At 40.0% G+C, this 72,089-nt stretch overlaps 2 protein-coding genes across 2 annotated transcripts; one reads left to right on the plus strand and one right to left on the minus strand.

Annotated features, from left to right (window-relative positions):
• Window positions 1-8,916: 8,916 nt before the first annotated feature.
• Window positions 8,917-26,724, minus strand: CUNH18orf63 (chromosome unknown C18orf63 homolog). Its single transcript, XM_042048884.1, has 14 exons — window positions 26,561-26,724; window positions 25,839-25,917; window positions 24,379-24,435; window positions 22,921-23,032; window positions 21,882-21,923; window positions 20,861-20,937; window positions 19,362-19,471; window positions 18,619-18,715; window positions 18,438-18,523; window positions 17,705-17,888; window positions 15,216-16,292; window positions 14,123-14,239; window positions 12,483-12,570; window positions 8,917-9,279 (listed from the first exon to the last, which is right to left on the minus strand). Exons 1-13 carry the CDS (start codon window positions 26,692-26,694, stop codon window positions 12,514-12,516), a joined length of 2,229 nt encoding a protein of 742 aa, XP_041904818.1. The 5' UTR covers window positions 26,695-26,724; the 3' UTR covers window positions 8,917-9,279; window positions 12,483-12,513.
• A 3,538-nt stretch (window positions 26,725-30,262) lies between these two features.
• Window positions 30,263-46,443, plus strand: LOC121674422 (cytochrome b5). Its single transcript, XM_042048764.1, has 5 exons — window positions 30,263-30,575; window positions 40,134-40,262; window positions 41,919-41,948; window positions 44,469-44,503; window positions 45,363-46,443. The coding sequence occupies exons 1-5, from the start codon at window positions 30,300-30,302 to the stop codon at window positions 45,439-45,441; spliced, it is 549 nt and encodes a 182-aa protein (XP_041904698.1). The 5' UTR covers window positions 30,263-30,299; the 3' UTR covers window positions 45,442-46,443.
• The last annotated feature ends 25,646 nt before the right edge of the window (window positions 46,444-72,089 follow it).

The following is a 72,089-nucleotide window of genomic DNA, read 5'->3' on the forward strand; positions in this document are numbered from 1 at the left end:
GATAACACAAAACTATGTCAACATTTAAAAATGCAAGAATAGTGCAAAATTACTGCTGTAATATAAAGCAAATGTTGGCAACTGGCAGCATTTAAAAATCAACAATAGGAAGCAGATCAGATAAAGCACTAATTTATGGTAGAAATGGTAGAAAAACAACTACTCTACAGGCTTTTCCATGTTGTAAAACAGGAGAAAGATCAGTTACATACAGTCAAACCTGTGAAAGGTAACTAAACCACAGCATTTGAAAAGTAGCCTTGTATACCAATTTCCAGACAAAATGTAAGTATAATTTGAATTCTTGCTGAGCATATTGCTCTAAGTTGTTCTACTATTTGTCTTGGCTTGTATTTTTTTGTATTATGTATGAGAAAATGACATGTTGTTGAAGAGCTCACTTCCTTTTAAGCACTGGCACCTTGAAATTAGAGCTATGTTGACAGTCACCATTCAAGAAAAAGCAAAACAAAAGTTGCCATAGTAGTAGAACAAAATCCAGCTTTGAAGAATGAGGTAAATAGAAATACAGTTATTGAAATATAAATCTAAAAAAAATTTTCATGAAGTGCATGAAGTCCCATTATATCAATTCCTTTAGAAAAAAGGATTTGCAAATGTATGTCCAAAACTAGTGTTAAACTACAGTTCTGTTGTGGAAACCATGTTTTTACTAGAAAATGGACATATCGTGAACCAGCCATAAAATAGAAGAACCAGAGCACATAAGACAGAAGGACTTAAGCACGTACACAGGGGGAAAAGTCCATGGGAAGGTTGTGAGAAAGGAACAAGCAGCATTGGGGAGGATGTGAACGAGGAAAAAGCAAAGGAAGAAAAGGATAAGAAAATGCAAACTGAAGGACAGTTGTGACATACACGATGGACGATGTGACACACACACAAGAGCCAATCATAAAGCTAAAGTAGTGTGTGAAAATAGGCCTTAACCAATAATAATTATGCATGATTGTGTGTAGGGAAAGCAAGGATTGTATATTAGGGACAGTAGTTCGTCAATAAAATGGCTTCTGCCTGATTCACACTGAATCGTGTTGAGTCCATTGTTTCTCTCCACAGATGGTGACCCTGGACGTGATACTTCAAAAAGAAGTGGAGGAGACACCCTGATGGAGAAGACCAGCAGGAGATTTTTGCACAGCTGGACGGTGAGCCAGGGGAGCAAGGGAGCTCCAGGATTTATCAAAGTATGTGACGACTGGACACCCTTGAGGTGAGCAGCCAGTGCAGCTATGGGGCAGAAAGTTTCTGCAGAAGAAGGGGCCAGAGTCAGGTTACTGTTACAAATCCTTTCTATGAGAGGGGTGAAATATGAGGAGCCCACATTGAGATGATTGTTGCTATGGTGCCGGCAAAACGGCTCTGCACCTGAGCCAAATATGGCTTTTAATCCAGAACCTTGGAAGGGAGTGGGTGACCGCTTGTGGGATGCTGTTAGCAATGGGGATAAGGAAGCCCGTTCTTTGGCTACAGCATGGAAATTAGTTTTTGTGACCTTACAAGATATGAAAGCGGAGCGAGCAGCTGCCAATGGGGCCACACAGGCATTTGCGGCAGCCCCAATAGCCTGCCCTGTTATCACAGCTTTTGAACCTCCCTTACCGTATCCAAGTGCCCCTGAGGACGCACCTGCTGTGCCTACAGCCCCAATACAATCTGAGCCGCCTCCAGAGGCACCTGTGGAAGTTGACACTGAGTATCCACCTCTGCCACCTACCCCTCCAGGGGGAGACTTTGCTTTTCCACCTCCACCACCTAGTGCTGTTCCTGCACCACCCCCGCTGCCGGCAGCAGACTGGGGTCTCGAGATACTTCAGAAAATAGAGGAGCAGGAGCGTGCATGGCTGGCAATGGAACCGCAATAACGAGAACAACCGAACGCGGAGTGGGAGAGACTGCTGCGAACCTTACCGGAAAGAGACGTAAGGAAGATCAGATGGGAGGAAAGACAACCAAGTAACTCAGGGTTTAGGGGGAGAGTCAGATTGGGATTGTTTGCAGTGGATTCAATGTAAGGAAATGGAAGCAGAAGAGTTATGGAGGAGAAAGGGAAAACAAATGGGGGGGAAGTGGATCAGCAGGTGGTGGATCAGGGCCAAGTGATGGGTCAGGGCCATGCTATTTTGAGAAAAGCTGGAAAGGAGTTATACGGAATGCCATAATAGAGGGAGAATTTATTCCTGGGGCTTATCCAGTAGTGTTGGGGGGCACAAATCCTGACGGGGGCCGTAAACCTAACCACTGGACACCTTTTGTTTGGGAGGTAATTAAAGAAGCTAGAAAATCAGTTCGTGATTATGGGTTGCAAAATCCTTACACACAGTCATTTATTGATAACATCTTAGGGTCTAATATTCTTTGCCCTTATGATTGTCAACAATTAATGCAATTATTACTCACAGGGATGCAATATATATTATTGAAGTCTAAGTGGACTGACTTATGTCAGCAAGCTGCTGTAGCTAACTTAGACAGGGATGATGATGATGACCCTTTGAAATTTGCATCTGTAGAAATGCTAACAGGAACAGGTGCATTTATTGATGCTCAAGTACAGAGCCAAATGAATGTGCAGATTTTACATCAGTCAGCCCATGCAGCTCGACAGGCTCTGAGGCAAATGCCTGAGGATGGCAAAATAGTGCCACCTTTTACTAAAGTAACACAAGGACCATCCAAAATATACATGTCCTTCTTGGATTGATTGTGAGAAAGTATTCAAAGGTCTGGCGTTCCTGAAGTGGCAAGGGATTCTGTCCTTATGTCCCTAGCAGTTCAAAATGCTAATTTGGCATGCAAAAGAATTCTGATGGCACTCCCTCACACTGCTTCCATATTAGATATGATGGAGGCCTGTGAGAAAGTCGGAATGCCGGCAGAAAATGCTGTCCTAATGGCTGAAGCATTTGCTGTGGCTGTAAAGCTGCTTGTAAAACAAGGTCAGGGAGATAAGGGACCACGTTGTTTTAAATGTGGGAAACAAGGGCATGTAAAAGCACAGTGCCAAGCTTCTAAAACTGAAAAAGTTACCTTTTCTGGGGTTTGTAATCATTGTCAGAAAACTGGGTATAGGGCCTTTGAGTGCAGGTCAAATTTTAAAAAGGGTGGTACCCCACTGGGAAACTGGAAGAAGAGCACAGGGGGCCTCGGTGCAATGACCAATACAGGGACCCAACAGAGGGCTGCTTGGATCGCCTCTCCGCCGCCACCTCAGGGAGTGCCGGAGTGGACGTTTCCACAGCTGTAACAGAAGTAACATTGTTTGATTTGCAAGTGCAGTGTATCCCTACCAATGCAAAGGGACCATTAGGGAAAGGATTAAGTGCAATTTTGCTGGGACGATCGTCAACTTCTGGCCAAGGAGTGTTTGTGCTACCAGGGTTTATTGATGCAGACTATCAAGGTGTCATACATATCATGGTTTGGACTCCAAATCCTCCAGTGCAAATACAGGAGGGAGAAAAAATTGGGCAATTGATACCATTCCAATCTTCTAGCAATGAATATAAAAAATTCAAAGCCACAATGCAAAGTTTTGCTATCATGGAAAGATGGGAGCGCTTGCGAATTGACAATGTTAGTTGATACAGGAGCAGATGTCACTATAATTGGAATCAACAACTGGCCAAAAAAATGGCCCATAAAAATGCAGAAACAGTGATTGGGGGTGTGGATGGACAGCAAAATACCTGGATAAGTGCAGATATTGTATCCTGTAGGCTTTTGGATGGTAGCCAGTGTACTGTTAGGCCATATGTTATGCCTATCCCACTGAATTTATTGGGAAGGGATGTTTTAAGTCAGTTGGGTGCAACCCTGGTTACAAAATCACCTTTTTAGGGGTGGCCATTGAGGGTGGGCATCCTCCTCTATTAAAACTTAAATGGAAAGTGACTGAACCAATCTGGATAGATCAATGGCTGCTAAGTTTGGAAAAATTGGCGCACATAACAGAACTAGTGCAAGAACAAGTCCAGAAAGGACATTTGGCACCATCTGTAAGTCCATGGCAAGTGGCGTTTGTTACATGATTTAAGGGAAGTAAATGAGGTAATGGAAGATATGGGAACATTCAGCCAGGATTACCATCCCCCAATATGATTCCAAAACATTGGGAAATATTGATAATTGGTTTAAAAGATTGTTTTTTCACTATTCCTTTGCATCCAGAAGATCATGAAAAATTTTCTTTTTCTGTTCTCTCTGTTAACAAGCAAGAACCCTACAAGAGATATGAATGGACTGTATTGCCACAAGGTATGAAAAATTCCCCTACTATGTGCCAATTATTGTGGCCTGGGCATTGAAACCATTCAGGCAACAGCATCCAGAATTGATTGTTTATCATTATATGGATGATCTTTTGATTGCAGGAATGCAATTGGACAGAGAACAAATTATTATAGAATTAGAACAACAGTTTAAAGTGAAGGGATTGCTTATTGCACCAGAAAAAATACAACAGATGCCACCTTGGAAATATTTGGGTTCAATAATAGATCAAATCACAGTAAGGCCACAGAAAATTGAGTTAAACCCTACTATTAAAACGCGTAACGATGTTCAAAAAATAGTAGGTAACATTAATTGGGTTTGGACAATATGTGGTATCACCGACTCAGATTTACAACTTCTGTTAAATTTATTGTCAGGAGGAGGGGGTGTTAATGCTCCTCAAAATGTAACCAAAGCAGCACAAAAGGCTCTTGAAAATAATGGGCAAAAAACTGTACAAGTCTATACATTCCACATGAATCCAGATGTGAACATTGCAGTAGCTATAGTTAGTCAAAAAGCTCACGTGTTTGCAGTTATTTTTCAATGGGCCCAACAGATCCGTTGTGTATATTAGAATGGGTCTTTTTGCCAGCACAACCAAAGAAAACTATAATGACACCTGTGGAATTATTAGCCCATGTTATAATAAAAAGCCGAAACCGAGTAATAGAAATATCCGGATTCAAGCCTGCAGGAATTATTGTGCCAACAACTAAAGTATATTTAAATTGGATGCTAAGACATAGCAGAGACTTGCAAACTGCTACTTCGGAGTTTACAGGCAAACTCAGTGTTCGTACACCAGGACATAAAATGTACACATTTGTAAAAAATACTGAGATAATTTCAAAATCCCTTTGTTCTTCTAAGCCAGTTCAAGGAATAACAATTTTCACAGATGCCAGTGGAAAAACTGGGAAGGCTGCTTATGTTTGGAGAGAGAAAGGGCAGTGGAAACAGGAAGTTCTACATGAAACAAACGGCCACTCTACTCAGTACTTAGAATTATTGGCAGTAGCAGCAGTATTTGAAAAATGGAATAATCAGCCAATTAATGTTGTATGCGATTCACTTTATGTGGTAGGAGTAACTTGTCGCTTAGAACATGCATTTTAAAAGAATTGAATAACCATGACCTATATTTGCTTTTTTGTCACTTGGTTTTTGCTTTATCAAAAAGACGCTTTGTTTATTTTGTTATTCCTATTTGTAGTCATTCTAAGTTACAGGGTAGCCTAGCCGAAGGCAATGCACGAGCAGATTACTCAGTTTCTCCTGCCTGGGCTGCTCCTGTGGGAAATAAGTTTCAACAAGCAGCACAGTCGCATCAATTTTTTCATCAATCAGCAAAAGTCCTGCACCGACAATTTCATATTTCCTGGACTGATGCACAAGCTATTGTTGCATCTTGCAGTGATTGTCAACAACATCATCAGCCATTTGGGGACAGCAGTTAATCCTAGAGGACTTGGACCCTTGGAATTGTGGCAAATGGATGTAACGCATTTTCCAGAGTTTGGCCGACTTAAGTTTATTCATGTGTCTGTTGACTGTTTTTCTTTTGCAGTCTGGGCCACTGTACAAACAGGAGAAACCACGAAATGTGTTCTAAAACATTTACACACAGCTATTGCTGCCCTTGGGATTCCGCGTTCCTTCAAAACTGACAACAGCCCGGGTTATACCAGTCGTAATTTTGCCACCTTTTGCAATTTATGGGGTATTGTTCATATCACTGGGATTCCACATTCTCCCACAGGACAAGCTATCGTGGAATGCATCCATCACACCTTGAAGCAATTGCTTCACAAACGAAAAGGGGGAGAATTGTCCCTTTCGCCTCAAGCCCACTTGGAAAATCTGTCTATGTAATGAATTATCTACATATCCCAGGTGATAATCTTGTTCCTCCTGCGGTAAAACATAGGGCAGGACTAAAAGGGGACTTAAGTGAAACTCCACGAGATAGCGGGAAAGTATGGGTAAAAAATGGGGCTACAGGGCAATGGGAAGGACCAATGCAATTCCTAACTTGGGGAAGGGGGTATGCATGTGTTTCCACAGACATGGGATCACGCTGGGTACCTGCGAAGTGGGTGAAACCATGGCTGGGGAAAGACAGCGATCCCAACCTGTGTGCTGATACCGAAAATTGAAATCTCACCTCAGCTACAGCTCAAATGTCCTGATTCAGACTGTGGACAGTGTAAACCATGGGTATTGTGTAAGTTGTGATGCAAGGTGGTATTGCAGTAGTATTAATATTGTTACAAAGAAATGTAAAGAAATACATACTGCAGAGGAACGTAAAGTAGGAGTAAAACAAGTTTTTGTTGGAACAAGATCCCTTTGCCAAAAGAGGCTGAAGATTGGTGGGTACCTGAGGATGACTGCTCATGGCTTTTAGCACACTGGAAGGAGAGAATGCAAGAAAAATGGGATCTAGTGGGAAAATTTCAGTGATCACATTTTTACTGTTAAGCCTTATGACAACAGTCAAAGCATACAATATGCTGGAAGTAGCACCACAACACAATGTATGGGTGACTTTTGCTAATGTTACTAAGCAGGATTCCTTTTGTCTGTCTATGGCTATGCCAGCTGATCCATTCCGTACTTGCTTGATAGGCATAGCTGACTTTAACCCTGAACGATTTAAGGGATACCTAAATAGACCAATTCCTGCTACTAGTAATGTTACAATGCTTAATGCTACATTATTGGCTGGTTCAGAAGCAGCAGGAGCCATAGCTAATTGTACTGAGGACTTGCTTTTGGCACTTAATGCGACTTCAATAGAGCCCCAAGAGCTTACACTGTTAGGTTCAATGGGAAAGAACGGCAGTTGTGTCGAATTTGGTAATGTTTATGGTGTCTTGGCATGTCTTAATAGAACCAGACAGCAAGACCCAGAAATAAATTATGGCTATTTCCAAAACATCTCACCCAAAGCACCAGAATACCATGAATGTGTTCCAAATCAAACTCGGAAAATAGGGTGCCAGAAGAATGAGTATTTGTTTTGCCCACACCGATTTGTGCATGAAGTAAACAATCCATCTGCTGCTCTTTGGAATAATGATACAGCTAAATGGCTACCACCTGGAATATTTTTTATTTGTGGGGATCAGGCATGGCAAGGGTGATAGGGGGATCATGTTTCTTGGGAAAACTTACTTTGTGCACACCTTCTAAGGTAGACCTACTAAATCACACTGTATGGAACTTACAAAGAACCTACCACAACAACCACGACAAAGTGTGTCTCAGTTAGGTCCTGAATGTAATGAAAAGATTCAGTTTTGGTCAACACCATCATGGGTTATTACTTCCTTATTAACACCAAGTGTTGCTGCAGCCAGAGCCTTACGTAACTTTAAAAAGCTGGCTTACTGGCCAAATAGTTAAACATTACACCAAATACTATCACTGACATGTTAGTTGATGCAGACAGTGTAAGGCATGCATTATTACAGAATAGGGCTGCTATCGACTTTCCGCTGCTAGCGCAGGGACGTGGTTGTGAGGACTTTGAAGGAATGTGTTGTATGAATTTATCTGATCATTCTGTAGCCATCCATAGAAGGCTTAAGGAAATACAGGAAAACATGAAAAAGATCACGACAGGACATGGGCTAGACACATGGTTGGAAGGATTTGGGCTTACTGGGTGGTTGAAAGATTATTGTCAAACAAATCCTTATTATAGGGGCCGTGTTTATTTGTTTTTTAATTGTTTTGCCATGTTTAATCACTTGTATTTCTAGAAAGGTGTAGAAATCAATATATAGCATATGGCTGGTTCAAGGAAAGAAAGGGCAGAAATGTGGAAACCATGTTTTTACTAGAAAATGGACATATCGTGAACCAGCCATAAAATAGAAGAACCAGAGCATGTAAGACAGAAGGACTTAAGCACGTACACAGGGGAAAAAGTCCATGGGAAGGTTGTGAGAAAGGAACAAGCAGCATTGGGGAGGATGTGAAGGAGGGAAAAGCAAAGGAAGAAAAGGATAAGAAAATGCAAACTGAAGGACAGTTGTGACATACACGACGGACGATGTGACACACACACACGAGCCAATCATAAAGCATAAAGTAGTGTGTGAAAATAGGCCTTAACCAATAATAATTATGCACGATCGTGTGTAGGGAAAGCAAGGATTGTATATTAGGGACAGTAGTTCGTCAATAAAATGGCTTCTGCCTGATTCACACTGAATCGTGTTGAGTCCATTGTTTCTCTCCGCATTCTGTAACGTTTGAGTTTAGGAGTTAGTGTGACATTTGATTCTTGCTTTCCAGGTAACACAGTAATATTCACTTCAAAGCAGTGAAGTGAGGCAACAATCTTACATATGTGTATATATTTGTATCTGCACCTTGAACTAGGTCACTGAACACACACTAACGGCAATAAAATTACTCAAAGGGCAACCACAGGTTCTGTATGAACTCCTGAAGAATGGTGTCATCAATTAAACTTAATCTTTTACAGAGCAGTTTAATATCTGAAAAGTCATCAAAAATTACAACAAGAATTAAAAGAGTCAAATCCAGCCTTTAAATTATTCCCATAGGAATAAAATTGTTTATTTTCTAACCATTGGACTCAACAAGGAAAACTTATTTGGAAATTTTTTGCTGATGAAACAAACTGGCCCAGACACTGTAACAAAGATTTAAATATTATATCTTTAAAAACCCGACTAGAAACAAGAAAGTAATTTGGAAGAAAGATTAACTGTGCAAGCAAGTAGCAGGACAGACATAATGTGATTCAAAAACTAAACAACTTAGTTAAATTTTCAAATGCATTAGAGGCTTATTAACCTGAGCTGTCTGAAGAAGCTGGTGATACATGGATTCACTTGACTGTATTTTACCCTCAATTTTTCATCCAGAAACAGCTACCAATGACAAACAGCAAAATACACAAATCTCAGAGATCCTCAAGTATGTTATTGCCCTCTTGGGAACCTGAATGGAGGAAAACAGAGAAAGTTTGCATCATAGAAGAAACCAAAAGACAACTGAGAAGTCTATGGCTAATATGAAGCAGAAAAATATTGCTGTGTTTCCACATCTGTATTTGCATTCTGTTTACAAAGTTTGGGTTCGGGGCATTCAGATTAAATGTCTGCATTTTTATACAGAACAAGAAAGAATTCTCTCCATGAGAAATCTGTGGTATTATGCATAGATTTATCCTTTCTTTTGATCTGGCTTTTTAAATCTAAAGCCCTCAAAATATCACAACCACTTGTGGTGTTGGAAGAAGGAACTTCTGTTGCAGAAGTCTACTCACACCTTCTTAACCTTTGGCTGAGGTCAGGCAGCCAAACCACATTTCTAACTCTACAAGAAAGTAAGAGACGGAATTTTAAGAAACTATTCTTTAGCATTTATAAATGGTCAACCATGCAATAAATTAAGTCCTAACCTGAAACAATCCCATAGCAATGGAGTATGGATAGGATAACAGAAAAAATATTACAATAGCAACTCTTTTTTGGAGCATGGTACTTAGGTACCAACAACCTACTGATGTACACAGTCCAAAGGTTATTTCTGCTATGAGATTTGATTAGGAAATTTTTCCTTTTCATAAAAGAAATTGCTTTTTCATTGAAAGATTGAACATTTTCAGATTTTTTTTTTCAATGAAGCTAACTATTTTCACCCCATAGAAAAGATACTATTTTAGCCTACTATTTCACATCAAGAAAGCGTTTGAAAGATGGATTTGTTGAAATTTCTGTAGAATAGCCTTCAAATTATATGATAAATTCCTAAATGTTGGCTTGAGAGATACACCTTTTAGAAGAAACAATCCAATAAATCTCAGCCCAAAACTGCTGAGAATTTTTATGTAATTCCAATTGCATGGACTTCCTACCTTATTCTTATGTTCACACAATATCCTTACAGTAATGGCAGCAAATACTTTCAGGTGAAATACTACTGTTATTTCTAAATGTGACGAATTTGTATCTTCTCTTTTGCTAAATGAAATTTGGCAACCAAAACCAAAGGTCAGTATCTCACTACAACACAGGAGCAGAACAACAGGAAGAGTTTTGCAGATCAGCGGAAAAGGCTTGGGACCTTCAGTGCTGCCATTTTTAATATGTCTGTTCTTCCACCAACATTTGCAATGATGCAAATGCTTCTTTTAAAGCATCTTTCTGTAGTAGTATATGCTGTCCTTTGGAAGCTCTATTCTTCTGATTTGTCTTAGAAAACAAATTTCTCTTTTACAGTAGTTTTGACCTTGAAAATGATAGGATGACTTTCATTAATAAAGAACTAAGCATGGAGACTCTTAGTATTAGAATCAAATGTTCACCTTCTTAAAATGATAAATACTTCTCTCACGTTGCTTTATTAACACACTCCAACAAAACAAAGAAAAAATTTAGGATGATGCTATGATTTCCTGGCCAAGTCAAGAGGCTGTGCAACTTGGCACATAAGTCATGAAAACCAAGCCCTTTTGCAACATAATTGTAAAAAATGTTTTTATTTTCATGAATTATAGAACAAAGTCCTTCCTGCTGACTACATCACTGAATTCCAATGTAAGGACTTCTCATACATAAATCTTGCTACACAGTAAATTTGAAAACTCACAAGTAATTCCCAAGTGCTCAAACGAAAACATGCACTCTGAATGCATGTGTAGTAATATACGGTAAAGGAATTTAGAGCAAAGCTTTTCAGAATCAAAACCGTAGGCATGAATCCGACAGCGGAAGTTGTTTTAGCTCCAGTTTTCTTTTTAAATCATCAACACCAGTGAAGGACCCCTACCAGTGGGATCCTTGGGAGTCATATTTTAAACACTGTATGAAAGACTCTTCTCTCCAGGGTTTAAGCATTGTCTACCATGATCAAATTGATCCTGTGGCATTTAACTCATAAATAAGAAAAAAATCAGAGTAAAAAAAAGTAAAGTTCCAACCATTTGCAGAGACACCATTTCTGCTCATCAGTCCTCAGTGAAAGTCACAGATTTTGGACCTACGAATATCTGTACTGATCACTAAAGCAGATCACCTCTGAAGAAGGACCATGCCTGAGCTGCCTGGCTTGAAGCAGGAGAGATGAAACGCTAAACCCAGGAACAGAATATGCTGAATACCAAAGTATGAAGGCCATAGATGGAAAGCTGCCATCCAAAACACAGACTTTCTTTAGGAAAAGCATACAACTGATATATATGTTCACTGGAGAAAATATATCCAAATAAGGAAAGGAAGGACATAAAGTGCATCTCTGAGACAAAAAGCACATTTGGCTACTTGTTATCACTTCCATTGAAGCTAAAAGCCAGGTTAAATGATGTACAGTTTATATTTTGCTTCTTTATTACTCTGTTTTTCTATTTGCTTTGTAAAATAGACGTTTGTGCTGTTCCGTCTGTGTGACTATCTTGCTTACATCAATATTTTCATTTGAATAAATATACTTCTATTTATCTCTGAAAGAGTTAACCATACAGACTACTCCTTCCTGGATGTTTTACAACTGATAACTTGTGATAGGCATTCGGTCCTTAAACATGGTGAGGTTCTTATACTATATCCTAATGCTGTATTCTTAATAATCAAAGGAACATTCAAAGGACAAGCTTGTTTTATCCTGCAAGACTGTTATTGAAAACCATCCACAACGTGGGTTGAAATATCTTGTCACAAAACTAAATTTATTCCGTTTTTATGAGAAGCAATTTTGTCCTTGATTAGATCTCAGCAACACAAGAGCATTTAGCCACCCCATTTCTTGTAATGATGTCACATAATATACACAGCTCCACTTTAATGGTTTTGGGTTTAACTTCAGCTCAGATTCAAATGAAACTTTGAAGCCCAAAAACCAGGTTTATTTTAGTCTGAGAGAAAAACGAGCCAGTCAAAATACAAATTTATGTCAAACTCTAAGTTCTAGTAAGTACAACATGCCTTTTTAAAAACATTGCTTGTTTCACTATGAAAGCACAAAGCTTTATTTGCTAGTGTCCTTAGCTTCTGTTACCTTATCAGTTTTCCCTAGAAGCCATTTCTTTAATAAAGTGATTCCTTTGTAGACAGCTGATATCATCATCATGATCCAAAAGCATAGGAACTATTACAGGTGTGATATTATTTTAATAAAATATTTAAAATTCATAATAAATGTACCCAGAGTTTTCTTTCAATACTCCAGAACACGTTAGGTAGAAGGTTTACTTCTTTTGGCTCTCTTTAACTTTGAATAACCTTCTTCTTTCTGCTCACAAAAACAAGACAAACAAACAGAAAAGGGCAAAAACCAGTAAAGCAAATGAAGCAACAATACTAAGCTAACAGTTCAACTAAAAAAAAAAGTTGTTTCTGTGAAATGCTTAGTTGAATAAGAAGTAATTAATAAAAGGTTCTGTTTTCCAATAGAAATAATTTAAAGTATAAGTACAGCGGCTGAATAATTAGGACTACAGCTACTTTGAAAATACCCTTTACATTCTAGCTACCATGACTTTCAAAACCAACTGATCATTCTTGAGGTAATGACAAAGTCTTACTCTTCAGAGATGTGTTTAGCAGTGTCCCCAGTCAGCACCATTATATTTTAATCTGGGGACAGGAGGAATCAGCTCAATAAGTATCAGAGTCCATCCTACCCCAGTTAACAGACAAGTCTCTTTCCTATTCCTGACACACCACTGAAACTTCCCGAGAGCTGTGCATCCACCTCCCTTGAGTCCAGCAATGGCAGCACTGCAGTGGCAGTGTGGCAGTGAGAACTTGCTGTCTCCTGATACTTCCCAAAAGTAGCTTGCAGGGCTCAGGCCTGTGCTAGTCACAGCCTGCCTGGAGAGTGAGGAATGCATGTGGCACTTGTGACTACTGACTAGAACAGCCCCTTCCCCATTCCAGCAGTGCTGCCAGACCAGCTACAAGCTCTCCATGATCACAAGCTCTGGTGTGTCTGAGTCATTCCCAGTGGCAGGCAAAGGACTTCATTAATTTGTATTGTGGTGGAAGTCTCCCCTCAATACCCAGACCCCTGTGGGTTATTCTTATAAACAGCTATTTTTAGCTGCTGGTTTTCTTCTCCTTGTGAGACTGACTCTACTGCTGTAGTACTGCAGTGCTGAGCCTGTGTAACCAGTGATTCAGTGGTGGCCCTGTGGAAGGGCCTTTCCCAGCTGCAGTTGGATGGGGCCAGCTCAGAGCAGCTGGGCTGGCGCTTCCCACACAAACTCCTCTCTTCCCTGCTGCAGCTTGAGCTCTGGGGTATGAGTGTATTCCTGCAGCTGGCCCCTGGGGTTGCTGTACTGGCCTTTTTCTGAACTGCACAGGAAGCACAGCCTTTGTTCTTTTAATTACAGTTAAAACTTCCAGAACTGTCTTGTATTTGGCTTTAAAACCATAACAAAACAAGATGTCATTTCTACAGAACATTGCTTAATTCAAGTCCTCTAGATGAAAAACTCACAGAGCCACTGAGAATGCCCAGAGTTATACTGGGCAGGATAAAACTGTTTTCTGTAGAATTAGAAAATCTGCTTCAGAAACATTAATGTCATTAAACATTTCAATAGCATCTCTTCCCAGAGACAAACATTTTAAATGAACTCTTCAAGTGACAGTATCATACCCAATGGTTACTGCTAATTTTTTCCTGGTTAAGGTTAATTTTATACAGAGAGTTCAGTAAGATTTCTTAGCCTGCCCATTTTAATTGGAACATGCTAAAAATTTTAAAATATCTTTTTTATCTCTTAATTCAGGTCCTTCTGGACTGGATTAAGGAGTGCATGGGGCGGGGGGGTGGTTACCTGTCTTCTTCTGGCACAACCTTTCTTTACAGGTGCTTCCATGTTGCTCTCCTTGACTGGCAAAGTCGGTTTTGAGGTCAGTGTTTCACATGTCAGATACTTGTTCACTGTAATTGTCTTAAAGTATAGAAGTTTATACCTTCATTAGCAAAAACATCCCACAACATTTTGAATACGTTTTCTGACTGTTAAAATTACCTACTTTTTCAAAAGGTGCCCTTATCACACAAAGCTGAGATAACCTTCCAAACTACATTTTATAGATGAAAAAAGTGATAAGCACAAGACATTTCATCCATGTCCCTGATATATGGGGTACCACCCACATAAAAATTTCACTGAAATCAGCTCAACTATTTATTTCATTGAAATGCAGGGAGAATCACAGAAAAATTAGGTTGTAAAGTACTTCTAGCTGTCATGTAATCATAACTTTTACTCAAAACAGAGCTAACTCCAAAAATAGATCAGCTTGACTCAGTCAAGTTCTGAGAATCTGAAAAGCTAACAAACCCAAAAACTTCTCTCTGCAACTTTTTCTAGTAGTTGACCATTCTCACACTGAACATTTTTTTCCTCATGTCCAGTGGGATTTTTTCCTGTTGCAACTTGTGCTTTTTGTGAAATTGTAATTAAACTTGTATTTGTAAAACTTCCATATTTGTCTAACAGCACAATGCTTTACACATAACTGCTGTCAGCACTACACAATTGATGAGGTTTGAGATTCCTTTCAGGAGGAAGGAATTATTCCATTAATATTGTTTCATATGAAGAGAGACTGAACACCAAAAAAATGTCACCATGTTAACCTCACACAGACCTGGACAAACTGTTTTAAACAAAGGAAAACTAATTACCTCACCATAAAAGTCCCAAATAAAAGAAATGGGTATTTCACAAAACACAGTAAATCATCTTCCTTTTCAGAAAAAAAGCAGCAGTGGCTGAAAACATTAAGTTATATGGTAGAATTTTAGGAAACTATATTTAGAATGATGGTAGAACATGATGAAAGTCATGCTTTTTATTGCTTAACGTTGTTTTCGAATTTGTGAGAAGCAGTGAGGATGAGCCCTGTTCTTTACTGTACCTGTTCAAAGTTAGGTTTGGAATGATGACTGGTTGTCTCAGCAATACAGTCCTTAGAGTGGCATGCTGCTTTGTTTTCTTCACTTTCGGCCATGCACACTGTATCTTTGAAGACAGATTCATGAATATTTAACCCAGCTCCTTTATTTGATCTCTTTGTTTGTTGCAGTGACAAACTGGAATTTGTCATTTCATTGTCTAATTTACAAATCTGCAAATGCACTTCCTTTGACTGGTGTTGTTTCTCAAGAACTTGAGTAGTATTTTGACTTGCAAACTTTTTTCCCCTTCTTGCACTGGAATTAGGAGATTCATATGTATTCAGACATGGACTGGTGTTTGACTTCTGAAGCACTGGCCCAACATTCTTAAGAAAGAAGGGAGAATTTGCCTTTTTGTGATTGACTTCACTTGAATTCTCAGCTGAAGCTGAGTTTTCAGAAAAATCAGAGTTAGCAATTTGTCCACCAGACTGGGTTTTCCATCGGAATATGGGAGTACCATGTTTTGCCTGTGTCTTCGTGTTCTTTACCTGAAGCACGCTGCTGTCAGTAGGATTTTTGACTGGCATATGTTGAAGGTGTTTGAAAACCTGAGTTATGCTGGACTTGTGCACAGACAGCACAGAAGATGAAACACCCACACTTTTTATTGGTGAATGCCTTTCAGCATTTTCCCTTTTCTTCCTATCTATTTGATTTGTGATCTTTCCATTCATTTGCATCAACTTTCCCTTGAAAATTGGTATAATTTTGCTGACTTTTGGGGGTGTGGATTCAAAGGCTGAGTTTTCAGGTGTTCCTAAAGATTTTGCAGTTGGTAACTGTGGTACTCCTGGTATTTGCTTGTAGCTCATTGATTTCTCGGTTGCTTCAATGCTAAGCCCTCCTGTACTCCTACTGCTACTCGAAAAACTGTGGGCTCCTGGCTCTTTGATCAAACGCTCCATCCAGTGGCTGTTCTCCGTACTGCACGGTGAAGGAATTCGAGGCAAAGTCTGTTTCCTTGGAGGAGCCTGCGTTAGAGATACTACACAAACCATCTCACCGTCCAATTTCGTATGCTTAGGTTTTATTTCCTGCAACACAACAAGAGCTGCTAAATTTAATAAACTGGATTTAAAGATCTGATAGTGCCACCTAATGCATCACTATATGATATCAACCCAATACACATCACAATATAGAAGCATAAAATTATGTGTTTTGAATTAGAATTACTATATTTTCAAACAATATTTAGTTGTCACTATAAATTAAAGGTATTTTTTAAATCCTCCTCCAGTTCTTTGCTTACAAACTATGCTAGAATATCGTATTTCTCAGAAGGAAAGACTTAAATTAGAAGTAATTATCATGGTTTAGTGCTTTCCAACTGGATAATGCCTACCCCTTTTGAGGGGGTCTGCAGAGGGTTTGACTGACAGGGCTCCTCAACTCGGAAGACTTCTAAGAGCATCTCTATTCTGAGCAAAAGACAGTTTGGATGTCTATAAAAACTGCAGATGACACAGAGAACCCATTCTAGCTTTGATCACTGGAGCGACATAAACAGGAACTGCTTTCTGAAAGAGGATTATAGTATTTTAGAACCTCTGCAACTTCTGTCACTATTCTTTGTTTAGAATTAATTACTTCATTTCTTTTTTCACTCACTACTACCAAAGAAATTTGAGTCTCAGCCTTTGACACAACCTCAAATTAAAGGAGTTTGGATTACTTGCCTCCTTTCCATCACCAGACATGGGGTAAATCTTACAGCTTGAGTGTTTTAAAATGCTTATGTCCACATAGTTTTCATTTTATTTTAAAATTAATTGTAATAATAATAATAATAATAATAATAATAGAATCATGAATGGTTTGGGTTGGAAGGGACCTGACAGATCATCTAGTTCCAGACCCACTGCCATGGGCATGGACAACTTTCACTAGACCAGGTTGCTCAGAGCCCCATCCAGCCTAGCCTTGAACAATTCCAGGGATGGGGAATCCACAAGTTCTATGGACAACCTGTTCCAGTGCCTGACCATGTTCACAGCAAAAATTTCTTCCTAATATCGAATCTAAATCTACCTTCTGTCAGTTTAAAGCCATTCCTCCTTGTCCTGCCATTACATGCCCTTGTAATAGTGACAACAGTGATAATGCTACTGTCATTGTTGTTGTTATTACTGTTGTTGTTATTATTATGGAAGAGATTTGAGAAAGTTCTGGATATCCAATTGTAAAAAAACCATCTATTGAACTGCAAATACTGATAGCAACTAATTAACACCAAGTCCATTTTTTTATGTATTTATAATGTCAATAATACCTTTACCATGGCAAATACTGTAGCTTTTACTTACACATGAATTAAAAGTTACAGGATTGATAGTTTGCTGTGAAAAGAATAGTTATATGCTCTTTCTGTGCTCTGAATATGATAAAGACCACTTCATACCGTGAAAAAGTAAGTACCATTAATATGTTTATAAAAAAGTCTTACATGCACTGAAGCCCTGGAGAGTTCCTTTGCAGCATAAAGTGCTTTACTTGTCATCTTTACTGGAAATCCACACAGTTGTGAAAAATTGCTCTTCATGTCAGAAAGAAAGGAGTTCACTACACTTTCTGCATCTGTTCTAGGGAAATACTGCACTGGCTGACTTCGAATGCAACTTAAAGGGTACCTGAGTAAGTGTTCAGGTATATAACAAGTTTCTTTACAATTCTATAATTATTAATCATCTTCATTGAGAAGAAAGCATGAACATGTCTAAAGTTTTTTTTAAAAGGTGAACAAAAGCACTTAGTTCCTTAAGGGCCTGAAGGTTATAAAGTTACAGGACTTCACAATTATACCACACTAACCTATGATAGCAAAGATTACTCAATAAAGGTAATCCTTAGACTATTCTTTCCTGGCAGGAAAATTCTCTTTAAAAGAAATCTGTGTGGGCCACATTTTTACAGGAATTTAACTCTTTCATCTACATCAGCATTTAGAATGGCATTATCAAGTTTATGGAAGCCATGAAGCAAATTGTTCTATTTGACTTCCTATTATTCATACTGGGACAGAGACTTGACTAAACATTTTGTTTCAGTTTGTCTAGTGAAACACTTCTCTACTGGATTCTATGAAATTATGAAACAAGAAAATGCGCCACATTCAAAAATGAAAAGCAGAGCTAGAAGCGTAGGAAAGGAAACATAACAAATATATTCTGAAAGGATACGTGAAGAACCTTTCCCCTATTGGTTTGAAGTAAACACTCAAGTATATTTTTGTCTCTTCAAGATCCTCAGGAAGAATATATCCATACTTAGATAAACCAAATACAAACAGGTATTACAAGGACAAACTCAATAAATACAAAAAAGGGAGGGAAAAATGAAAGCAGTGTATGTGTTTCTTACCAGACTCTTCCAGTGCATCTGAAAATCTTTATATGAATGGAAAGGAGATTCTGGAGGAATTATGTGGCTGATGTTTATGATCTGACCCATTTTCATGCTGTGCACAGGTAAAGAAGGGATGCTTAGAAAAGGTGTCATAAAATCCAGCTGAAAATATAATGGTCTTTTGGAAAAAAAACCCCTTATTTTTGGCATTCAAAGTATTTAGAGATTATTTTTATGTTTTGAGGACTAATACCTTTAGCTTATAAGTTTATCACATAACAATAACAATATTTCCTGAAGTATGGAAAAGAATTTGGCTCCTACAAGTGCAATTTCTCTTCAACCCTCGCTAGCCGTGAATGTAGAACAAAAGCAAATATCATAATTACTTCTCTTATATTTAATGGTGAAAAATCATAGGTAAAAATAGAGGTGGTTTGTGGCAAAGGTGGAAATACTTTTTCCTTAAATTGACACTTAGCTAAAATTGTGTTTATGATGTTCTTGCATACCACAGAAGTAGCACAAAGATTAGTAAAATTGAAATAGTATTTAAATGTGTAATTTATGATTAGTTGATTTTTTTTCTTATTCTCCTTAACAACGAGATAACAGAAACAAAAAAAAAAAAAAAGATTCCTGAATATAACTCAGACTCTAAAACAGAAGTATTCTTATCACTAGTATCAAATTCACAGTTTGTAAGGCAAATATTCTGGGAAATGTTTATTTCTCCTGAAATGTAAACAGATTCCTACCTTGGCAAAACATAGCACCAGTTACTTAATATGGAATGTTGTTGAATAACTGTATTTTCATTGCTGTCAAACAGCTTTACAGTGTTTGCTGAAATATCAAAATCTCCCAGCTTAAAATAGAAAAGAAAGTTTACTTGCAAATAATTCTACAGCAGTACAAATTTAAAATTTTCAAAAATAATTGTGTATCACAAGACACTGAAACTTAATACATTATTATTCTTTCATCAGCTCTCACAGATTTATTATTCCAGAAGATATTCCCATCACCAACACATTATCTTATATTAGAGCCTATACTTCCACAAGCCATGCAAGTACAAGGCTTAAAGTTTATTGAAGTCAGAGAGATTTAAACTTTTTTGAAATGGTTTAATAAGTGTTTAGAAGGTATTTCTCAAACTGAGACAGCTCTCAGTTTGAAAACTCCATGCATATTTTTTAAAATTCAAATCAGAAACCCATGCTTGACATTCTAGTAACTCTGGGTGTCACTTTGCCTAAGCATGTGCAAATATCCAAGGAACAGAATTAATGGGACATGCAGTTTCATCCTCTGAGAAGTCAAAAAAATACCATACTTTTTCACAATGTCAGAATTTGACTGTAGGGGACAATCAAAGACTGAGATTTGAGAAACATTTTATCTTTCTGTGGTCTACCAGAGTTTTCATTTATTCACAAGACAATAAAATCTGGCCATTTCTGTTTTAGAAAAGTATTGAAAGGAGGAAACTTCTAATAAAGCCACATCATGATTTTTTTCCCATCATTGGTCTGTATTATTTGGGAGCTGGATTCCTATAGATAGCTTAAATGTTTATGCTGTCCCAAGTAGGTCTCAGAAAGAATCCTCATCTTCTATTCCAACAAAGAAGAGTTTGAATCAGAAATACTTATTTTAGAAGAAACTAGCAAACCTGACAAATACGCCCTGCTTGTACGGACATTTTCACCACAGGTGACATGGCTGTCAAAAAGGATGACAAATTTTCAACCTCAACCATGATTTCTTAAACAATGTATTAATTATACTTACAAGCAGCATAGTCCTGGCTGCTTAGAAATTAAGCAGATTCCATAATAACTATATAAAGGGACTTTGATCATGGTGCTGACAACTCACCTGTAGTTGCACTGTTGTTACTCAAAACTCTCTATGTACTACAGTGTGACTGAAAGCTTTCTAGAAAACACTGTTAGAAAGTAATCTAGAGTCACAAAGACACTTCACTGCTATATTCTGTTGGCATTTTTGAAAGCTCTCCTAGCATTGAATCTCAGTTTTACAGTGCTTGCTAGAATGCATTAATATAGATACGATATGGATGTTATGCTTTTATAACCCGTGCAGATAGTCAATGAATATGGTCAATGTCTCAGTGCAATCAGAAATAAGCACTTGTATCCCCATCATGCTAACTGGAAGTCACCTAACAGAAAAGAAGATAAAGATTAATAAAACAAACACAGTCATAGAAAATATAACTGGCTTATACCTCAGGGGGTGGCAGCCGAATTGAGCAAGGCTCCACACTGATGCAAAGCTGTCTCTCTGACACATTGAGGTCTATAACTAAATTGAAAAAAAAAGCACAACATCCTGTTTTGAATTACAGCTCATCTCTTAGACAGAAAGTTAACCCAAATATTTATTTAGGTAATTATTAGTCAAAATGCTGTGTTTGAAAATCAAAAGCTAGACTTGCTCAGCATGGAAATTAAAAACTATGAAAAATAAAAATAATAATGAATTACTGTCATACAGGAACTTAGAAATTCAAGGCTGGCTGTGGAACTGCGTGCTTGATACTCTTATCCTCGATACACAAACACCCATTTTCAAAGCAAATGTAGTTCATATAGCCATTTGCTGCACTGAGTCATTCAGCCCAGTATTTTCCACCCAGGAGCTGTCAATAGGAAAGACTAAATAAGCAAGGCAAGCATTTATGGGCACACCTCCAAAACTTTCTCTGAGCTCTGAGTTCCTCAACATATATCTCTGCTACAAATTTAGGCTCCAGCATCCCCAAATGTAATCTTTAACTTTTATAGTGGAATAAAAATACTACTTTGCAATTTTTGCAATAGCTAAACAGCATGCTTTGTGACTTCACTTTTGTGAACAGCAAACATAGTGTACACTGGACAGTCACTGAAGCTCATTTTCCTCTCTGTTGTTATGGAACTTTCACATCATTTGCAAGACTCATAATTTGAGGCAAGTGCATTTAATTGCAATAATTATAACTCTAAAATGGCAAATGTCAATCTAAGGCTGTAGATTATTAGTATAAAAATTATCTTCTTTGTGGGTAATTTTTCAAAGGTTCAGTTGAGCTGACAACTATTACGGACAGAACATCACCTGCCACCAAGTGTATTTTGACAGAAGTTATTTCAGAATGAAAACCAAAGACACTGTGCTGATAATACCAAGATTGTGGCAGTATGAAAGTACTTACTTACCTTTACCTTGCTCTCTCAACTTTACCATTAACAGAATATTGTACTTACCAACAGCATTTTGCCTTCCTGAATGAGACAAAAAGTCCTTCCCTTAATAAATAGAATAGACAGACATTATTTTCTAAATCCTATGTCTAAAGTCTTTATGCAAAAAAAAAAAAAGAAAAAGAGAAATCACACAGTTTTGTTTGTGTCTGTCACAAATGCTGACAGGTGTGTTCCTTCTAAGGAGAGAAAATTCCCTCTATCAATTAACTTTTCACTGATTCATTAACATCTTCTATAAGAAAGAGAGAAATACATAAAAATACATTAGTGGGCAGCAATCTATACATCACTTTTTCCTCCTAACCCTCTACTTCCAGCTGCTACTCCTGAATCAGCTGATTTCATTCTGAGACCCATATATTTTAAAGATACTGAGAACAGGGTGCTGTTGTTACTGTGGCTAGAAATAAGATAACTACATGCACACTTTTCTCAGGGTATATTTGAAATGATGTATACAATTGCTCTACTTCATACGAGCATGCTGCAGTATGTCAAGTACATCTGGTTTTCCATACTTTGGTAATTCACGTGTATACTACACAGGAGTTAGCAGAGAGATGTCAGGCAAAGCAACTATGATCCAAAAAAGACAGAGCTTTGTAGAAAGAGAGGGTCTGACAGAAAGCCACTTCTTTAGAAGAGCCTTCCAACCATGTGCAGAAGTGCCACTGCTGAAAGCATGAATCTGAAAAACAGGCCAAATTTTTAGAAGACATTCACTGCCCAACAATATTTGGTTTGGAAATTATTCATCTGGTACACTGCATTCAGTTGACATAATTATTTGATCTATTACAAAGACAAGGAAGAAGATGAAAAGGTGAATGCCATGTCCATTCAAAATATTAACTTGTCATTGAACTTTGATAACAAAACAATAAAAGTGCAAATAAAGAAAAAAAGTAATAGGATAAAGGAATGAAACGATTTATTATAATATATGAAATAATTACGGAATTTAAATGATGGAAAATAAATGCAACAATAAAGAACTGAAAACTAAATGCTTGATCCCTGACCCAAGTGATTCAAATACCTTGCACCAAGAGATGACCAGCCTTGTTCCATCTGGGTGCAAGTCGGGCTGTAAGGGTGTAGGAGAGACAGGTTTGGAGAAGGCCTGGAGTAACTGTTTGTGGCGCTTCCATCTAAAAACAGTGACAAAAAGAAACATACATTTTTAATAATTTAACAAAAATTTTTAAAGGCTTCAGTCAAAATTTCAGCAAATGTACTGCTACTGCATCTTGGAGCCAAATCCTAGTATATGCCACACACCTTTAGCTTTCATCTACTTAGCTACAAGAGGAAGTTAGCACAGTATTTGATGTAGGCATTTAGATTTCACATGCCATCAAAGTGAGGTGCTCTACAGTTCCAGAATGTTTTCACAGGGCTGATAATAGACTTGGGGAAAAGATTAATTGTACCCTCTGGAGTACTCTACTAGATCTGCAACTCCTTTCAGACTACAGGCACAACATCCAAAGCTGATGTTACTTCTGCTGTCAGACTCAAGACCAGAGACATTTTCTGGCAATCACAGTAGATAAATGTAGCTTTGCTCCCCCGGCAGCTCTACTTGCCTGCCTGTTCTGCAGAGCTTTCTCTTGACCATCAGCATTAGTCAAGAAATGAATTACAGTAGGTTAAAAAGAGTTAAGGAATACACCTCCAGAGGGATGTTTCTAATAAATCCTACAAGGAACTGCTTGGTACTACCAATCTGCTGATGTTGGAAAACCTAACAATGACAGGTCACCTACATGTATCAACATAAAGCAGTTCTGTAAGGTAAGCATATTTGAACAGTGTATGTCTTACTAATCTGCATATGCATTTGCACTTCTTGGAACAAATTAAAATACACTCAACTGGCTGTGCAAATGAATTATGAGAGCTACTGGCTTTGCTTACAACCAGTCTTTTGGCTCAGCAATTTTAGTGCCTCCACACATACATTCATAAACCCCACAGATGTTGCATACTAGAAGATAGTAAATTATATGCATAATGGTCTAAAAATACATCAGCTGTTAAGGTCAGGGGTTCAATTTCTTCTCTGTGCTTTTGTTTTGTTTCCCTGAGACTGTCCTATACAGGCTGGGTAAACCAACAGGTGAATGGGGAGACAGTTCAGCTGCCTGAACAATCCCACTGGAGGAAGGGGATGACACCAGCAGGAGAGCTGTAGGTCTGTGGCCCAAAGGTTGTCTCGAGGTCAACCCCCAATGCCTCTGAGCAGGAGCAGGATGCCACTGGAACAGAGAAATCTAGGGAAATTATTCACAAACTTCTTAAAACCATTGGCTCTGACAAAGTATACTTACCATACCATAATGCACAGGACATATTTTGTCTGTGGGGCAGACTTACTCACCCTGAAACTTGGCTTCTGTAGTGCAAACTGCATGGCCTATGAAAAATACTCATCTCTGCCAACAGCAATTGCAGACAAATGTAACAGTGAACTGTGTCATATTTCAGCACTTACAGTAGCTCCTTGTCTCTCTACATAGGCTTGACATATTCCTGATTCATAAAATGGTATCTAAAAGTAACAATAAAAAAATAAAACAAGTGGCTGGTATTAAGAGTTATTTTAGCAAATTGTAAATTAAATTCTGGTACAACAGTGACTTTGCCTGTGAAAAGCATGCAAGGGAATAATTAAGCAAACACTTTATCCTGCGTTTTAAATGAGAAAACTAAAATTAGCTCAGCATTTGTCATAGTGTAATCTTATTTCTAGCTAGAGATACATTAACAAGCAAGCCAAGCAAGCCAAAGACTGCCCAAAACAAAGCAGCAGAATGCTGCGTCTGCTTCTCTCATTGTGAATTGGGTGGCACTTTACTAGTTGAGTCCACTTCATTCCACAGATTGGTTCACCATCCTAAAAGGCCATTTCATCAAAGGAGTAGAGGACTTAAGTTGTCCTTCTATAATGCACAAAACCAAAAGTTTGCTTTAAACGAAATATTTTTACTTATCATTGATCCTCAAAACACTTCTTAAAGTAACATAATGAATACAATTGACCCCTAGACATACTTTGGTTCAGACTGACCGAGAAGCAACAGGCCTCACATCCTTGGGATGAACTTGCAAGCTGGAAAGTCCCTGGCTCATGTACAAGGGAGTGAAGGTGTCTTGAAAAATATTTCAAAAGCTGTTTTTGAAACCCAAAAGTGCAAGATAACCAAAGTACAGAAAGCGCTAAATCAAAACATCTGTCTTGTCTATTCTATTGACTAGGAGCCAGCTAACTCACCGTTTAAATATTAATATCAGGATGGGCCCAACGTGAGCACTCCCAGAATGCCAGACTTCATGGCAGCTGGCCTGCAGGGCAGGTCACTCTGTTTGAGCAGGGACCCCTCTCAAGTTTAGAGATTCCATACTGGAAATTAGGAGATCCTTCTTTACAAAAGGTTGAGAGACCCCCTTACATGTGATCTGCAGTAAGTGACTGAAAGCATGCTGAATTCATGCTGTGGAGAATTACTAATCCGTGCAACTATTCAGATACTATAAACATTGTAGGGATAATTCCATTAGGCATGAACTGTTGACGAAGTCTGAGACAACAATTGGATGCAGCCACACGTAGGCTCCAAAAAGGAATTCCAAAGAGGGATCCACTCTGAACCTCATGTCTCCACAGGAGGGCCCTCTTTACACTTCTGGTCTCTCTCTGAGTCATTCTAACTTAGTTTTCCTTTTCATGTTTCTTCCATGTGTAACTGTTAAGGCAAACCTTGGCATTTAACTTCCTAAACCTTGCCAGACCACAGCTGAAACTGCTAAATTCCATCAGACCCATCGAACTCTGTCAAATTATTATTTTACCTCAATAAAACATTGTGCTGCTTCTCTCTTTTGAGTGAGGTGCCCTCTACCCATCTGCAGCAGTCTGTAACTACAGATACTTATTTACACAGTGATACTGACCGCCATCACAACTGAAATTTGATTCAGTGTCCCAAGAACAGGTGCAGAAAGGATCTCTTGATACAGGAATAATAATTGTCTATAAAAAAGGTGAGAAAGAAATTACAAAATATTTTATTTTCACAGCATAAATTTATTTTCCTCACCTTCTGCAAAAACAATACATTCCACTTTTAATCAGTTTCCATTGGTTCAGTATAATAAATTGGATTAGTCCAAGTTACTTGCTCTAGAAGACCCACAGTGGTCTAAGACTACAGGCCTTTGGCACATGAATGAAACTCTCCAAAAGTGCTCCTTTTGGCAGAATTTCTCATTTCTCCCCTTCTCTTTTAAAGGGAGTAACATAATGCTTGGTGAATGCTAAGGAGCATACATCTGTTTTCTAAATAGTCTTTTCACTTAGTCTCAACCTACATGAAGCATTCCAGCTTTGCAGGTAAACACACACTAATTTCAACCATTCATTAGTTTGAAGTATGTGGATTTGTTAGTTTTAGCCTATGAAATTTAAAACATAACAGAAACTTATTTTTTGTTTCCCAATAGACAGCAAATCCCCTGCCCAAGGAAAAAAAACCCCATTTTAAACAATTTTGTACGGTTTGCCACTGATAAGAATTTTGCTGATTTTATTACAGTTAATTCTAGTACTGCTAATAAAATATTTGAATAACAACCACTAGCAGCTTCTGGAAATAACAGCTGTCAAAACTCTTTACCTGCAAGTCTTTATCTGTGTACTCCTTGCCTCAGTTTCTGGTATCTGAGAACTCAGCGTTACTGTAGCAGCACAGAGTTTTTGCAGCTCGGGCAGACTGACAAAGAACAGAGACTGGTGTCTGGTGCTATTCATGGTATATTGTTGATTGCCCCAAAGCAGCACCTGGGTCTTAAAATAAAAAAAAAAAAAAAATTTCTATAAGGCAGGTATTTGTTTAAAGACCTTTATAAGTATATGTTATTAGGTAAATGAATAAGCAATTCTTCTGATTATTCATTTACCTAATAACATATATATATATAAATATATAGAAATGCATAGAAAGTATAACATAATTTGGTCAGCTAAAACAGCTGAATATCCTTTTGCTATATGTAATTCATTATACTTGAAAAAATAATTATTTGCAAGAGCCAAAATATTCAGAGTAAAGGCAAGGATGAATGAATACAGAGCACATGTATGTTCATTGCCATATCAACTGAGCATATGTGCTGAAACTCTATAATTTTTGGAACTTCCTAAAAACCACCAAAAAGAACCCAAAGAAACAGAATTTCAGACTAAGAATATGATCCTTTGATGCTGTACTAACAAATAACATGTGAATGGGAATAACAGGAATTCATATTACCCGTCTTGTGGGGTGCCTATTTTGTGCTCCTTTGCTTTGCAGCACAGGCCAGGCTCAGTGTAACGAGTTAGAATGTTTAGGAACAAAATAAAAAATCTAACATTTCATTATTTGAAGAAAAAGTCACCTTTTAACTGTAGCACCTTTTCCAGTCAAAGTATTTCAAAGAAAGTCAAGCAGTTAGAAAGCCAGGAACAAACACTGCACACCAGAAGAAGCTGGTTTAGTATTTCTCCCCTCTTCAAACCCTAAAACAATTCTGGGAAATGGTCTCACCAGCACAGTGAGGACAGCAATAAATATTTTAATCCCAAATTTTATGAACTCACCAGGTATTCACCTGTAAAGCAATTCTGTAAATCCAGATTAAAAAATTATGAACTGGAAACATATTTTCCAGGAAAAATGTCAAAGATAACTTTGCTGTTCTGATTTTGCTGTGCTTTCTTTACACTTTAAACAGATTAACCTCAGTCATACCCTAGAAAAATCACAAGGTGAATGTTTTACAATTGTAATTTAAAAGAAATAATGTTTTCTTGTTTCTTACCTTAAAGGAAAACAATTTTTTTCAGCAATCATGAAAAATAGGAGTCTTTTTAAATGCCAGCCAAGACTATCACTTCATCAGACAATTCCAAAAGCTACAGCTCAAGGGAAAGGACCATGTGAAACAAAAGAGAAAAAAACCTTGTCCTTATGCAACCATGGAAAAAAAAAACCTGAGTCCTCAGCTTTCATAAGGTTTATTGGGGATTTTTGTGCCAGAGATGTTGTAAAACACATTCTGCAATGCTCCAGTGTCCTGCTTGCTGTTTGAGGACGACTCCCCTGTGGGAACCACTTGCTGTATTAAGCCTAAGTTAAATCTTCCCAGACATCTTAAAAGCTAATGGGACAGAGTGGTTGCAAAAGGCTTCTCCCTCCAGGAGAGAGGATAAAGAGAAAATTAGCAGTTAACACAGAACTGCCAGTTGAGAAAGAACTAATGATAATAAATCATTGGAAATAAACACAACTGCCCTCTGTACAAGAGGACTTTACGTGTGTGGGAGAAATTACAACTTAACATGCCAATAATCACAGCACATGAACTTGAAACCATCGCTGAGCTGCTGCTAAACTGAACAGAACATCAGTCAGGGAATGGCTATCACTGTCTTTTCTGTCAGAATAGACAACTAAACCCCAGAGCTTGGCAGCAATATTTGCAATTTTCAGTAACAACCAGGAAGTCGGAATAAAGAGCCTCCTTATTAAAGCTGGGAACAACACCAGTCTGAGGGAGAGTAGCTACTCTTACTGTCAGGCTGACTGAAAAGTTGAGGCAGGATGTGAAGATGGCGGTGGCATTCAGTGAAGTATGAAGCTGTCCTGCACTCAGGCTCAGGGTGCACAAGTTAAGCACCAGCTCTGAGGAAGGGTGACAGGTCACACTGGGTAAGTTTCATACTACAAAAAAATCCCAAATCCAGCCTGTAATCACGCCTGGGCATGTCCATGGGGCTAGTGCTGCTGAGGGACCCAAGTTGTGTATGGATGTGACATGAGGATGTGGGGATCCAAACTGGCCTGAAATACAGGCGAAGCCATCCAACGTATCTAAGACCAGAGCGAAGGAAACACGTTTTACCTCAGACAAAACTGAAGGGAAACAGGATGCTGGATTGGTGACAGAGCCTCACCGAGAGAAGGGGAAGGCGCTGCTCCCTGTGCCCCAGCCCACCTGGAAGCAAAGCAGGGCGGTGCCACAGGGAAGAAGCCTCGCTCCAAGCCCCGCGGTAGAACTGTCCCAAGGCAGGGCGAGGGACTCCTGCGACAGCCGGGAGGTTTTGAGGAGCTGTGAGAGCGCACCTGTGCCAGGAGCGCTCCCGCCGGGATCACCTCACGGGCTGCGCGGGAAAAGCGGCAGCCGCGCGCCTCCGGCCTTCGGGCACTGCCGCCTGCCGGGCTCAGCGAGGGTGTGCGACTTCCCGGGCAGCCCCTGCCTGCCGGGACACCGGCGGGAGAGGGCAGGGTGCTCGGGCGGTCACAGCGCTGGCCAGGGCCCCGGCACAGCCGCGTTGTGACTGGGTGTAACTCAGCCCGCGCTCGGCGCTGGGTGTGCCCGCGGAAAAGGCGCTTTAGCCGGGCACAGGCAGCTCTTCCCCGAGCCGGGGCGTCAGTCGGCTTTACCATAGCGGCACCAGGAAAATTCAGCTTAGCTGTTTGGAAAAAAATCTTTACTGCGAGGGTGGTGAGGCATTGGAACAGGCTGCCCAGGGAGCCTGAATCACAAAATCACAGATTGTTAGGGTTGGAAGGGACCTCTAGGGATCATCTCGGCCAAGGCCCCTGCCAAGGCAGGGTCGCCTGGAGCAGGCTTCACAGGAACACGTACGGGTCGGTTTTGAATGTCTTCAAAGAGGGAGACTCCACGACCTCCCTGGGCAGCCCTGACCGGCCCATCTCTGCCACTCTCAATTTAAAGGCCCTTCTCATGTTAAGGTGAAACTTTTTGTTCTTTAGTTTACGGACATTGCTTCTAGTCCTGTCTCACTGAAGAGTCTGACAGCTCCCTGAGTCTCTCCTCATAAAAAGTGCTGTAGACACCTAAACATCTTTGTGGCCCTGTGCTGTGCACTCTCCAGTAGTTCCTTGTCTTTCTTGTACTGGAAGTGTCCAAGGCCAGGCTGGATCGAATTTTGAACAACCTTGTCTAGTGGTCCCCATGGCAATGGAATTGGAACTAGATGATCTAGAAGGTCCCTTCCAACCCAAACCGTTCCAATGTGGTTCTACGTTGCAAGTAAGCGATTATTCGCTCGTCGCCCCGCACACCGGCAGCCGCGCAGCCCGCCTCTGCCAAAGGTGGCGAACGCTGGGGTGACCACCCCAGGGAGGGAGCAATAGAGAAGCTGCAGCTCGGGAGCCCGGCACCGACAGCAGCCCGACCGCGTCCCGCCGGGGCTGTCCCGGCACCGCCCCCGTCCCGCCCCGCCGGTCACATGGCAGGGCGGAGAGGCGGCGAGAGGGGGCGGGGCACGACGGCAAAGTCCCGCCCCCGGCCGCCACGGCCGCCGCCAGCCTGCCCGTCTGCTTTGAGTGGCATTTCCCTCCGCCAATGAGAGGCCGACTGGGCGGGAGGGGCGGGGCGGCGGCGGGAGGTGATAGGGCCTGCGTCGGGGCCCCGGCGGCGTGCGGGCTCGCAGTTTGTGGTGTGTACGGTGTGGGACAGGAGCGGACAGGACAGGACATGGTGGGCTCCAGCGAGACGGGGAAGGAGCCGTGGCGGGGCCGCTACTACCGCCTGGAGGAGGTGCAGAAGCACAACAACAGCCAGAGCACCTGGATCATCATCCACCATCGCATCTACGATGTCACCAAGTTCCTGGACGAGGTGGGTGCCCGCGTTGCCGGGACGCTGAGGGCACCGGAGCCCCGCGGGGCGGGGTGGGCTGGCTGGCGGCTCCTCGGCTCCCCGCGCTGTGCACCTGGCTGGCTCCCGTCTGCTTGTCCCGGCCCGCGGGTGCGGCACGGCGGGAGCCGCCCTGGGTGCCGCGATAGCGCCCTGGAGGAAGAGCTGCGAGCCGGGCCCGCGCTCCGGGCGCCTCTCGAGCAGGAGAAACCCGGGAGTGCCGAGCGTGCCGGGCACGCTGCGGTGTCATCCGCTGTCTGCCCGCGCCCGCCTAAACTTTCGGCCTTGGAATTTGAATTTCCACTAAATGACGACAAGGAGAAAGAAATTGGAGTCAGTACTGAGGCTCAGATAGGCGGACTGGCTGTGTGGATCTTGGGTACCAAGAGTGGGCCTGAATCCATCTGCTTCTTGCTTTGGTGTGTCAGCTGAAAACAGAATTAAAAGTGAAGACTCAGCTGGGAGCCAGAGCCATATTCTCTTGTGAACTAAAAGTTCAGCAACTCCTCTCTTCCCACTATTATCGTGTGTGTTATATTGGAACAGGAAAGAAACTTGATAAAGTGGAAGGAAAGTATCACAACCTGCAGAATATCACAGATCTTCGGGTTACTCTAATAGTCACAGGATGACAAAATTGGTTTGGAAGAGACGTTAAAGCTCATCTTATTCCAGCCCTGCTGCCAAGGGCAGAGACAGCTTCCACTAGACCGGGTTACTCCCAGCCCCTATTTTTGATCACCTCCAGGAATGGGGCATTCTCTGGGCAAGCTGTGCCAATGCCTCACTACTGTCACTGTAAAAAAATTCTTCCTTATATCCAGTCCTTGGTAAAGCCTTGGTCACAGCGGCTTGTGTTCCTGTCTGCCAAATAAGTGTATCCTGGGTGGTCTTTTTTTGCAGGATGTGGCATTACACACAGGCAGCCAGGTTCAGAAAATTAGGGCTGCTCTCACTGCTGCACTAATCCACTCAGTGCAGGGATGCAGTGTGGTGCTGCAAAGCTGCACCAGTTCAAACTCTAGTGTAGAGCACTAGAGTCAAGTTCAATTCCTTTGGTTGTGTTTTGTTGGACTTCTTCCTTCCCCAGTTAGCAGTTGATGTTTTTGATCTCTGACAGACAGTGAGCAGTTGATGTAATCGTTGATAGTCGTGGTTAGTAAAGAAGCATTTTAGTTATTGGACTAAAACATTCTTCTGTGGAGATGCAGAAATAAAACTACCGCGGAGGTTTTTTTTTTGGTAATTGAATGGAACTGGGATTTAGATATTTTGAGTTTTCTCCCTTGCTCCCTATTCCCAGTCTGCAAAGATAAAATCACAGGATCAATTAAGTTGGAAAAGACCTCTGAGATGTCGTCCAACCTTTGACCAAACACCACTGTATCAACTAGACCATGGCAGTAAGTGCCACATCCAGTCTTTCCTTAAAACTATCAGGGACAGTGACTCCACTACCTCCCTGGGCAGTCCATTCCAATGTCTAATCACTCTTTCTGTGAAGAAACTCTTCTTAAAGGCAACCTAGCATCCAATTAAAAAGTGTATGGTAGACTTACATTAATTCCATCAAAAAGACAGTTTAGATAGGTAGAGATGTGACAGATTTCAAGCATCACTAGTTCTGTAGCCCCATCTTGATTTTTATGTTTGTAAACACTTGCAATTCACAGGAGAAATTGAACATTTTGCAAAGGAGGGTTGACAAGCAATTTTTCAAAGGCAGTGTTGGCACAGGCAGTATTTCATTCTTAAGCGGTGTGTCAGTGCAAATTGTTTGGCTTTTCAGCAAGGCAGATTGTGAAACTGATCTACTGACTCTTCCTTCATTATTTTTCATCTAGTTCTGCCCCTGGTTGTCTCCATACATTAGTTATGGACATCTCTGTATGGTTATGCAGTCAGGGCCAATTTAATTATAGAAGCCCTGGAGGAGAAAACAGCTTTTCATGTAGTCTGCAAAAGTGAATTGTCTTTTGGAAACTTGATCAGTTTTGATTGATACATAATTGTATTGTATATTGTCCAGATTGAGGAGACGGCAACAAAAAGACCCACAACTCAGAAAAACCCTAAACCTAACCTAACATGAGAAAAAAATCCAGGATCTCATGAGCTTTTGAGTTTAAGTAGTTGCACAGCCCCTTCTTTCAGTACATCTGGTGAAATTAAAAAATATTAAGAGGCACCACCTTCTGTAAATTTCTCCAAGAAAATCTCATTTTCATCCTTCAGGACAGCATTGATAATTCGGCAGCATATCAAAAGAATTCCCTTTGTAAGCATTTAAATAGTTGGGTTTTGGACAACTGGGGGATATCTTGAGATGCTCTGGTACAGGTAAGTCAGACTTCATCCTCATGTTAAGCTTTCAATAGAACATGGCTGGTTTTGAGCTGAAATTTCAAAGACATTCTGAGATAATGAATGAGATTGTTGAGAATAGTTACCCAAAGTATCTTAAGTGAGGCTACAGCCCCAGGGAAAATTTTTGGATATTTTAATGTTCATTGTGTTGGTGATTTTTGTTATGGAACTCTTGGACTAAGATACTTCATAGGGCACTTATTTAACCTTTTATTTTTTAATGCTTTTGGTACTTAGTTAACTTATCAAGTGTTATGTTAATTCTTTTGACACTGTCAGACACCGTGAGGCATTTCCATGTGATAGCTGAGGAGACATTGGAGCTAGCCTCTTGAAGGTTCATTCCAGAGTACAGTAAACCCTTCTCAAAGTGGGGATTATGTTAACTGTTTCAATAGTGTTATGGGTTAAGCTCAGGTTTATTTCTTGCGGTTCCTTTCAGGAGTAGAAAAGCTTAGCATATTTTAAGACTTATGTGTGGGCCACTGAAATTTAAGTCCAGTAGTATTAAAAAGGATGCACTGCTAAAGCATAACCTCACTCATGCTCTTGCCAAGTAGTACGTAAGTATCAGTTTACCGGGAAGTGAAGAAATGGGAGCAGCAGCTAAGCTCACTAGTCCCATTTCTTAAACCAATAACTGCATTAACCTATGGAAATATTTTCTTATTAATAACGAAGTGGAAAACTTTGTGGTGCTTCAGTCTTGAAGACACCTTGGATGCTCTTGTATTAATACAAGTGGAAGTGTGGTGCTGCTTTTCACTCCATTACAGTAGTTAAAGGCTGTACTCCCTCTGTCTAGTTGTTGTGTCTTCATGGAGTTTGCAGATGTTTAGTGGAACTTGTTTGGTTTTGGGGAACAATCAGCCCCTGTGAACACTTGATTGAAGTTAGATAGTAAATGGGCTGGGGGTGGTGACATGTATGTGTTGGGAGTAGCAGGGCAGAGTAGGACTGGAGGCTTTGCATGGTGTGATCCATATTAGCTTGGTTTCCTAAAGGACAAGGCTTAAAAAAGATCATAGAAAATATAGAAAAAGTGCTGAAGGAGGAAACAGTTGTGTGCTCTGATATCTTATCCTTGGAGTTACTGAAGATTCCAGCAACTGCTTTTTTTACTCAGGGTTTGGGGTTCTGTTGGTTGGTTGGTTGGTTTGTTTTTTTTAGTGGAAGATATTGGGGAAAATTCATAGTTTGAATATTCATCTCAGAATTTTCTTTGATTTTCCAAGTCTAGAAGAAGAAATCAAGAGACCTCAGCTTTCAGAATACATTATTTGAAAGGTCTTATCAAGAAAGAGTATTCTTGAAACCAGAAACTTTTATGTCATATGTCGTTAAAGGCAGTCAGACCTGTGTTGCAGAAGCTTTGGGAAACCTTTTCCTTAGCTTCAGCTCTTGTGGTCTAATCCCAGGGAGTACCCATGTACCACGAAGTGGCTCACTCGCTCTCCTGCCCTGTACATGGGGAGGAGAATCAGAAAAAGGTCAGTTTTTTGGGTTGATATAAGAACAGTTTAATAGTTGAAATAAAGTAAATGTAATAACAATAGTTATAATGATAAGGAGAGAGAAGGATAAAACCCAACAGAAACAAATGGTGCATCATACACGTGTTCACCACTCGCTGACCAATGCCCAGCCTGTTCCTGAGCAGTGATTGGTGGCTCATGGCCAACTCCTTCCAGTTTATGGATGGAGCATGACATGCTATGGTATGGAATATCCCTTTGGCCAGTTCGGGTCAGCTGTCCTGGCCATGCTCCCTCACTGGCAGAGCATGAGACACTGAAAAGTCCTTGACATAGGTAAGCACTACTTGGCTGCAACCAAAACATCAGTTTATTAACAACATTATTCTCATGCTAAATCCAAAGCACTGTACTGTACCAGCTACTGAGAAGAAAATGAACTGTATCTCAGCTGAAACCAGGATAAGATCCTATGTCATTTAAAGGAAAATAGCTACTAGAAGTGCTTGTGTACTCACAGCAGGATGTCATGGCTATATCTGCATTGTAGCTAATTACATATATTAATAACATTAAATGTCAATGAATGGAGAGAGTATGTTGGCAATGCTCTACAGTATTTCCCCATAATTTTAATAAAATCCCTCTAGACAGGTTTTGACATCAATCTAATGAGATAAACAAGAGTAGCTGGACCTATTAAAATGAATGATCTGTATCTTGATTTACTTGCTGTTGTGGTGAGGTTCTTGTGGGAACTTGATTGGATTCCTTAAGCTAGGCAAAAAAGCTGACATGTATAGAAATATCTCTACTAGAGAGGAGTTTCTTGTTCTGAAAACCAACTGTGGTATGCATTTAATATTAATCTAATACAGGCTTTGTTTAGGTTACTTTAATTGTTGGTAGTCTCAGAATACAGCAAAAAAATTGGTAAATAATTTTTTTTTCCAGAAGGTATGAACTTGTGCTTCCATAGCACTTTTTCTAAACTTTTCCTGGAATGGACAGCTCCCACTAAATGTGTTTCGTAAGACTGATCGAATAAAGTGCTAAAAGCAAATATTGTTTTACTGCGTCAGGATGAAAAATGTTCTCTCCCCTATGTGGCAATAAGTTACATTCATTCAGTGTGATGGTGTTGGGGAGGAGTAGCATAATGCCTTCCATGTTTAAAGTCATGATCAGCTTGCAGTGAAAGATGCCTGTATTGGCACATTTGAAGTCTGCGAGTGAAACGTGGGAATTGTTACTGCAGAACCTTGCAGTTTGCAGGTTAAACCCAGTGTTAACGCTTCCTTAAGCCCTGATGAAGCTTGCAGGAGAATTTGAAAATGCTTTGAAAAATAGCACTTCTTAGCACTTTTATGCAAATCTCTGCAAGCTGTAACTGTTTTGTAAGTGGGGAAATGGGCACTGTTGTGGTTTAACCTCAGTGCCCTGCAGCCCCTTGCTCACTGCTCCCCACAGCCCCTTGGTGGGATGGGGAAGGGAATCAGGGAAAAAAGATAAAATGTGTGGATTGAGATAAAAAAAGTTTCATAACTAAAATAAAATATAGTAACTACAATAAAAAGGGAGACAAAAAGAGATGCTAACCATGTCCAGCCCATTGCCAAGCAGCGAGCTGCAGCTCCCAGCCAACTCCTCCCAGTTTGTTTGCTGGGCATGATGTTCTGTGGTATGGAATACCTTTGGCCAGCTGTCTTGGCTGTGCACCTTCCTGGCTTCTGTGCACCTTCATGCTGGCAGAGCATGGGACATTGAGAAGTCCTTGAATTAGGGTAAGTGCTACTTAGCAACAACATCAGTGTCTTATCAACATTATTCTTGTACTGAATCCAAAGCACAGCACTGTACCAGCTTCCAAGAAGAAAATGGAACTCTATCCTAACTGCAATCAGGGCAGGCACCAAGCTACTGGATATTTCTTTTGCACTTCATCTAAAAGCCTAATGATAGTTTTCAAAAATAAACTGTCACAGAGAGATCTTCTTACCTAGGCTCCTGATATTTTATATGAGCAGACTATTTAAGTTCCAGGACCAGAATTGATAATAGAAATAATTCGGAGGACTCTTTTCAGACTACATAAAAATGCCCGTGAAATAAGCAAGCATTTGTCTGTCCTGCATATTAAGGCTGAGGTTCTCTGGGTGTTCCTGGCTCTGCCACTGCCCCTGCCCCCTTTCTGCTTTTCATTCCTGTAGTGCAGACAGTGAAATGTGAGTTTATAAAACTGCCACTAACAGAGACCTTTGATCTCCCTGAAAGTTAGATTGGACCCTAGATTTTGTTCCCCCTGTATAGGAAGGGAGAGGGCACAGGACTTGCAAATTAAGGTAGCTATGCTTTAATAGTCTTGAACTATGACACTGAGAAATCAAAATGACTATAGCAGGGGGGGAGAAAAGGTGGCATTCAGGATGAGGTAAAATGGACTTTTGACCCAGATGAGAGCAGCAAGATTAACTGCTTATTTGCCTTATCTAAAACTTTCTAATGTGCTGCTGTTAGGAATTAGTCTGTGGTCTGTGCTAATGCTGGTTCTATATAGGCATCTGTTATTCCTGTAACTTAGATTATTTATTATATTGGGAATGTCCTAGGAATGAGCTAGGCTATCTTAATTTATCATCAAAAGCTTCTTCATTTCCCTTGAACTACAGTTTTACCTGCAAGAACTCTTCAATTACTTTTATCAACAGGATTTTGGTTTAGGAGTTACTATCTGTATAGCCTTGTGGGCTTTCCAGTTCCAGGGTCTATCCAGAGGATCTTCATTAAAGTAGCAGTTCTGGTAGCAGGCTTTGTTTACCAGACAGAATTGTGAACAAAGGCCTTGTATAAACAAGCTTTGGGAAGCTCATCCAACCATGAAAGATGCTCATCTTTTGATAGAAAAGTCAGTTCTTGCCCTTTGTGTGAGGCATTACAGTTGCTCTCTTTCATTAGGTGAGGTGAACTCTGTTCATTAATTGCATGAATTATGTGCCAGTTATTTACAGAGGGTTGTAAGTTCATATGGTTAAGCAGAGGTGGCAGCTAAAAGCAAAGTGTTTAGCTTCAAAGTCCTTCCATCAATGTCTAGTAGGTTATTATTAACATTATCTGGTAGGTGGCTTAAGTTTGGAATTCTGTGTGTGATTGTCTGTACTTAGCCTTGCTCATGTCATAAAAAATAATACCAGTTTTCCAGCTGTAGTGCCAGAGGTCAGGGTGAATTTGTCCTTTTCAGCTGATCTGTGATAGTCAGAGGCTTGGTAGAGAGGATTGGTTGCTGCCTCTGTCTTGATGCTAATATTGTGGTTTTTTAGACAGAGGGATCAGTTGCTAATTAGACCAAAAAGTAGTTCTACAGAGAAAAGCTGGAGTGCCTCTGTGGTGCTGCCCACATAGCTACGTGATTGCTTTGTAGTGTCACAAGGGAGGGATTTGGGAACGCGAGTTGGTACATGATCATTTGTAGCTGGCAACCTGCAAGTAGTTTGTTAAAGTACTCCGTGAAGTAATTTTAATGTAGATGCAGTTACATTGGTAGGTATTCACTTGTTTGGCTGGATGGTGAATTTTTTTTTTGTGAGCTAGTGTAAACCATGTGATCTTGATGACTTGCTGGAGTAACTGGTATTTTATGTGTTTGTGTGAGTGGCCTTTGGTTTCAGTGCAATGCTTGAGTTTACATACCACTTTTGGTGCTGGTGCTTTATGGGTAGTTTAACTTTGGGGCCTTTTGCTGTTTGTTGATACCTTGTTTGTTAAGCATGTTTGCCAAGGAGTTGTGCCACCTTTTCTGCTGAAGTTGGTACATATAATTTTCTATTTTGGGGGGCACAATTCTTTAGCATGGTATTAAAAAACTCAAACCCACATTGCTGAAGAAATTCCATGAAGGTTTAGTTGAGACAATGTCTGGGAGTGCTGGTTAGACCCAAGTTCAGCTTAAGTGCCATTTCAAGGCATTGAACTTGAGTGTTCTCTCAACTTTTGTCCCGTCCTTTTCCTGAGTACTTAGCAGAATGGATTCAAGGACAGGACTTTGGTGAGCATGCCATATTTGCAGGTTGCTTGCATAATCTTTACTCTGCTTGTACTCTTCTAACTTTTTTTGGCTCAGCTGCTGCATCTAATCTCTCTATCAGTTGCTTAATCTCGCTTTTGCTTAGTCATGGTAGGGAGCCTTTACCCTAATAGCTGTGGTATCTTGGCTCTTTAAAAAGTGTTTTGTTGGGGGTTTTTGTGGTTTTTTTTTTCTCCTCAACTTCCTTAATCTGTTAAATGTCTGCCTTTAATGCAAAGATTCAAGTTTTGGAGTTCTGGTACAGTGGGAAGCTCATAGTAGTAGTTTGCTTCATCTGTATAAACAAATATTGTTTTTGTTAGAAGAGAAGGTTTGATAGGAGATTAATGGATTTGAAGTAAGTGCTAACCTGAATTGCCTAGACTAGTAGAAATGTTTATGCCATTTCTTTAATCTGTGGGCTTTGGTCAGCTGTGCTCCCCACAAGATGACTCTAAATAGTAGATGTCTTGCCTAGTTTCTGTAATTTTATATCCTGTAGTCAGAAGCATTAAAAATTGAATTGAGGCTCCAAAGCCTTTTATTTCCTCTGCTGCTGGTAAAGTGCTAATATCTATTCCATGGTCACGTTAATCCAAGGCAGTACTAGCAAGTGCTTTCAAGTTGCTTACCTAATCATTCCCAATGTTTATGTAGTAGTTTCCTACTTGAAAGTTGAGTGGTGAATTTTTATGGCATGTTACCTGTTACATAAATGAGTAAGCTGAGGAAATGCACTGGACTAGAAGATGTGATAGATCTTGCAGTATATACAGGCAGTTATTTGATAGATAGACAGAAATGTAGAACTTCATAAAATCCCCAAAGTGCATCCTGAGGAAAATAAAAGTTAATGGAGAACAGGGGTTTATGTTAAGGGAATGGTGATAGATTGAGGTATTAGAAGATACTGGGAGATGACTTCTCTGCATCCTCAGGGGTTTTATCAGCAATGTGGTTTTGGGATTCCATAGTCTATGAAAACCAAATTGCTATTCTGGAGTCTTGAATGGGCTTTCAGTTGTGCTTAAACACTTCCAAAGTATCTGGCAAACTTGATATTTGTACCATAATTTGTTTTGGAAAGGCCCCTTAAAGTTATCTGGCGTAGCCCCCAGCTGAAACCAGGATTAACTAGAAGGTTAGGTTCCTTAAAACCTTGCCAGCCTGTTTTGCCAATGCTTGATTGTGCTTCTTGTGAACAGATTTTTTGTTTTATCTTCCTGGAATGTTCTTGCTGCAGCTTCTACCTTTTGGCTTTTATCCTTCTGCTTTATAAAGCATTGCTTGGATGAAAAATACACATTTCCTAAAGAAGTGAAAACACAGAATGTGACTTCAGATAATAGCTGGGCTTTAAAATACAGACTGATTCCCACACAACATTCTAAATGCTTTAGTTGCAAGGGGTAATGCCTCTTATTGCTTCTTTGCCAATGAAATAGGGACTTAGCTTTCTTGGTTTTGGCTTCAGAGAGTACATAAAGCTCTCTAGTTATTCAGAAAGGCTTACGTTTGCTCTAGAAAGTCTAGAAGCTGATTTTTTTTTTAATTTTAGAAATGTAAAAATGCAGAATTTCCATTTCTAGAATATGAAATGTATTTCACTAACAAATTCAAACTCATTAAAAATTGCAGCACCCAGGAGGTGAAGAGGTCCTTAGGGAGCAAGCTGGAGGAGATGCTACTGAGAACTTTGAAGATGTTGGCCATTCCACAGATGCAAGGGCAATGTCAGAATCCTTCATTGTTGGGGAACTTCATCCTGTGAGTATATGATAGTGTCCTTACTTTTGTGTTTCCTATACTGTTTTTGCATCTAGTTACTTGTCTGGTAATTACTTTAAAGTCGAGAAAAACTGCTCGTTTGGTTGGATGCCGGTCCTGCAGCTGTTTGTGGATGGACCTAGGTTTGAGATAGTTCCTTCAGCGTGAAGGGATATGATTAGTGCAGCATAAGGATGGTCACATCTTTTGGTTATTTTAAATTGTCTTACAGCTTAGTTCTTGAATAAACTGAATATGGAATCATGTCATTTCTGATGTACCCCTGTCAGCTTTCTAATGAGACTCCGTAACCCCTGAAGGTGGTATGTCAGAATGTCTAGACCTTTTCTTATGCCAAATGACTACTTAACAACCACTTTCATGCTTTCACCATTGTAAATATGTATCTGCCAGGCTTCCATCTGTATCTAAAAGTACAATCCTGGCTCTTCATATATATGTTTAGAAAATGGTTATTATAAACATTGTACTTCCAGTTTGTTGCTCTGTCTTCCCCTCTCTGGCTCCTGCCATTTTTAGCTGTATGATGGTTCCCTGCTTGTGGTTGTCAGGGTTGTTTATGATCAGTTCCCACTGGATCATCTGTCACTTCCTCTTTTCTATACTGTCCATACAATTTCCCGTACATTTAACAAGCACCTTTCTGCTGTCTTAAGTTTTGAAGCATTTCTTTCTAGCTACAGAGCTGCTGCCTTGGCTTCCTTCAACTAGGCCATAGTTAAACTCTCCTGCATCTTAATAGCTGAAAGCCACTGTTTTGAGGTTTAGGCTGCTAGTGTGCCCATCTGTTCTACTGCCCATCCCTGCCTCTTCTCCTCTTGTTTCATGTATGTTTTGTCCTGCATTTGGGGTAAAAATCACTGTTTTGAGTAGCCTATTTCACAGTAAGATTCCCAGTCTTGTTTGTCTCAGGTTGTCTCTTGATCGTGTAGCTTCTCCTAATGAGAAGTAACTTGGCCCTGATGCACATTTGTGGCTTTGCAGGCTTGCCATCTATTTCTGATGCCACTAATGTTCTTAGCCTGGCTGTCAGTCCAGTTCTTCCTTGTTTGGCAAGTGCCTGTTTTCATTTGATATGAAACAAACAGCTTGGTAGTTTAATGTACAAATACAGCACTGACAGGATTATGTACTGTTGGGCTTTTTTGCAGTGAATGTGACTGTGCCAAGGAGAACTTTGAGTTTATGAAAGATCCATAGAATTTGGGACCTTTGGTCCAGTGGACATTGGACCACAACCAGTTAGTTGACTTTACCTGATAATACAAGTACACTAAGTGGAATTAATATGATTGCAATCTATGTATAAGCTAAGGTTATGTATTCTCTAGAGACAAAGGAAAGGTATAAACGTGGGCACAAAGAACAATGAAATTTTTTGGAGGCTCAAGTTTCACTTTTGTTGCATACTGGGAAGTATTATTTAAGGAAGTGATCGATCTTGTTTATGTTAGCTGAAAATTAATCACTGACATCTGCTCTCCTGCAAGTCTGTTGTTACCTAGGGAAAAATACTTGCTTACACATTAACAGAATGAATTGCAAACTGAATTTAGTGATAAATGGTATGGGTTTGGTTTTGTTTTTAATGCTTTCGGATTTTGTCTAAATGTTTCTTGCTTGTTTTTCTTGCAGGATGATAGAGCCAAGCTTCAGAAACCAACAGTAAGTGTGTTTCTTGAAATGCCACATTGTTTCTTTTAGGAATTACAGACAGCGTCTGAGTGTCTGTGTATAAATGGTATACCGCCAGAAACAGAAATAATTCCGTTTAAGCGTGATGTTTCAGGTTATAAATATCTTAGACCCATTGATACTGCTTCAAATTATTCTTCCCCTTAACTGTTATTTTCTCTAATTTGTGTGGCTTCATACCAGGAGGTTACTAAGTGTAATGGCATTATACTATAGCAAAAAGGTGACTAGAATCAGTCAGTGGTCTTCTAGTGTTTAGTTTAAAAAAAAAAACAAAACAAAAAACCAGTTTATTGGTTGAACAGATTAAAGTAATAAGTGTTTGTGGGAGGAAAAATGTGATGCTTAACAATATATCTGTCATGCTAGTAGATCAAGAATGTAGAGGCGTTCAGTGTATCATAAATCAGTTAAATTGCAATTGTGAACCCTTTTCAAGGTGAAATTACTGTTTACTTCTTGACTATTTCAGTAGATTCTGCTGAGTGTCCTATCAATGCAGTATTGCACTTATTTTCTAATGTTTTTTTCCATCCTTAATAGAACTAATCTGTGTTGGCACTCAGCTATCAAACTCATAAAATTCATATGTCCTTTAAGGGAGAAGGTGCTTCAGGGATTAATTTGTACAGTTGCTGCCGCTGTGTTCAGAGAGGATGTTTGCACTGGGCTTACAAGTACAGCAGCATACTTAGAAAATTATTTTTAAATGAAGCTGAGTAAGAATAAGATCTTAATCTTGCTGTTTTGACAGATTGTTTCTTAGAAGTAATCACTTTTGTAAGATCTTCCAATGACATGAATTAGTTAAAGGAAAGGAGGAAAATTTTATATATATATATATATATATATATATACTTGCACTGAAGTGCTCACTATACCAGTTATTAATTTTATTATTAAGGCCTGGAATTAGTATACTAATAAAAATAAGAAATGGAATAGTGATTGGAATTCTGAGCTTCTTCCCACCAAGAACAATATCTGCTGTTCAGATTTCTTTTGAAATTCAGGGCAGTTTACACTTAAGCTGTAAGAGCAGTAATGATAAATGCTAAATGAGAACAGGCTGCCTAGTGCAAGTTGTAGCAGATAATCCTCTGAGTAAGCTCACAGGAATTTACCAAACTGAAGTGCTTAGAATGTTAGTTGGGCCAGTGCATAGTCAGGTGGGAGTTAAGATGTATCCGCATAGCTACCTACACTACGCTTGTTCTCCATCATTCCAGAAGGAATGCTTTTCTGCAGCAGGACGGGTGGCTGTAGAAAGACAGTTTCATTTTGCATTATACTCTGGGTGGGTATGTGACAAGTTAGGTAGGTTCTGTGCCCTGTCTCTCTAGGAGCTGTCAGAAGGCCTTGGGCTTTCAAATGTCCTTCTTGTCCTCGTACTGTGTTTAAAGTACCCTCAGTGCACATGTCCAGTGTCGTGGAGTTTAAAATTAAGTTTTTATGAGCTGGGCCATATTTCTGTTACTGTCTTGATGTGGGGGGAGCCATCCCCTAGGCCTGGATGTGGCATGTCTGTTACAGAAGGTGTTAGCCTTGATAATGTGGGCACCTATTCCTCCATGCTGTTTGGCTTTGGGGTTAGTTTTTCATTGAGATGTTCACAAAAGCAAAAGAGATGTAATCTCTGAGTCATATTCTTTTACGCACGGTATTTGCATGTGTTAACCTAGGATGATTTGGGTGCTTGCAAAAGTAGCGTGCTTAAACCTCTGAGAGGGTGTTGGAAATCCCCTTGTCTTTAAATTAATTGCAAATGTTCTGATACCGAAGCAAGTAGTTTTGCAGTGACTGATCTTGTACCACTAAATTTAGGTAGAGTTTTAATGCTTGGATCTTTAAAATGCACTTAGGGTCATGCACAATTAGAGTTATTCAAATTAATATGTCTTCATATAAACCATGCACATGTGCCCAACTGGGATTTGACCTTGTAGTGCTGCTTTTCCTATGGAAACTGAACAAGAAATCCAAATCAATATAGCTATAACAGCTATAACAATTTGACTTGATTCTTACATAGTCTGAAACACCCCACTAAAACCCCTGAGTTTAATAAGCCTTGTAGATGTAAATTAGTAGCTTTTTTAATGTAGTTTTGATAGAAAAAATATTTGTGAAATCATTCAGAGTCCTTTCAATTAGATTTTAGTCAAGTAAAGGATTTTTGTCTTTTAGGTGACTAAAACTTCTCAAATGTTACCTGAGGTTGCAGTTAGCTTTATAGAAAACTTGAAGCAAAATTCTTCTTGTTGATACTGTTTTAGAAACTTGATGCAATGTTGGCGGTAGAAACTGCTGCTGGTGACCTTATAATACAACAGAACTGCTGTAGGAATTAGGAGAAAATGCTTCCCAAATGCATGCACTGAGTTGTTTCTGCATTAGTCCCACTTGATGAGTTTTGAGAAACTGTGGGGCTAGTTAAGATGGAGTGGGTTGTCTTCCTGAAGTAATATCTTCTTATGCTTTGATTTCCAGGAAACTCTTATTACCACTGCTCAGTCTACTTCCAGGTACAGTATGACATCTGATGTCAAACTTGAAGTTCCTCATGATTGTGTTTCTGAAGCTTAGAAAGCTGAATAGCTTTTATCTGCTGAAAGCTGAGATGTTGGGGGGTGGTGCATGAAAATTTCTGTTCTGTGTAAAGTGCAAGCTGCCGTCTATGTACCGCTTTACCAGTGTGTCAGCTTACTAGGTAGATGCTTTTCTCACATTGACAGGTGTCAATATCTACCAAATGGTTTGTTTTGCACAGGCCTTTATTTCTGGAGCCTGCCACATGAAGGGAAGACACTTAGTGCCATTGCCAACTTACTGACATGGATGCCTCACTTTTAAAATTTGCTACCACTGTTGCACCTAAGGGAAATAACAGGATTCTGTAGATAAGAAGGAAGATCGGTCAGAATTGGGAGGGGACTGAAAAACACTTTACAAAGTTGGATTCAGTGGTATTCCAAAGTTACAACCTGCTGACAGTGGCCTACTGCTGAAGCCTCAGAGGATTCTTCCATGACCCTCTGGGTGGGGAGTTTGGCTGCTTAGAAGTGTCATGTGATGCTGCTACTTAAATGGCTTTTGAATGAATGATATTCTGGGCAGGACACCATGACTTTAAATGTATCTAGGGTCTTACTCTTCTCTAGTAAGCAAACTTCTTGTAAGCTCTAGTACAAAGCCTTAACTGTACAAGCTTTTTCAGTTGTCTATATAGTATTACTGGCCAATCCAGGTGTTCTGTTGCGCTGAATTTGAAGTATTCATTGGAGTGGGGAGGAAGGACTTCTTTAAGCAATGACCTTTTTTTTTCTTCTTATAACTTGCTGATTGTCACTTCCTAAACTGCTTTTTCAAAAACTTCCCTTTTAGCTCATGGTCCAACTGGGTGATCCCGGCAATAGCAGCAATTATCGTGGCCCTGATGTATCGTTCCTACATGTCAGAGTAAGCGCCTTACTGAGAAGTAATGCAAGAAGAGTACATTCTCTGGGAGAAAACACAAAAAACCCTAACCCAATATCTTTCTGGACAAAAGCCTGATGTCTGAAGAAAAATTCAGGATTTTCAGAAAAACGAAACAATTCTTTTTCTGCTGTGCACTTTTCTTAATGTTGCCTTCATATATGCTGCTGTGAAGTGATAAAAAGGCAGCATTTCTCTTTTTGTACAACACTTTTATTCTCTAATGAATTATTTGATAACTGTATTGGTTTCTGTGCTAGAATATTGTTTTGTATGTAACACTGATTCTGGTTATTTCTCTTCAATCTGTAATAGGGTCATTAGGACTCTCTTTACATATATATTTTACAGCTTTAAAAGACTACCAAAACTGTGTACATGTGCACAACTTAACTTAAAAAAATCTTGTTGCCTTCTTAAATGCAGTATGAATGAAATGCAAGTTAAATGTAATGAATAAAACTGAGTGGAGTTATAGGTACCAAACAGCTATAGTGAGCTGTGATTTTTTTCCATTTTTTTGACAACTGCTCTTACAGCTGTTGTACGTACTCCTATTAGCAAACTGTTCTGTTTGTCTCCCATTGAAAAATTCAGGTGAAATATGAAACTCAGTGTTTGACCCAATTATGTCTGTCTCATTTTTGTGAAAAATAGCTCTTACTTTTTTCTGCCTTTTTTTTGAAAAAAAAAAAAAAAAAAAAAAAACAAAACCTGCTACTAAATAGTACTGTTCCTGCCAAACACTCAGGTGACTAGAATTTGTTCTGGAACTTTTAGCCTTCAATAAAATCTTCAATTTTGTCAAGTACATTGTTAAGGGAAAAAACTGATAAATCTATTTCTGACTCTTCTGTGATGTGCTTTGGTGCTTTACCATGAGGAGGTGACTATTTTCACTGCTAAATACAAGATAACTGTAAGTATGCATTTTGTGGTGAACATTTTTAGTCATATGTAAATCATGAATAAAAGTTTTAAATGCTTACACCTTCATTTCCAAATTCTTTGAAGGCCTTGAAAGGGATGTCCTATTGGGGGACTTCTCAGAAGTGCACTTATAGTAGATCCCATCAGCTCCGTATCAAGCACTAGCTTTTGTCCTGTTTTTGCCACGGCTTGTCCTTAGCACGTGGTGAAACAGAGTTTAAAAATTCAAGCTTTATTGGTATTTTTATAGATATCCTTTAAAAAGGATATAATAACTCAGGGTTGGTGTTTAGAATCACAAATCAAATTTAATTTTTAAAACAACACTTGAGTTCAGATATCTAGGTGATGGGGAAAAAAAAAAAAAGGACAACTTTAGAAAGCTTATCTTCCTCTGTACAAGAATTTCAGATGGATAAGTATGTCCACATCAGCAGATAGGGCAGTGCAATTAAAGTGGATCTGTAATGTGAAACACTTGCTGTGAAATGCTTTTTTTCCATGCTGTGTATGTCGGAGTTTTAATATGATGGAGCTCTGTTTGGGTCCTATATACTGCATATTTATGCAATTCCCTGGAGTAACTATGGAAGCTCAGTGCCATGTAAAAGTAGTTAAGCTGGCATGTGCAAGGAATTTCCACAATGTGAACCAGAAGCATGGTGAGTGTAGATAAGTAGGGAGTGCTTCACAAACTGATAGAAGAAAAAATGCTAATGTAGATGTGTACTCCACTGGTGTGGATACAAGTTGTTTCTCAGAATCCTTTTGGGTTTTTAAATGTAAACTGATTTTGTAAACAGAGATAGATCTAAACTAGAGAAATGATCAGGCTTATTTTCCTTTTTAATACTCTTAAGGTTAGAGCTGCTTTCCTTAGAGGCGTCATATAGAACTTTTTATGTGACTTCAGCTTCTAAGTATGAATAGAAGAGAAAGTGTATATGGGTGTGGTGAGGAATGAACGACTGTGCTATTGAAAAAGCAAGTGAGTTGAGGGTGTAGTCAATGTTTTTTACAGTGTGACAGCAAAAAGAAAAGATTTGACAGTCTGCATTCTTCTCAGACCAAAGTCCTTTGTCCACAGATCTAATCTGAAAGAATTTGCTCTAATTGTCTGATAATAAATACTAATTTTTTTAAAGAGGCTGGCTTTAGTGATTGATGCTTTAAACCAGTTGTCATATTGTCTACTTGTACAACCTTGCAATGTTTACACTGCCTTAAATTATCTGGGCATTGCATTTTTGCCCGTTATTTGCCTGTCCTCTGTTCGCAAGAATGCGCAGTGATGGAGAGCTCCCCCTTAAATGGAGATGGCCTTGGCTGCTTCTTGGTGTCTGTGGAGTAAAGCCAGCACAACTTGTTCATTTGTTCCCTCCGAGATGACAAGGGAAAAAGAGTGTGCTGTTCCTTTCCCGGCTTACTTGCTCCATCACGCTGGTCCGATGCCTTTCCCTAGTCATCAGTGCTGCAGTAATGATTTTGCAGAAGGCTAGAGAGAAGGTGGCAGGGGGGTGAAAGCTAGGCAAATGGAAGCTGATCACAGATTCTCTTCAGAGAGAAAAAAATGCAAGGGTGCTGTTTTTATTTTCTGTATCTTTGACTACTGAGGGTAAAATAGTGTTTATGATTTTGTGGGTATTTGAAGTAAAACTGTTCCTAGATTTTCTGCAGGGTTGGCAATGACTGTTAATCTGAAATTCAGTGAGAATGAATGAGCTGTATCTGTGCACAAAACATAGAGAACGTTTAGTAGTATTACAGCATTTTCTCCGGAATATAGAAAAGGATTTTGGAAATGGCATAAAAGGAACAAGAAGCAGGAGGAAGCTTCTGCTCCTCTATGCTTGGCTCTTAATGCCTGTCCATATCTGTGGTGAAGCTGGTAACTGATGGATGACATATTTGAATTCCACTTTACTTTCATACTTCATTACATTTCTTCCTTTGATTTATTCATTATGTTGAGTTTTTAAGTAGGTGGGCAGACAAGCACATGAATTAATGAGAAATGCTGGAACATTAGGTCTTTGTAGATGATTAATACTGGATTTTCTGTTCTTTCTGAAAACTAGTTAGACTTGTTCTTAATCTTCTTACATGTAGGAGTGCACATAAAACAATCCTTGACACTTTCTTTGCAAGTTTTTTAACATAGGGACATAAAATGTGACTTTCTAAAAGTGGGAACATGCAATGGTCCATATTGATGCTGCTAAAACAAAGCTCAGAATAGACACAATTGCACTGCAGTCTCATGTATAAGGGGATAGATTTTTACTTGTAGCCTGTGCAGTATAATTCCTGTGCCTGTTCTTAAACAGTTTGCTACACTTAGGCAGACAGAGCCTAAGTACTGCCCATGGCTGTCAGTTCTGCCCACTGAAAGTAGCACTGTCAGGCAAGAAGAGTTATGCACAGGAAAGCCTCAGGGAAGGCTTTTTGGTGTTTGTGGACAGAACACCAGACAGCTCCTGTGAACCTCCAGAATCAAGGAACTGTACCCAGTAGCACAATTACCACAGAAATTTTTGCTTTTTCCGTAGACTCTGGTCTGTGGGTAAACTTGATTGATCCTATTGCAGGGTAAGAGCACTCCACTGTATCTCTGGAGTTCCACCTATTTAGGTCATAGATAAATACAGCCATGTATTGTTTGAAATTAGGAAGTGTTTTTACCTGTCAGCAGTGTGAAATGAGTTCTGGAAACTGCTTCAAGGTTTGGGAGGGCATGAATAGAGAGGAAAAAGGTAAGCCAAGCAAGGGGCATGCTTTCCTAAAGGACTTTTTTCAAAAAGGAAAGATCATTCTCCTGTCACAGATTTCTGAAGCCTGTGATGCTTTTAGTATCACTCATCTTAACATGGCTTGCAGGGATATCCATAAAAGGTGTGTTTTCTGCATAGGTGCTTGAGGGTAGACATGAAGGAAGAGCTTAACCTGCTGCTTAGAAGCCTTAGAAGCAGGGTGGTGGGCTCATCACTGGAAACAAAAAAAGATGTCCTTCCATTTGTAAACTGAGTGGATTCACAATTTGTATTTATTTGGATCCATTGTCAGAGTAGTGTTGCAGTTGATAACATTCTCTGCATCAGTCTGAGGAGGACAAGAAAGTTAAAAATCTTCAAGGGAAGTTTGTATTTGAACAGTCTGGGATCAGAATGAGAAAACCTTGTTTTATTTTTAGCTGATTCTGTAGAACTACTTTTTGACCCTTTGGAAGTCACAAAGACATTTGAGAATGCAGGTTATTATATATTTTGTTGTCATGGTGAGATCTTGAGACCTGAGGATATGGATGAACAAGTTACTGGAATACAAGCTGGGGTGTGCAGACTTAGAGCTAACTAGCTGCTCTCAGGCAGCTCCTGGTGGTGGGCTGCTCTTAGCCTTACTTGCATGCACGATAATATGTTGCACCTTTGCTGAAGGCGAGACAATCACAGGTTTGAGAAGCTCAGGATCTACTGGATGTGCCAGCCTGAGCAGACAAGATTATCCTGCCTCAAGTTCCCAGAAGAGTCTTGTTCCAGGATTGTGTCTCAGATCATATTTAACACACACTGACAGGATCAGACTCTACAAATTATGCTTTTTCATATTGTAAACTGGTGTCTTCGAATAAACGTCAGCTGGTGAGGAAGAGCAGGAATGGTGGCTGAAGAAAAGAGAAAGAGCCTGTGAAACAAGGACTGTTGTCCAGGATTTTCTTTCCCAGCTCTGTGCCCTAACTGCTAAGTGCAGAGATTTTTACTCTTTCCTCTCTGCTATGAATCCAGCATTGTTGTTCCTACTGGAACGGATGAACTGATTGAATATTTATCCTGGTTCTTGGACAAAGTTTTACAGCATGGGCAGACTCTGGCCTAGTTTAGAGTGAGTTTGCATATGTCTGCATCATTCCTGTAGGCGTAACCTCACTGGTTTCTGCTGGGCCTCGCTTCTGGTTTGCATGAAGCACGAGAATGCAGCTCAAGACTTGTCACACACTTTCATGTGGGAATCTTTCAGTTTGTTCTTGAAGTCATCAGAAGCTCATTTTAATCCCTTAAAAATAGATGGCCTTCCTACTTCCAGCTGTTCTTATGCAGTTAAAAAAAATAAAAAACTAGCATAGGGTTAAAAAAACAAGTCACCAAACTACATTCCTTTTGTACTTTAAAAAGCCACATATTTTAAATCCATTGTTGCAGGGACTTCACTCCCATGTGTAAAAGAAAACCCTGCGCAAACTGATTCTGATCTTGTTTGGAGTGCTCAGGAGTTGCAACATTGTTAGAAAGGGGGTCAGTAACGCAGCTTACAAGCAAACAGATGAGTGTAAATTCCCTCATAAATACAAATTTGTACATCTGTTAATTTTCTTTTGTTTGCTATGTAAACTACCAGAGCAATTAAAAATCCAAAGTATGGAATGAATTAAGACTACAAACTTTGTCTTGAACCCAAGCACAGTCTGAGCCCCGGCGTGTGAGCGCTGTGAGGCACTGCAGCTGTGTGCTGTGCTATGGAGTGACACTGAGAGCAAGGCAGGGGGCTGTGTGTGTCAGCATCCTCTTTCTTCTGGCACACTGCACTCTGGTGATTCTGTCTTCGGGGAAAGCTTCCCTTAATACTTGCATTTTGAATCCACTAGTACAATGCTATTAGAAGGCAGCTGAATTTATCCCAATACTTCTTTTATTAATGTGATGAAAAAGGACTTACAGATTTTGAAAATGTCATACAAATGAGTTCCATTATTCATTGGTCATATCCTGGCTCAGATGTTAACTCTGGAGATCAGAAAAGGAATATCATGAAGGAAACAGGATTTCCACAAAAATTATATTCTACATCATAAACATACTTTCTTTTTTTAATTTAAAACTTCAAAGAAACTTTAAACTCAGGCAGCAGTGTTCATTTTAGAGGGATCAATCCCATCTATGCAACAAAGTGCCATCAAAATGCCTTGAAAGAAGAATGATCTTCTTCCAGAAACACATTTGCTTAGGTATATGTATTTTTTAGCATTTTGATGCATAGATGAGTCATGTGTAGCCTACAAAGCCTTGCAGGATGTGTAGGCCATAAGCAGCTGCTCAGCATATGACAAATTTTGTCTCCTATGTGTACAACAAAATTAGCATATCTTTGTCAATGTGTTACAGTATGTACAGCATAAACAGAAAGTAGTATCAAACCAAGTTTTGGTGGCTTTTGTTTAGGTGGCTCTTGTTTAGGTGGCTCAGGCATTAGTGTAAGGCACACCATATTACCCTGATTATCATCCTTCTCCCAGTTCCTCCCTTTCATGAAATAGTGTGAGCCTTGTTATTTACAATTTAATGTGCCCAAGCCAGAGTGCAGGCATTTCATATCTCTGCCCTAGTAATAAAAATTTCATAGGGTACATTCTATGACTTCACAAGGTGAAAACTTGATTTGATTTCCACTCAAAAAGACAAAAGGAAGGTTTGCCAACACTTCAAATACTGAGGTTTGCATCCAAAAGGTCCTGTCATTTTTAATTATATTATGAGTTAACGTGTCACCAGGCAGTTCAGCGATTAGAAGTATCATAGAAAAATAGAAGAGTGCATGGGACTCATCAGGACTCTTTAAATTGCTGGCAATAGAAAAAAATAAGGAAGGTAAGTGCAATTTTAACAGGTTTTAATTGGTAAAATGAAAGTTAGTTTTGCTCCAGGCAATGGGCATCAAAGACAAAGCACATGCATTTGAAAACTCTTAGAAACTCTTCTCAGTAAATACGAGTTGCTTTTCTTATGCCACTTTATGAGTGTCCTGCAGCATTTCACTGGTGCTGATTTTCAAATACAGAGGATTTCTGAAGTTACCTTTGGGAAGTGACAGTCTTCCCGTCTGACTCCTCCCATGTTGCAGCTCCTGCACTGTGCTAAGCTACCACACTCTGGCTGCTGCAGCCTCCTCAGACATCGGAGTGTATCCTCATGCTGAGCATTTTGGCAGTGCTTTGTTGCACTGAGCAGGCTGGTCCCTCTGAAATGGACACCACTGGCTCAGTTTAAAGATATTTTGTACCAGTGAAGCTGCATCCATGAGATGCCTTGTGCTGGTAAAACAAGGTCACCTTCACCCACTTCTTCCATTTATACTCCAAGCTTGTTGAAACCTAGTGCCAAGGTAGTTGCACTTCTTGGAGGCACAGCCATGAAAGGGAGACAGTATTTATTGGAAACACTTGAGCAAAGTAAACAGATTCATTGAGCTAAAGTCAGTCTTAAGGTTCCTTAATGCCAAAGCCTGGTTGGATTATTGCTCTGTGCTGCTGAAATCTTGCCATTTGTTTATCTAGCTGTATATATGGAGATACATGTTAACAACTGAAAAAGGGAAAGCTCTTATTATAAATCAAATTCTCAGACTTACCTGCTCATCTGTGAGTACTGAGCACTGAACAGTCCTTTTCTTTTTGAAAACTTCTGTTCAAACTTAAGTTACTTAAGAATGATTAGCTCTCTTCCACATTCTCTCTTGAGTCCTTAATGCCTTCTCCACAGGGGCAAAACCTGTGTCTGGGTTTTGTAGGTGTGCCAAAAAACAGCCAAGACAGAGAATTCAGCCCAAACATAGAGCTGCTCTGTTGCCAGACAACGTGAGCAGTGAGGAACAAAAGGTTTTCTAAGAGGTTGAGCTGATTCATTAATTTTCTTCCTTCACATCTATACCATATGGGATTACATGGCTTTTGTGAGTTCTACTGCAGTGTTTTCTTCTTTCAAAGCTTTTCCTTCCCCAGCAGGGTGATGCAGAGCATGCCATGGGCAGGGGCAGCTGGGGGATCTGTATAAACTCCCACTCCCCCAGTTTTACTGTGCCTTTAGTTGAAAGTTAGGCAGAGGCAGAAGGGAACTTTGCCATTAGCAAATGTTGGGCCAAATGCTTCTTGACCATAAGTTCAGGCTAAAATAACCGTGCTGAACTCACAGGGCTCTGAGCCATGGAGGAGCTTGGTCTGTGTCCAGGGGAGTTTGTGGAAGATTCCTACATTCTTAGTGGATTTTATTGTTTTTAAGTACTCATGGTTCAGAGGAGGAAAAAGTGCTGCACAGCCACCACAGAAGATTCATATTATGAATTGTGTATTTTCTCAATGCATGCCAACACTCGTGTGGCTGAAATGGCTGAAGACATTTGCTGACTCCCTCTGTGGCCGAGGGTTTACAAGCTACAGCTGAAGGATTTTAAACACGTGTGGCTGCAGTGGGTTGGGTCATAAGGGTGATGGTTCAGGGCTGCCTCTTGTGTTTCTGTAATTCTTCCTTTTCTGTTAGTGTGGCTTTATTTGCTAACTCCTTTCACAGGCACCTCTGAAAGCTGCTAAGCTCTCAGCGCAAACACTTCCCTGAGGGCTTTGAGGGGTTCCTTTGAAGATGTGCCAGGATCAGCTGTGTCACGCAAGATGTTAATGAGGAGAAATTCAGTGACCTTAGAAGCAAGGCATCACGAAGTTGTGCTAAGGGACCATATGCTGGGATCCTTGTGGGAGTCTTGTCAAGTTGATTAACTGTCAAGGTTTTTCGTGGGGATGAGAAATATAGTTATGTCAGGCAGTGGGCTTAACTGGAGAGACTTAATGAAGCTAACATTTCGAATGAGAGTTATCTTTTCTTCTGTAAAAAATTACTATTTACTAAAACATTTAATGATGAAAAAATGTGGAAAAACCTCTCAAGATCTATTTTTTTCAGTGTAATCATAGGTCAAAAATACTTTTTAGTCTTAGAATATTTTTAAACATGAAGTGTGTAAACAGAAAAGAATATAAGGTGATTGATCTTTTTTTAAGTAAGCATGGTCTTTACATTTGATTTCTTTTTAAAAAGAGAATAAATGATAAGAAACTTTTCCCTCCTACATGTCCAGTAAATTTTTAACTCAGTGTCTATGTGTTGAATAATTTTCATACAAATACAAGTGGAAAGGCTTTATTCTTGTTGTCTTTTCTATCTTTTGTCACCACAAAACTTGGATAAACTTCTTATCCTTTCTCTATCCTTGCCCTACACTAGTGACAAAAATCAATCTTTTTATGGTTATCCAGGCAGTTTATCTTTCCTCTCCTTCCCAGTTGCCCAAGCAGACCAATAATCTTTTGTTTACTTGAACTTTGTGTCCTTCTGGACTATGTGAAGGCAACAGTCTCGGGACAGAGTCCAAGGCAAAAGAGTTAAATTGACCCTGTTGCATGACAACTCCATTCAGAGGTTTGCTGCTTAATTAACTGTTTCTGTTGCCTAAGAGCCATTGTCACGGTCCAGTATCCAAATTGGAAGGAAAAATGTTCAGAGTTATATATTCCCTCAGACCTAAGCCAAGTTCAGGGGCACCAGAGAGCAGAAAGACCAAGGGAAAACTGCTTTGGGGACAGTGAACTGTTTGGGGCTCTCCATGGAAAGCCTCTCTTCATTTCCCTGCCTGTTGGCCCAGCATGAACCTTTACCAAGCTCCAAGCCTCCAGATTTATGCAGAAGCAGTGGAGCAGCTGGGAAGCTGTGGGAGTGCTGGTGGTACCAGTTAGATCCAGCCTACTGCTACTCACAGGTGTGTGCAAGACTGAGCCATCATCCTTACCCACAACCTGGCCATAGCTGAGCTCTGGGATATAGCAAGGCAACTGATAAAAAAGGTGGTGGTAGGTTAAGCTGTCAGCTGATGCCTGCAAGGGTCACTGAGCTTTGCCTCTGCACAGGGTCACTGAACAGGGATTGATGCTTTTGTTAGAGTTAGGGACACATGCAAAAATGTAGCTAAAGATGTGAAGGGATTGCAGTAAATGACATGGGTTTAGCTCAGCCACACCTGACAGCCCTTTTGGAGCCCAAGCTCTTCTGGAAAAGCCCTCCAAACCTGAACTATGAATCCAGCATTAAACCAAACTCTGACTCCAGCTTTATCCAGACTCTAGCAACCCTTGCTGTCCTTTGCTGGAATGTATCCGTGCTTGTACAAGTGTTGTGCCATTCAAAATCTTCTTATGGGAGAAAGACACCAAGAACTTAGTGTCAGCATAACCGAAGTCTTATTGCACTAATAGAGAAGTTGTTATTCTGCAGGTCCATTTGTTTGTTTGTTTGTTCGTTTTTCAAAATTATTTATGGAAAACCTCAATAATAATAATACAGTCAAAACTGTTACGCACATATTGTGTAGACTCAACCCCTTTCCTCTGGTGTCCCACTCACCCCTCCACTGCTTCTCTGGGCCAATGGCTTAAGTCTGGGGGGAGTGGGTATGGGCAGGCAACAGCATTCTGAGTCCTTCAATGGGATAAGTATGGTGGTGGTAGTGGTTTCTTCCTCCTCCTCCTCCTCTAGGATCCGCTTAAGGTCATACTCATATTTCCCAACACCTTTTGTGCTTTTTTCTTTCTTCATTGGTCTGCAATTCTATGTTACATGTGAATTTACTGTATATGGTATATTTTGCCATTTTACCTATGTTAGAAACTTGTTCTTTTTTGTTTGTTTGTTTGGGTTTTTTTTTTTGTTGTTGTGGGTTTTTTGATTGTTTGGTTTTGTTTCTCCTAAGATGGGTTTTGTTCAGCTTCCAGGTCAGCACTTTTGTTGCTCAGTACTGGTGTGCTGGTTATAGCTGTGCAGCACTCAGCATCAGCCCATGTCCTGTCTCCAACATCCTGTGCCTATACTCCTCTACAGCACCTCTTAGGACCCCACCTCTGCAGCCTTTCCTCTCATACCAGCCCTGCATTACATCATTCTGCTAAGACTGTAAAAGTTTCATGCTCTACACAAGAACTGTGTGTTGCTACTGTCTGTATAAAAGCCATGGCTATACCTTTGGAAGGTGAGCAATGCAAGTTCAGTGTAGAGACTTGATCATTAGAAAAATGGCTGTTACAGCAATAAATCAAACCAAGTAAAAGGAAAGCCTCATGAAGGTCTAGGCTAATTCAGGCAAAGCAAGACTGATAAACTTCAATCCCAAAGCTCTGCAAAGCCAAAGCAAAGCCTGTGTCCTGTTATCTGCAGGAGCTGTGCTGGCTTTAAGGAGCTGTGGCCTGCAGGGTATGCAGGACAACACATTTTTTTAAGCCTGGGTACTCATGCTGTCCTGAAAAACCATCTCAAACCTAATCCTGTTCTAGGCATCCTGTGTAGCCTTAAGTGCTAAAATGTTGTGATGCTAATTTTGGAGAGTAGCCCCCATTTCAGCCCAGCCAACCCCAGCCACCTCAGTCACCTTCCTGCATTGGGCTTTGCAGGGTCTGAAAGCCAGCTTAAGCCCATGGCTCCACATGCACATGTTCTCAGGCTCTTCCTGGACCTCCACCATACTCTCAGGATGAGCCCCTGACCCATTAAACCATCCCCCATGGGATGGTTGGTGTGGGAGCCCTCACAAGAAAGTGAATCCAGACTTGTCCAGAGACCCCTGTAGGTGCCAGCCTGCTGGTCAGCCCCTGGTGCCTTCTCAACACCCTCGAAATACGGCTCTGTAACCTCATCCCTTGTCCTGTCCTTGGCACTGGGGCAGTGGCCTCCCACGGTAGTGGAGATCCTGCCTGAAGCCAGACCTTCACCATAGCCTCAGGTCCATACTTAAAGCCCCACCCTTTCGGCTCTCCTGTGTCAGGAACCACAAAGTCACAGTGTTCCCAATGGGAGGCAGACGGGGCTGGAGCTGTTTTGAAAAATGCTGGCCTCTGTCAGAGGTAGCAGGATGAATTCTGGTCTGGCAATACCAGATGATGCTCTTTTCTCTCTGTTTTGGCCTAAGTTCAACATGAGTCATGTCCCAGGATCTCCTTGCCATGTCAACTTTGTAAAGAAGCGTGGGATCCTTTCTGGGTTTGACGACCAAGTTTTTTGCAGACATTAATTTTTAATATGGTTGGGCAAGAGGGAAAAATTCATTCATTTCATAACAATCTTGGCTATTGTTTCAGTAACTTGTATTCTTAACTTTATCCCATTTCATTTCTTGATCAACCCAATTTCTAAGTGGGGGATTTTTTGGTAAGATTATGACTGATGCTGCATTTGTGGTTTTAGCTTTAGGAAGCTGGAGTCTGAGCATAGGACAAATGCTCTGGTGGGTCATAGCTGCCTTCTGATGTCCCAACAGGGAAATGGAATGCAAACAACTTGAGGACACCATGGTACAGGCTGAGCTAGGGCTAGGGCAGATGACAGGCTACCTTTACTCAGGTAAATGAGAGATGAGGCCTTGTTAAAGGACAGATTTAGGATCAGGCTTCTTAGTGTAGTGAAGTGTTGGTGGGCTGATATTCTGCCTGGAAGGGAGGACAAGAGGAGCTGATTGCTAGGCCCAGGCTAGCAGAGGGAAGCCAGCTGGGGTTACAGAAATTACTTCCCTGGTTTGTGGTCATCTCATCATGAAGCTGTCTGACTTGACCATTGCTCCATGGAGGAGCAGTGCTGTGTCAGTGTGACCAACCTCCTCCTAGCTATGCTCATTCTCTGCAGGTAGTCTGGCTGCTGCTGCGTGTGTAGTGCCGCCCACACCCCCTGAGATGAGCACAGCTGCCTGGACTGGGTCTGTGCAGTGGAGACCTGCTATGGTGCCATCCCGGGCTAGCGCGATGTCCTGGCACCGAGCAAACTTCTGTCTGCCCCGAGCGGGGACAGATGGAGACGGATCGCGGCGCGGGAGGGCCGGCGAAGCACCTGCTTGGGTTCGCCTTGCCCACCGATGGTTAGGGAGCGCGAAGGAGGTAGGAAAGGAGCGGAAGGACTTCCTCGTGGGGGAAGGGGCTTACTAAAGAGCAAAATCCATGGAGAAAAGCCGCAGCCGCCTAGCTTGCGGGGAGTCTTGTACTCCCACGGTCTGGGCGTGGAAAACACACAGTAACCAATGGAACATCAGCCAAGGGGTGTTACTGAGGCGGGGAGAAGGGATTACAGCAAATGGGAGAAGGGGTAGGCAGGGAGGAATAACAAGGACCAATTAACAACCAAAGAACACAGAACTCTCTGAAAGTACAATCACATATGAGAAACAAGGGGAGGGGAGGGCTGCGGCCAATGGTAAGGCACGGATTTATGTATTTTTCACAGCCTTTTGAACGCTCAGGGCTTTTGGGCTGGGGCAGCATCGAACCAATGGACCTTTGGGTCCACTTGATCCGGCCGACCCTGGCTTTGGCCATGGTTCGCCGCAACAGTGACCTGGACCTTGATCCTGTTTATTTCCTACTGCTGATGTGTTGTTGATGAGAGTGTCAGAAGCCAGACAAAAGTATTGCCCAATGTCCAGAACTAAAGGTCCTAAAAACCCTGCCTAGATGTTGCCTCTATGTATCCACAAAAAACCTTTCCCATCTGATTTAAGTTTTCTGAATGACTGCAGTAGCATCTGTATGTGTATCCAGAGAATTCACAGGTATTAACCAGGCTGAGCAGATTGATACCTTGATCATAGGAACCATAAAACAGATTTTTTTTGTGTAAAGGCCCTGAGGCCTTGGTATCTTCTGAGAACACAGACAGGCTGAGACTCAATGTGCTACACGGGTGGAGCTAAACTTTTCTTCAGAGATGAGAGGCAGGTAAAGGGAGAAGGAATCTGGCATCTTTTCCTCATTTGGGGAAAAATGCTCTAATGCATACTGCTGATCCTAATAGCTCTTAAAGATAGGGACTGGTGGATTTAGCCCCATTCTGCTGGAGGTGTCAGCTTTGTGCCAGATTGGTACATAACCCAGTTTACAAATCAGCACATTAGTACAAGCCCGTCTTCATAGATTAGAGTTTTGCAGTGGCCAATGACTGTGATGGGTGAAGAATGGAGACAGGGCAATATCTCCATGGGCTCAGCAACCTTTGCTGGTGAACAGAGAGACCTTTAGCAGGATCAAGAACATCTGAAATTACTTTGACATAAGATATAGCAGCCTTTGTTTTCCAGTCTCGTCCTGTATTTCACTTGGGTCCTACCTATCTGAAAAAATTAACATAGCTATTCAATATTTTGCATATTTAAAACATTGTCGGTGCTAGTTTTTTCTGAAAACAATTATAATTTTAAGTAATTATATTTTATAATATAAAATATCAACATTTTGCATAGCTTTCCAAAACAAATGTGAAACTGATCAAATGCCACATTTTGAAACTTATCTTGAAATGAACCTATTATTTTCACCGATTTATTTTAATATTTTGCTTACTGACAACTTTGAGGTGCCGAAAAAGATTTTTTTCCCCAGGTAATTTATTAAAAAGCCTAACTACTTCTATAGCTATCTGAAAAAGTTCATCATTGCTAAAGAGCAAAAGAGTTCAGTCCTGCCAATAAAACTTTGGACTGTTTGATTGCCAGAATCTATTAATCAGTAAAAGAGTGTTTTAGAGTCTGTGGGTGAGAGAGAACCTAAAAGGAAACATCTTGATACAATTTTAATTTTAGCCCTTAAATTGCATACCTGTATATAATGTAATTAATTTTTTCTCCTAAAGGGAAAAATACCTATGATTTTTGTGATATTAGGGTGAGAGTAAAACACTGGAATTGAAAAAGCAAAATTAATCACCAAAACAAGTAGATTACAATTGAAGCCCATGTCTGGGTCTAGTGAATGGGATGAAGTGTCAATGCTTTTACATGATCCCTTCCACTAGTGTCCTTGATTTATTTTGCAGATAAACTCCAAAAGCTTAAGTCCTTGAGCTGCCTGTGCTCTAGATCTAAGTCACTTGTTTATTATGGAAAGAGCATATATCTCCATCCTTGGAGATAATCAGAGCTTGACTAGACATGACCCTGAGCGATCCGATCTAATTTTAACATTGACTCTAACTTCAAGGTTGGCCCTGCTTTGAGCAGGGATCAGACTAGATGAGATCAGGAGGATCCTTCTCATGAGGTTTTTCTATGAGTTTGTGTATGTGCATACTTATGTATACAAACAATTACTGAAAGAGGCTACTCCTTGGCTCCAGGCTAAGGATATAAGTTTCATACTGAAAGCATCACTACGAAATTTGTCAAAGGGCACTTTGGCTAAATCAGTGAGTAGAGAAAATGGTTTATCTTGCTATTCTAAAGCATTTAAATTCTAAATTCTGAATTAAATTCTAAAGCATTCAAAGCAATTCAATCAGCTACAGAACAGCCAACCCATGTGAGTAAGGGGCCACGATTTAAAGATTTCTGCAAGTTAAATTTCTTTTTCCCAAGATATTTATTTCTTGGAGGAAAATAATTTAGGAACAGTCCTGAATTCTTGGTGCTTTGGTATTTCTCACTCCAAAACAGGTAAATTTAGAAGTCCTGCCTGCCTGCACAGAAAAAGTGACGTGCAGCAACAAGACAGAGGTGGTGGCCTGAGACAGTGTGGAGGCAGGTTGTTGGTGTCTCCACCAGCGTGACTTGATCAATCATTGCTAATAACCTGTTTGCAATCTCCCTAGGTTTTTTTTTCCTCTCTCTCTATTCCTGCTCTCCTTCATCTTGTTCTTCTCTCTGCTAGTTGCTGTTATCTAGGAAGAGCACCTAAATCCCATCTAAGGCCTTTTTAAATGGCCATAATATGTCTGCTGAAGTATTTGTTCATAGGAGATGAAACACCATTAGGATACATTACAGTGTGTTGGTTTTCCAACATGCAAACACAGGGCTACTCCAGTTTTCAGAACAGAATAAGAAACTTGGAAAGCTGGATGGATTTTGACAGCTCTTCAAAACTAGAATTACAGCAAGTGTTTCTTCAATCTGATCTCTGAGGGTTTAATGAGGCTTAGGTTCAGGCAGTCATCTGTGAAGCCTGAAAATTTTGTAATCTAATGCTCAACTGCAATCAAAGAAAGTTGTGTAAGAAGATGAAAATCACTTTGCAGTGGGTTAAAGGAACAATATAATTGGGAAATTGTATAGGAGCCTGATCAGAGCTTAGGGTGATTCCAGTATAAGTCAATGTAACCCTGTGTCAATCCAAAGATTTATTCCATATTTCAGCCTGTGTGAGTAGAATGCCAAAGCAGCAAAGTAGTTACTGGTGTAGTACTGCAGGGGAGAGGAAAGCAAAACAAAATGAAAACTCTGAAAGCATGTATGGAAAAGTGAGGATTTGTCTATCAAGAAATCCCTCAGAAATCTTTTTATTATTTCTTTCATTCATAGCATCAAGTTCAGGGTTTAAAATATCTTAATATTTAGATGAACTATTTGAAGGGTGAGCAACACAGAACTATTTAAAAAAGAAAAAAAAAGTAAGAATTGAATTGTGGCAACTCTTCCATTAAATATTAGTATTTAACTAAAAGCCTAATTAATGCCAGATATACATGCAATACCTATTTCTGTAGTGCTTCACCTCAGAAGGTCACTGTAAAAAAAGTGTTAATGGTGTTTCTGGAGACAGAAATCAAAATTATCTTGAAATTAACCATTTAAACTAGAAATTCTCTCATCAACTCACTTTGACTTCTACCAAATGAAATCAAAGGTAAAATGTACAATAAAATCCCTAAGAGACAGCACTGAAAATCAGGTTTGCTCCCTTGTTAGCATTTCTCTTTCATTTCTTTCTCTTAGGAATGTAGATCACCCTCAGGGATGTGAAGGCTGGAGCAAGGCCTGGGGCTGGTGCTGGTTTTTGCATCCCAACTGAAACCTGTTGCCCATTTTGCAACTCTAGAGAACAGTGTACCTGCCAGCATTACTGAGAAGAGCACTAATGATTTCCCTCTAGCGATGAAATACGTCAACTACAGCTTATTCTACCTATCTAAAGTACTGCCACACTACAAGTACTTGTTTCTCCCTTCTTTTGAACAGACACTTTGAGAAGGGAAGAAAAAAGAATCAGAAGTTTATTGTTTTCCAGAACATTATAAAGTAAAAGTGCAAATAACAGCACTCTGTACCATGAAAAAAATCCCAGCAATCAACCAAACCAACCAATCAAGCAAAAAAACCTCAAAAACACCCAAACAAAAAAAAAACCCAAAACAAACCCGCACAACAACCATAAAAAAAACTACCTCAAAGCAACATTTTAAAATGAGAAACAAAGTTTTACACTAAATACACTGCACATTTTGTTTGGCATCCTGGATAGAAAATGGCTGCCTCTTAAATTGAGTATCATGGCATATTTTCGGATGGAACAAGTAACTCTTTCATCAGTTGTTTTCTTAGTACTTAAAAAAATTTCTTCTCCCAGCCTGAGACACTACTGTAAGAGTTGTTATTCCATGACAGGGCTTGAAGATTATAGCAGAAATAGGAGTGGATTCATCTAATTTTTCTAAGCCAATGAAGAAATTATTTAATTAGCATGGGCACAAAATGCATTAACCAACCTTTGTCACTTCTGGCATCAGAAGTGTGTATTAGTCCCCCTGAAAAGTTATGACATTATTGTCTACTACCAAATAAATCTGGCAGTGGAAAAAAGGTTTTGGAGATACTAAGTTTGACACTACCTGCAAAAATAACTAGATAGCTACAAAGGAGAAGTCATTAATGAATGCCCTGAAGGGCATCAGTGCAGGAAGAGTCTGTGTGGACACAGAACGCCTGTGGGAGGCTGACATGGAGAGAACCCAGCCAACTGGTGTCTCATGCCAGATTAGAGAGCAAGTAATTTACACCTAGCTCAAGGTGCCTCTTACATAGATTTTCTTGGCCACAAGAAGATGTGAACAGAGGGGAACAAGGCCAGAATTCAAACATACTGAGAAATTTGAGATAGGGATGACTTTTATCACAGTGACCAAAGAAAGGTGGTAGAGTTGGGCAGGAGCCACTGAGTACTGTCACTGCACAGGGAAGGACCAGAGGACATTTGGAGACTGCAGGTCCAACAGTGCTGCAGTAATATCCCAAGGATATGAAGCAATGGAAGAGCCCGCATGGGTGGTTGTGGAGCCAAAGGTCTTCAGGTTAGGCAGTTTATTTTTATGTGTAACTTTCCCTGGCCTTGACCTGCAAGACCTAGACTTGCTGACCTCTTTAGATCTTTTACTGCTTTATGGCTACATGAATGATATTTCCTGTGATTAAATCACAAAGTTTGCTGCCTGAGACTGAGGTGGTGGCATTGTGATCACAGAGTTTTTCATACAAAGAGTCAATAAAAAATGAAACGTAAGGAAATGGAGCCTCTCTAGTCCTGGTTAATTTGACAAATGCAGAGAACTGAGTGATTACATGATTAGGTACCAAAATTTTTAACAAGTTAAGTCATGAGTTGGTCACAATTTATTAAACTTGAAACACTGGGTAGGCAGCCTGGTTTGCATCAATGGCTTGTACACTGGTTAAAACCACTTTCTTTATATGTTATCCTTAGTTTTGCAGGAAAGGCTTGATGCAATGTGCTAAAGTGAGGTGAACCATGGCAAATTTTTGCTTGATCCTGACTTATACAGTCAGTCATCTCTTAGAAACCCTGTCCCGTGTCTGTGTCCATCAGATGACCTAAGACAGGGTGGGGCAGAAGAGATAAGATGCTTTCAAATAGTCATTGGGGACATGCCAAACATAGTTTTGGAGGGTTGCATTGCTATAATGTGCAGCTTTGGTAAGGGAGGTCCATTCCCGATGTGTCCAGCTTCTTGAGGCGGGAAGCATCCCACCGCCTCCAGCCATCTGGGCTGTGGATGCACGGATGAAATGTGGTGTGTGTGAGACAACCACTGGAATTTAAGGATCCTGGTATTCACGATCCCCAGTTTTTCAAGATTCAACTGGACAAAGCCATCAGCAACTAAGTCTGACCTCAGGGCTATGAGCAGGAGGTTGGGCTGAGACCTTCTGAATGGTGCTGTGAGCCTGTGGCCAAGTGCTGGGCTGCTCTGCAACTACCTCCAGATAACATTGTTTCTATACCTTATCTTCCTCTCTCTTATCCTTTCCTTTTTGCTTTCTTGATCACCTTTTTAACTTCCCTCTTACAGCCCTTTCTCCACCTCCCCCTATCTCCACTCAGATAAACAGCCTGCCCCAAATCACTTTTTCCTCACTGCTCCCAGTTTTGCTGCATCCCACCTCAACTTTGCTATTGGTGACACGCTCAGCCTTGGACGGCATTACCTAAGTGGATCCCCAGGTCTTGTTGGCCTTGGGAGGTACAGTGTGGTCAAAAGTCCCCAGCACAACCTTCAGCTGTCATGTCTGCCCCTTGCTCACACACCTTTCCCTCAGCCCCCTGTGAAACCCAGTTTCTCCCACTGTCATCTGTCACCATAAGCAATTTCTCCATGTCCTGCTGAGAGAGATGGCATCAGATCGTGCCAGGGACCAGGTGTCGACCTGCACTCATTAGACATCATCTCATTTCTTCCCTCCAGGTTGCTCCTTAAGTCATCTGCTCCTGTCTTCCTCCCCCCACATTATACTCTTATTATTCAATGTGATTTTATTCACAGAATACTCAGCATGTGCAGAAAGACAGTGTTAACTAATATTTAAAGATGTGGAAAAAGGAAGGACATTATAGTTGCCAGATACTCTGCATATCCTGTGTACTGTGGTCATTACAATTGGAAAAAAACCCCACCTTCCTGTTAATATTAAACTTCAGTCTCAGTGGTCATGAGATATCTACGTGAACGTGTAACACTCACAGCAAAAACGTCTCCCAAAGCTGGAAGGCTGCAGAATCTGAAAAATAGTCAGCATCACTTCAGCAAGACCTGAAAATCCTTAAATATTTGAACTAGTTCCTCAGAGGATTTAAATTATATTTAAAGAGCAATTCTTCTTTTGCACATGACAACAAGAATGGTGTCTTCTGTATCAGTAAATATGCATCCAGGCTATATTTGAAGTCAATTATGCATATTTTAGAAATTAAAATAAATTATTTCTGTGTTTTACAGTTGTTAGCATCACAATACTGATGTAAAAAAACCCCACCTGTAATTAGATCTTTTACTTCCCTCTAATGACATTACGTCTCCAAATGTTAATTTTGGATATATTGCCAATACAAAACTTGAGGGGGCCTCACTTTTTTTTTCAACAGCACATTAACCATGTATCTTCTCAGCTTTTATTTGCAGTGACTGGGGATTTTTGTCTAAAAAATCCCTACTGTAGGCAAGAGCCATAAACTAAAGTGCTCACAACAAATTATTTTTCTCCTGCAGGTGCACTTGGGACGAGAATCAATGTTATTTGTAATCAGGAAGCCAGTAAAAAACTCTCAAGCCACTTCAGTTTTCAGTATAGTTTAAATGGCTTAATAAAGAGTAGGATACAATTGCTGGTGCTGAAAAATGGAAACCTTCTCTCCTGTGGGAACTTAATTAATGAAGATTTAAAAAACCCCTACAAAACCCCCCTAATTTGACAGCTCTCTGGCAGGCTTTGCAGGGCTGACTACGTAAGAACTCTTTGACCTTGTAAACTCAGCAGATTCAAAACGCATCTGAGAGACAAGCCTCATTCTCACACTTGCTTACAACCTCTCTGTTCAAGCTTGCATCTTCAAGTACATATAAACCTTCATTTAAAAAAAAAAAATTGAAGTAGATTTTGGCCAAATTAATTTTTTTACTGAATGGTAACCAAAATACCTATTTTGTGTCAGTACCTTTCTTTAACTACATCTATGCAATGTTGCATGATCTTAGTCCCTTTAAGACAAGAATTGTTCTCCTATAGACATTTTGATTTAAGGATGCAGTAGCCTTCCTTAAACCAGGAAAGTCGGATCAACTCCTAAGTGCTTTACAGCTTTACATTTCAGCAGCAGGATGCCAGAGCAGCTTTGCTTGGCACGTCGATTAACTCCTGTGTCAGGGAACAACAAGGACAGACCACAAAAGCTTTAGATGAATACAAGCAGAAAGCTGTTAAATGTGTTCCAGTGGATATTTACTTACTTGTGTCAGAGAACTATAAGGCAAGGCATACTCAACTGTAAAGATCAGCAGCTCCAACAGGTGAGTAGTGTGTCACTGCATATCACAGAACAGAGATGTTTTGGAGAAGGGTGAACACATCGTATGTTTTAGAGGAGGGTCTAAAACACTACCATGCTGAAGTCTCCCAAAAGCATTAACCATCAGCTATGGTCTAGGATCCAAAGTGCTTTTCATCTAAACTCATTCCTGTTAATTAAGCTGAGAAAGGAGACAGAATCCACGAGGCAAGCACTTACCACTCTCGTGAAAAAAGAAAGAGGCTATTAATTTTCTGCTAGTAGTAGACAAAGGAATATGATTCTGTGCTCCCAACTATCAAATCAATCATGTACAAAAAGAGGCCAGCAGTTCTTTTTCTTTGGGATTTATTCTCTTCTGAGACTGTCATCCCAGGCCTTGGCAGAAGCTCAGAGTGAACTAGGACAACCCATCACCTCCCAGGGACACGGATGAGAAAAATGCCATCAAACTTTCTTTCCAGTATGGCAGCAGATACTGCAGCAGTTCGGTCACACAAGTGGCCCATTTATAGGCAGCTGATCAATATGAATTAATGGTGATTTTGGAAGAGCGTTTTCTCTCAAACCCAGGGGGAAAACAGTCTGTACCTGCTAATGAAAAATATTTAAAGTAACAGCAATAAAAACACATGGATTTTGTAGTCAGAATGAGTTGCCCTCAATACTGATACCAAATTTTCATAAACAAAAAGCATTTTTGTAAACATTTTTACCATATCAGAAGTTGATACCCTACATGAAACCAAGGGAAGCAGTGAGGTTGCTGACATTTGCACAGGACAGATTCCAGTGTCTGTTCCATGTTGTGTATGTCCTAGAGAAGGTACAGAACAGCACCATTGTTATGCAGTTCTGTCCAGGTTTCTGCAAGAAATTTCTCTTGCAGCTTTGGAAAATACTTATTTTACAACATTGCTGAGGCCTTTGCTATTGCAGCTGATGATCTACTGATTAATTTTAAATTAGTAGAATTTTAAAGCTAGAAGTTCTTCCCCTGTTAAAGATGGCAGTTCATAATATGTTATGTGCTGACCAATTTTGTAAGGGTAATTTTGGATGAAAGATAATTCACCTGCATTCAGAGGTTGCTTAACAACTTTCTCTCTGATTATGAAAATTAATTTTCCTTTAAATTCTACTTAAATAATTTCCAGTGACTTTCTACTGTATCTTGTGCATAAGAATCCCCCAGTATTTCTCTGCCTTTGTTGATTAGTTTCTTCAGGAAAAAGATGATCCTGTTTTACATCTCTGGAAAGTCCCTGGCTGTTGTTTATAAACATTCTGCAAATATTTCACTTACAACACACTTCCCTTTCATTTATTGCCATTTACCATTTGTTTGGTATTGGCAGTGTTGGCTGTGGGTGTGGGATGTGTTAGCTTCAGATTACTTTCATAAGAGTAGTCTGTCTCTTCCATGACTTCTCAGGTCCAAAAGCAGTTTGCAATTTCAGGATACAGTGGAAGCTGAAAGGGTGGGTGTGCATGCACTGGTTTTCCATAACAGACATTCTGTTGTGCAAGTATAGCAGAAGGTCTCTGGGTTCAAAATTCTTGGCAACCTGTGCAGCTGAATACACACTGAGAACAGCTGCTCAGGAGAGACTGAGTAATTACTGTGGCTGGTGCCTGCAAAGCAGAGGAGAAGTGGGGTGTGGAGATGCGTATGATAACCTGATATATGCGTGGGCAAGTCCCACACATTTCCAGATTTTGTTGTGGGGCTACGCATCCCGGTGAGTGCAAAGATGTGTTGGGTAGTTTTGCATGTTTCTCTGACACAGTTCTGTTGCACTGACCTTGTACGGTCCTGTGGGTGCTTTACCTATGAGTTTAGCAAATGGAAGTCTAGGCACTGAGGTCAAAGGCAGTATGAACAAGAGAGTAAAAGCCATCAATGAAGCTAAGACAGGCTGTAGCAGTGGGGAGGGATTTGAATCACAGACATTCAGGCTGTCCGGCCTGTGCATTCAGAAAACACTGTTGGGTGTCGTCCCTGTGCTGTGCGAAACTGACAGGTCCCACACAGGGTCAGCACAGGCTTTTGGGCAAAGCTGGAGCAAAGCTGTTGAGCACAGTTTCTGTGGGTAAGCTGATGACTTCGTAAACTGAAGTAAATTTTTATTTTATCAGAGCTTTTCTCTATACAGTACAGAGCATTTGTGGACTGAGGGAGCCTGATATCTGACCTGAGCCACAGTATGGATCAACATGATCCTAACATGCTGCTTCAAATGTCTCAGCTATTGCAGATACCTCCTCATGCTGTACACTGAAGATATATCCTTAGTTCTTCATGCTGCCACAATACTCCTGGAGGCATAAGCTTTCAGCACATATGTGTCTAGTGTTCTGTCTAACCCCCATTTGAGTGTACAGAAGTGGGGCTGACTAGTTTCAGTACCTGTTTGCTGCAACTTTCTGCACAAACATGTTTCAGTGAAACTCCAATTTACATTTGCCAAACACTCTGCTCCTGTGCTCTAGCAGCAAAGCTAAGCAATTCTTACAAGTGTTTAATCATAACGTGGTAGGGTATTCCCAGGTACTCCTTTGGAAAATAGACATAACACATCAGCCACAATTGTAAATAAAATATTAAAATGTATGGTATAAAACTAATCAGATGCCTGTTCAGTAACTGGTAGTGTAGAGTTTTCATTTCTTGAAACTGCTAGGCAGAAGTTGAGGTGAAAAAGTTAATCTGAGTGAGCCCCTTAGTAATGAACCCCATTGCCATATTCTTTTTTATAATGCTGTCCCCTGATAGCCTTCAATTTCTGTGTATTTATACAATGCCTATCTAGAGACTCAGAGGGTGAGAGGAGTTTGAATTTAATCTGTTTTCTTTGATCTTCTTTGTGAAAGAAGCAAGAGCATGGAGCTCTACACCCAGACTGGTGGCCTCCAAGGATCCTGGAGCCAGGGGCAGTATGAACAGTGGCAGGAGACCAAACATTTCACCTTCCCGCACACTCCCTCTTCCCTCTGCCTCAGAGAGAAACACAGCATCACAGATAAGGGCAAGTGACTGCTGGCTGCGTGGCTTCATGGTGGAAATCAATAGGAGTAAAAGATGCGGGTGAAAAAAAGAAATGTGTTGGTGAAAATAGCTTTAGTAAGGTATTTACTAATTGAAAAAATGGATGACCGCATTTCAGGAAATTGGCAGGGGACTGTACAAGAGCTAAAAGCTACTGTGATTTCCTTTAATAGTCTTAATGTTTCCTCCTTACTGGCTAAGAATTGCATTAAGAACTATTTCATAGCTTGTATATTCGGTATATGGTCATTTAAACTAGTATACATGTTCTCTCGAATTTTGTGATGATACACTAAAATATTTTGCAGCTACGCTAGAAAAAACACAGTGCGTGTTTTGAACTAATAGGCTAGTTATGCTTTACTGGCACAATGGAGAAAGATTAAAAGTTATTAACTCTCAACAGTTACTATGGTTTCATGTGTATGTTCTTTATGGTTATTGTGCAATGTAACACATTTTTTATTATTATGCTTGCAGTACACAACATTACGTAGCCAGTGTAGCTATTGCAAATTCTTCTTCTGTGTTATTCAGGATCAGTGCCTGCAGGCTGACCTGCCAGGATGAATTCCAGGCAAGTCAACAGTTAAATATCTGGGAAGATCCATCCAGTCAGCAGTAGTTCAGTTAAATCTGAAAGTAGGACTTTTGCCATGACCTACTGATTCTGTGGTAATACCCATAGGCTTTGAAAGCCATTTCTTCAGTTCTCAGGCATAACCACGAGGCATATCCAACCCAACAGCTCATTCCTCTGCCTGCTGTAGCTCCTGTATCGCTATGTTAATCTAACAAAAAATTTGTGTTGAATCTGTTTCCTGTTCACACACAAAGACTTTGAGTTATTTGGCTTCAGTCAGAGTTAGTATTATCCTCTTAGGGGCTATGTGAATTTGGTATGAGTCATAGTTTGTTGACATATGGCATTGGAAAGAAAATGACTAAATGTCTAGCCAAATCTGCTGGTTATCAGGAAAAGTTTGTAAACTTGTGAGCATTGTTGGGAAGCTGTCTTCTCTTTTTATAGTGTGTCACGGTAACTATGTAAAAAGTGATGTATGATGTACACAAAAGCACTGTGAAATCTTATGCCTGCTCTTTGTAAAGATCAGCTGAACAAGTTAGGTTAGGAATAAAGAAAAAATTTTGATATCGTTCAGGAAAAAGACGAAGAAACTGCATTTCCAGCTACCTTTCACCTATTTTTCATTCAGGATAAAATGCCTGTCATTGCAACACTGCAGTGTAGAGAGAAGCATTAGATAACCACAAAACAGTTTTGAAGCAAAGACATAATTCACAGGACTGATTTTTATGGGGTGATCAATCCCCCTCAAAATGGGGCATCAGCAGATCTGAAGCAGCAGACATCACTGTGTAGGCTTGATACGATCCCTCCTGCTGTCATTAAGCTCAAGCCTTCTTCTGAATGTCATAAATTCTAAAGAAACAACCAAAGGGAAGAGATTTTTCCATTTCCAGAGAAGAAGAGAACTTAGGCTTTCTGTACTTCCATGAAGTAAGAAGCCTTGCTTTATTTCTTTAGGAATTGCCATAAAATTTCCATTGCCCTCCTTGCATCCTCCAAGACACCCATGTTCCATGGCCAACACATGTGACTAGGAATTCTCAGTGGAACCACAACTGTGAAGATTAAACAATTAAATTACACTTCCAGTTATAAATAATCCTCATCTTGTCTACCAAGAGTTCTTACATAAAAAAGAAAGACTTAAAGTATCTAATCTAGTTTTCCTACTTTATTTTACTGTCTACTCCTTGAATTTGATTAGAAATAGGTAATAAACTTTTCTTTCCCTTTAGTTTATAGACTTTTACTTGCAGTGCTACTTTTTATAAACAGATGTGCATAAATCTTCCATTTCTGGAGTCAAGTGATTTATCCAAGATTCTCAATTTATGGGTTTGTAGGCTCTGTGACTGTGATGAAAATCAGAGCATATTGACACGTAATTCAAAGCCTTAAGGAAAATAAAAGGATAAGAAATGTTTTTCAAGAGGCTTAATCCATTATTAGTGAATAGGCAGTATTTGGTTGTGACACAACAAAACAACCACTTCATGAAAGCTGTGGTTGATAAAGCTCCATTTTTCTAAAAGTGTAATATTTTTTCAAAGTCTTAAATTCTGGGGTTGTAAATTCTAGAAATGTCCTTTGAAATGTAACATTTATTCCTAATGGAGAATCTTCCTTTTTGGAGTTTTCATTGAAACAGCTGAAGACAAGAAGAATTCTTACATGCATCATGTCTCAAAGAGGCATCAAGGACCCAAGGAAGACAGAAAGACATATAGGGACACAAGGATTTTTGGAATAGGTAAGGTTGAACCTAAGAATTCTACTAACACTTTCAAAGTCTCAGGATAGCAGATAATGAGAGATCCATTTACATTTATTAAAAAGGTTACTGAATTACTGGTCTTCCAGAGTAGACAGAAAATAGAAAATTTAGAAGTTTTATATTTCACAGTTCTTCACTAAGTTCTGAAGTGCTAGAGGTAATAGCTTTAAAAATAATAATATAAATACTAGTAATTTTAATAGCTACTAAGAATATTATTTACAGAAGCCTGAAAATAAGTTGTTATAGGCCATGGAAGTTCAGGTAGTAGCAGAAAGACAAATAGTTGTATCACTGAAATAATTGATAAACATACAGTACATCAGGTGCTGAATATTGCCATTGGCTACCCAGGCAGGGAAACCTGGCTCTTAGCAGTT

Source organism: Corvus kubaryi, unplaced genomic scaffold, assembly GCF_017639235.1.
Source record: "Corvus kubaryi isolate FWS band 111438036 unplaced genomic scaffold, C.kubaryi_AGA036_p1.0 68, whole genome shotgun sequence".
Taxonomy (NCBI): Eukaryota; Metazoa; Chordata; class Aves; order Passeriformes; family Corvidae; genus Corvus; species Corvus kubaryi.

Coding starts and splice junctions, on each gene's coding strand:
- CUNH18orf63 (XM_042048884.1), bottom strand. CDS start 26,694: ATGAATAGCACCAGACACCAGTCTCTGTTCTTTGTCAGTCTGCCCGAG. Junction 21,924..22,920: donor TGGTCATCTCTTGGTGCAAG/GTATTTGAATCA, acceptor CTATTTATTAAG/GGAAGGACTTTTTGTCTCAT. Junction 14,240..15,215: donor CCAAACCTAACTTTGAACAG/GTACAGTAAAGA, acceptor CTATACTTTAAG/ACAATTACAGTGAACAAGTA.
- LOC121674422 (XM_042048764.1), top strand. CDS start 30,300: ATGAGAGGCCGACTGGGCGGGAGGGGCGGGGCGGCGGCGGGAGGTGAT. Junction 30,576..40,133: donor TCACCAAGTTCCTGGACGAG/GTGGGTGCCCGC, acceptor TAAAAATTGCAG/CACCCAGGAGGTGAAGAGGT. Junction 41,949..44,468: donor CCAAGCTTCAGAAACCAACA/GTAAGTGTGTTT, acceptor TTTGATTTCCAG/GAAACTCTTATTACCACTGC.